The following is a 72,089-nucleotide window of genomic DNA, read 5'->3' as shown; positions in this document are numbered from 1 at the left end:
TGACTTCAATTTTGCACTTTACAATGTCACAGTTCTAAATAAAGTTAACGGCCAAGCATTATTTGCTTGCCAAAGACAATTTTCACTTGTATTTGGTGCTTAGGTGTTAATTTTGGCTTCTGCCTACAACGTTCCCAGGGGATCAGTGCTGCTTTAACATCATTATGGATCAGAATAATCAGAGCGATCAAGGCCATGCTAATGCCATTCTATCATCCTTCTTTCTATAGCACAGGCCTCTCAGATGTACCCTCTCCAGTGATTTAGTGGACATTATTCATATGCTCTTTACAATCACATCTCTTATAAATCTATCTGTGATGCATTGTGGCCCCTGTTAGCATAATGCAGTCTTGTTCTGTGTAAATTATAACCTTGACCTACCCAATCCAACCTTGAGAAATCTGTTGCATACTGATAAATATATAATTATGTTTACAAAATACTTTCAACTACTATGAGAGCTTCTGAACCTAAAATTTGGTATGGTAAACAAGTACACATAAAAACAAGATACAACTTGGAAAATCTAGGAACAAACAATTAGGCTAGGTTGAAGTTGAAAGTGTATCTCTTTTCATTGACACTCATTATAAATGTTAATAATTATGTATTATTTTTAAGCAAGAGTTCAAAATGTCCAATGTCAAAACTATGAAAAGAAAATAAATAAATAAAAATAATTATTGAATAAATAAATATTGAATAAATATTAAATGTCTCTCTCTCTCTCTCTCTCTCTCTCTCTCTCTCTCTCTCTCTCTCTCTCTCTCTATATATATATATATATATATATATATATATATATATATATATATATATTGAGTGTCCTTTAAACTTCAAACCATTGACTTAGGTATATAGGCTCTTGGCTATCTTACAGTCTTAAACTTTGATTACTTGACAGCAAGGAGAATAGTCAATGGTTTGTTTGTGGATAAATCTCGAGGTCACATTGAGAAGATCAAGGAATGCGTTTAAGATCAAGCTCTCATAGGTTCTGCTGTGTCCTTCATGCACACAGTCCCTAAACAATGCAACTCTTAGCGAGTAAATAATAATACTTAACTGAAAAAGGTCAACTTTGATAAAAAGTCTTGATATTTCATATCAGTACTCTTGAGAATTTTCACTCTAATAAATAAATCCTGGTGAAATTACCCTTTTCTTTACGTAAAGAGCAAAGTAGATCTAAAAGGCCCTGAGATTGCAGTCTTGTAGTGGTGTTTGTGTTTTGCTGTATGGGCTCTATGCACGCTGGTATTTCCGGTGAAGGTCTAAGGATGCTCGATTACTTCCGCCGTATAGAGTCCAATGGAATACCGAGAATTTATATTGAATTTTATACTGCATAGTTATACTAAAGAAACATTGGTCACAAAAACAGACAAAACAGACACCCCTCGTTGTGTTTATGCTTCTTTTTAAAATTATATTAAATAAACATAAATATACATAAAATTACAGCTAAACGTGTAAAATTTTCGTTTCAAAGACGAGAGGACAGTACATTTTGAAGACTGCCATAATCCCGTTTTCCTCCGCTTTAATCTTTCCAACCGGAAACTGACGAGCATCCTTGCGTCAAATGCGGAACTTATGCGTGCATTGCTGCTGAAAAAGCTCACATAAATCCTGAGCTTAGTGCTGTTTTAAAGAACAGCATAAATTTTTTCTTCAACTGCAGCTCTAGCATTTTTTTTTTCTTCAGGCTGCTGCAAAATTCAGATAACATCACAAAGTTCATTAACAAATTGTTAGAGTCTCATGCTGTGTTTAAACACAGTTCATCCCATTGAAATCCTATGCTGTTCTCTTACTAGAGGTTCTCTCGTAAAGTCATCTTTTCTCGAGATATTGAAGCCAAAAATGATCCTTAATTTTTCATATATTGTCAAAGCAGTGCAACAGCCAGCAGACCTACAGCAGGCTATCTTGTGTGCCCATTTGCTGCCCTGTGGCAACTGCTGCAGCCTGCCACTGATGCTCTCTACGCGTCACTGCCAGCCAGCCAGCCAGAAAGAGGGGTGGCTTAGCGTATAAAAGACGGGCTCAGGGACTGCATCACTCATTTCATTATCTTCGGCAAAGCTCTAAGCATCACTGGACTCTGAGAGAAGCCACCGCCATTGAAACCAACGATCAGCAAGCAGAGGAAAGAGCCTGAGGAAGCCGCTCGTCTAAACTGCCTTTAGCCTTGCGTGCCTGCTATGCCATCTGGCGACGAGTATATTTTTGACGCTATTGCTTTCTCTGAGTGTCCGCAGCCTTCTCGTTTGGTCTCAGCACCTCCTGCGCTCGCTGAGAGCTGCGCATGTGCTAGGCCAACGGACGAGCTACGTGCCAAACGGTGCTCCTCATAGCCCCGTAATCGTATAATCAAATCTGGTTCCCAGAGCGGATTCGGCTCTCACACACAGCCCTTTGGCCGATTCCGATGAGGAGGCACCTGCGCTCAATCTGGCATCCCCATCCAGAGCACTTGTCTCTGCACGTATAGGTAATTAACGGAGACTCATTGTCCTGCCAGAAGGAGTGATGAACGCAATTACGCAATCTAGAGCTCCCTCTACGTGACTGCTTTACATGTCTAAATGGTCGGTGTTCTCCAAATGGTGTGCTGATAGAGATCTAGATCCATGAATATGTGGGCTTCCGTGGTTGCTTGGCTTCACTGAGTCGACGCGCGGTGATCCCTATGGGATCTTTCATTGGTCCTAGAGGCCATAAAAGCTTTCCCCTTTGAACAAATAGACTCTGTGGACCTAAAGTACCTCTCACTTAAAGCCGCATTTCTGATAGCTCAGTCATCAGTTAAACACGTTTGGGATTTACTGTTAGCGTTGTGTTTAGAGTTCGGGCCAAATGACTCCAAAGTCATCCTCAATCCAAGTCGGTTATGTCCCAAAAGTGTTGGCCACTCCCTTTAGAGCACAGGCCATTTCTCTCTTGGCTTTCTCCTCAGGGCGCTGAGGGCTTACCTTACGAGCTCTGCCCATTTCAGGCATTTCATTTGGTGGGCGCACCAAGGGTCTCACTGCCTCAAAACAGCCTACCCAGATGGATAGTGGAAGCCATCGCATCTGCTTATTAGTGTAAAGGTCTGCAATGCCCTTTAGGTCTGATAGCCTGCTCTAGGTCTGTTGGCTGCTGCTCTGCGTTGACAATATATGAAAAAATTAAGAATCATTTTTGGCTTCAATATCTCAAGAAAAGATGACTTTACCCATAGTGTAAGCAACTTACACAATATTCGTTCCCTCTTCTAGAGAGAACCAGATACGTTGAGATTTTATTTGAATCATTCAGACAACTTATTCATTGAAAAGCTTCAATGCATAATGTTTATTGAGAATTAAATTTCTGTCTGTTCCACAGATAAAAAGCAGCTTTGGACTTTAACGCCTTTGTGTGTGGAGCAGACAGAAATTGAATTGTAGTAAAAATCAAGTTTTTAATGTCTGAAATTATTTTAAAATCGCGGTTTAAAATCGCTGGTGTTTCTGACGTCACAAACTACCTTGTAACCAATCACGTCAACGTGTGATCGTCAGCGAGTGGATCTCTGAGCGAGTGAGTGGAGGCAGGGCTAATTTGCATATTCATAGAAACACATACTAAATGAGGCAAGGGTTATGCTTTAAGGGTTTAAAGCATAAAATGATTGACTACAGGGCAACTTTCAAAGCACCAAAGACAACCGACACGTCTTTTACATTCAAAGGGTTAGGCCACACAAAAATGAAAACGATGTCATTAATGACTCACCCTCATGTCCGTTCATCTTCAGAACACATTTTAAGATATTTTAGATTTCGTCAGAGAATTTTCTGTCCCTCCATTGAAAATGTGTACGGTATACTGTCCTTGTCCAGAAAGGAAATATAGACATCGTCAAAGTAGTCCATGTGAAATTAGAGGGTTAGTTAGAATGTTTTGAATCATCAACAGTATATTTTGGTCCAAAAACAACAAAACACATGACTTTATTGTCCAAAATGTATTTTCAATGCTTCAAAACATTCTAAATAACCAACTGATGATGATGATGACTTTATTTCCATTGTTGGGTGAACTAACCCTTTAAGAAGCTCAGTTTCAAATTCGCTGAAAAAAATATAAATTGTAAGAGATGAGAAACAAATATGGCAAATGTTATTTTTTTTATTTTTTTTTTACATATAGTCAAGATACTTATTTACTAACACACTACATGTATTATATGCAAGTCGTCATAATTAAACTACTTTCAAAACCACTCAAATAAAATAAACAAGCAAAAAATGTTGACATGCTGGGTGGTTAGCAATAATTTTTTTTTTTTTTTTAAATATTCAATATAGGGCTCAATGGTTTGTAGCCCACTCTATTTACAAAAAGTAGTCTTCCATTAAATATAACAACAGAATAAATAACAAAGATTCACATTGGAATATGAAATGCACTGAGCATCCAGTGAGTTTTCACTTGATGCTCAGGAGAACCTAATCACACACTTACAGCACCAAGGTTACTTAGCAACCAGTGGAAAGAAACAACCCGCTGCCCATGGCATTTATACATGCCATTAATGTTGTCTTGGACATATACGTGATCTGAATATGAATACGGATGGGTCATTAACATTGCTGCCACTTCCTCGATGCTTATCAGACAAATCTATGTGTTAAGATCAAGTCTTATGTACACAAAGAATCAAAGCTCCGAGGCAACTGCCCAAAGGCACAGTACGTCTGTTGCTTCAGAAAAGAACTGAGCAGTTGGAAACCACTGTCTTGTAAACAATGTAACTACTGTCAGTCTCAACGAACATGCATCATGGATCCAGTGGCCGCAGCTGGTGGGCAGCTTTTCATCTCAATACAGCAATTGGGCTTCGTAATTTTCACCTGACACACTGTGCCAGCCACGACTGAGGATTAGAATTTTGACAAGCTTTTGACAAGCTTGTCAGATGTCAGTCTGGAGAGAGAGCTGTGACTGCAAGATTGCTTTTGCTGTTGACTTCAAAACATCTGTTTTACATCTAATATTTTATGGTCCTTTAGCAGTATAATGTCTTTGAACTAGGCTTGTCAAACGATTAAAATTTGTAATCACATTAATGACATGATATGTAGATTAATCAATCAAATGAGTTGCATGTCTTGCTATGATAATTGAAAGAATAATACATTTTTTGGCAGTCTATCACAATGTGACAACATGTAATTTAATTTGTGAAGCCGATGCTTTGTTTGAGATGGGATATAGCTTTGCCACCCCATTTATAAATCAGATAATATTTTTAAGTATATTTTGTTCATAGCCTACACAATGAAGACCAAGGAGACCCGCACCAATCTCCTCTCAAATAGAAATCGCCGATTTAGAATCCCCTCCCCCTCACAATGGTTTCACCCATTACCAGCATGGCAGCGACCCCGCAAAATTTCACCAGTCACTCGCGCCAGGAGGCACAGCGGAGTCAACTTAACACCATTGTCGCTATATTTAGCGACTTTTTAGACCCCATTAGCGACATTTTTTTTCTTCAAAAAAGCGACTAGCTACAAATCTAGCGACTTTTTTAGACAAAGCTCAGTAACCTCCAAATGCTGCCAGTACTATCCTGTGAGCGCGAGGTCTTGATTTATCCCCGCTGTCGATCTCTCTATGCATCTCCTCTGTTCATTGAATGGTTGAGAGGAGTTTCACGGACTTATCACTTATCTTCTTCTCTTTTGTTTTATATTTAAAGAATTTAGTTTGACCATTTTAATTTCCTTTTTTTTTGTGTGTGTGCTTATTACTTGTAATCACAGAGCTTTCATCCCAAACTCTCTTAGTCAATTCAGATATTTTTAATATACAAAATTGTCATCCACTATATTATAGCCAGTTGTTATGTCTGAAAAAAATTAATAAAAATAATAATAATAATAATATAGGAAATGAAAATAGCTTTATTGGACATATATACTGTATATATATATATATATATATATATATATATATATATATATATATATATATATATATTAGGCTGTATTAAATGATATGATATTAAAATACACTTTGTGTGCATGAATTTATAGATGAAACACATTTTGTTAAAAACACAAAAATTACACTACATTCCACATCTGAACACCCCCAAAGTCTTCAACCAGCGGAAATTTCCCATTGCATGGCTGACAACGCCATTGGAGTGAATGGGTGAATGTGATGCAATATGTAAAGCACTTTGGTGGCCATTGGGTGTGTAAAAGAGCTATATAAATGCAGTTCATTTTAACATTTAATGAAACTGAAATTGGTTACTGAGAACCACAACATTTTACTGGTACTGGTACGACTACTAAAATTTTGTTACCACGACAACCCAACTCCAGACCTTGTGTTTCCTCCCCACCCATTCCATTGCAAAAATGCATTCTGTGTGAATGGGTCCTAATTGTTTTAGCCTGATTTAACTCAAAAGTTTAAAATGCATGTGTACTGTCTGTCAAAGTTAAAAGTTGCTCAACTTATTATTTGTAATAATTAATCAGACTAACTTTGTACAAAATACTTTCTACACATACTCAAAAAAAAAAAAAATGATGACAGTGTGACATTATTCTGATGAAGCTGTTGTGAGTCTGTTTTGGTTAGTGTGCACTTGAATCTTTACAAAGCCTGTGATTTTGCACTCTTGCTCAGCAGAAATCTGCATTTAATGCCAAAATGTCCCAGTTATGCTATCCTTTGAAGAAATGAAAGTAGAATGTTGTATTGGAGAGCGATATCAAAAGAATTTTTTACAGACATTAAATTCTGCTGGCAAGCCTCTCAAGCAGAGCCCATTGCTCTGAAAGCACTCTATTTAGCCAAGCACTCTGCCTCTCTCTTGCTCTCTCTCCCCCTGCACATGCTGTTGAAAAATGCCATAAGTGCCTCTAATCAAATTAAGGATATTGTCATTTCTAATTACTTCAAACCATTGATTGGCTACCACAATTATAATCTCACATTAAACAGCAAATTCCTGGCCGGACATTGTTTATATAAATATTTTTTTCTTTCCATTTTAAATAAAAACAAAATCAAATGCATGTTGTTTGAATTAATTATCTGCAGTTTCAATTAGGGAATTAAATCTAAGGGAATGAAGACGATCAATATAGCATTCGTTATTTCTAATGATGGTGGAGAGGCTAACAATGACAACTTAACATGCAATGATAACCCTTGAACAGTGTTCCCTGTGTTTTTTTTTTTTGTTTTTTTTAGCAAAATGATTTCTATTAAAAACTTGCATACAAAAAAGAAAACAACAACAAACATACTGTACATGCACGTCATGCTTTCGACATTATATCTGAAAAATAATATGTTTTATTCATTTTATATTTTTATACAATAGATTAATTCTATTCTGCTTATTTTTTTTATTTTTTTTTTGGTTGTTAAAAAACATCAAGTTGTGTGATATTTTCCATGCATATATTGTCAATGAAGAATCTGTTCAATATAGAGTATGTTCAGGAAATATGTGTTAAATTGGTTTTAAAAAAAGATTTTTTTTCTGTGGTTCTGTTAACTTTCTATTCATCAAAGAATCACAGTTTCCACAAATCTGAAGGATTGTGTGACACTGAAGACTAATGAGTAAAGGCTACTGAAAATTCAGCTTTGCCATCACAGAAATATAATTACATTTTAAAACATTTTGAAAAAGAAAACAGTCATTTTAAATTGCACAAAAATTTTACAATATTACTGTTTTTACTTTATTTCCGAACCATAAGAGACTTAGCCTCTGTACAAACTATACCCATCCTAACATTTTCTGCCTGTAAGAACTGAAAGTCTCCATACTCTTCAAGAATTGTCCTTATCTGACAAATTAATCAGTGCTGCATAGTGCATATTTCCATGCTCAAGACTTCCCACAGATTCAGTTTAGTACTGAAAATTAGCAGACATGTGGATCAACTCCGGCCTCTGGGTGAAATGCTGCCTATTCATTTAGCTCTAATTTAATAGAAATCTTACTCTCAAGAAACTTCTCTCCACACATTTCTGATTCTGACTCACAGATTGTCTTGTTCTATGCGGGAGCGACAGAAATGTACACACGTCCATGCGTGCAGCTGAGAGGGAGTGTTGTCCATGAACCAGAGACTTAATGAGATCTCCGATCACCATAGTGTTGAAAAGTGCACTTAACCCCAGGACGCTCCAGAGGTGGTGTAATTAGGATAATATAAGTCACTTTGGATGAAAAAAAAAAAAACTACTTGGAAAGACATTGGTTGAGACCGGTTCATTCAAAAAATGTGTCTAACAAGTGTTTTTCTTCCCTTCACATTGACATGATTTCAACCTCCATATTCAAATATATTATAAAAAATAATTTTAATTTTAATATATATATATATATATATATATATATATATATATATATAGGGCATGGTAAACTCAAGCAATTAATGTCATTGATCATCACATACTCAAAGCCTCAGCTCGATAATGCCTTGCCTTCAAGGTGTACTTTAAATAAAAGATAAAGGGGAAAAAATTACCGGAAAATCCTGATCTTCAGATATACTGTATGAACTGGATGATGCAAACCATTAAGTTCAAGGAAAGAACATGACAGAAAAGAATACAATGCAAGCTTAAGCAATATGTAAAAATGTTAAGTTAACAATAAATAAAGGATAGGTTATGTTACGCACTGCAAATGCACCACTTTTATTGGAATTTAGTTAGTCTTCTCTTGTATCTAATTCGTCTTTTATGTAGCACTACTTTAAGGCTAGATGATAAAGTTCAGCTTATCATCACTAGCCTCATAAATTAATCAGATTTTAAATGAATACTCACACTTTGAAGCTGTTTTAATTCAAACTGGATAGCTATGCAAATGGGTAAAAGTTTTTTTTGTTCATTTATTTAATTTGTAACTAAACAGGTAGAAGAGAGTCAATGTCATCTGCTTGCAATACTTACTAATGTGCCACAGGACTTCTTGTGAAGGTTTATATTTGAATCTGTTTTGGAAGGCTAACCTTGAAAGATATACAGGGTTTTGAGCAAACAGCCCATCTGCAAAGTTAAAACCTTTTGAGTTTTCAACATAGTTAATTCCTGATGTCCGACCTTGTGCCACTATTAGGCGAGAAAACTACATTTCAGTAATGAGTAATTTGGAGGTGCAAGCAATTTCATTCTCAGCTGGACTAAGACTGGAATGCTGTGATTGTATCCAGGGTCATTATGTAGTGAATCTTAGCATACATTGTGTGAAATATTGATGTAGTTACAGGCGCTAACTGATCTGGATTCAGCACATGAAACATAAGCAACTGGTACAGACTCTTGGGCTGTGTTCGAAATCGCCCCTTAAACCCACTATTTACTCCACCAGAATAGTCCACTTGAAGGAGTGAATGAAAAGGAGTGAGTGAAATTAGACACTGCTGGAATTGCTGAGCTTTTGGATAAATTGTGCTTGGTGTTTAATAATCATTTGAAACGTAGCAAATTGTCAGCTCCAGTAGCAATGAAAAGATGTATCTTGAATTCTGTCATTGAAACAGCATGTATAACATCTTAAACGTACAGTGTGTATTTTTTTTTTGCCACCAGTGGTCGCTAATCTCTTACAATAAGAAAGGTGTATATCGATAACGCAAAGCATCAAGCGGAATTACGGATCTTGTCGTCAAGCTGATGGATCTTTTATGGATGAGTGAATACATTGATGTTTTTAACAAGACTGTTTGAAGCAGGGCGTGATTGCTAACGAGAGGCTTAACTTTATAAGTTACCAGCGTCACACGCAGCGTGAGTCCCACGGATATAAAGGAATAAGGACATTTCATTCTACACGTAAGTGCTGAATTAATACTCACGGGTCAGTTTATAAGACGAATTAAACTTGAGGAAACGCAACGCTGTTTCACTTGCTATAAAAGTTACACTCTCACACTAAAACGGCATTTAAGTGTGTTGAATGTTGTTAGTCAAGTTGTTTGTTTGCTGTATGAGACGCAGTAAGCTAGATAAACATTATCATATTAACATCGTGTATATTCATCGTGTTAAACTAAATAACATTGATTAGTGTTATTGTCACAGGCTGGCTCAGTTCTTTCTTTTTTTTTTTCCCCTCTGCCTAATTAGAGACATTAGGGCCTTACTGTGTGATGGTTTTACTGTGTGTGGAAACGTATTTGCACTTTGATTTGTAGTGGGTATTCACTGTACGTATGCATCAGAATTTGTAGTGGGTTTTGTTGTTTCTATTACTTCTGCCCTATTTGACTCTTTTTAGATATGTGTTATGTACAAACCTGGCAACCCACTTCCTGTTTTTTTACAATGCCCATATTTGGACTACTTCCTCTCCCAATAATGTGACTTAATTAGTTTATTTGGTACTCATTACTACATTGCTCCTCTCTGCCCATATTTGGACTATACTTCCTGTCACTGATTGAATAGACAAGAATTGATGATTGCCTATGCCTTGCAATTGATGATGATTTCAATTAGCAAACTAATGGCCTAACAACCACTCATGCCCTGGTTGAAGGATATAAAAGCTGGTTCTTTGGAAAAGAGAATGTAGATTTTTTGTCTGGCTGCAGTTGTGCTGCGATTGTGTCTTTGGGTGCTCTACGGCTCTGCAAAGGATGTCCAGGTTTCAAGGCCTTTCGTCGGAACGTTGATGTACTACAACTATATTCCCTCAACGCTCTCTATTGCTGCCTGAAGGGCCGTAATTCTATTTTTCTTCAACACAGTGTGAGTGCGTGCCCATTTGATACTCGTGGCTGTTGTGGTCATTGTGATTGCTTTCTTCCAGCCTCCGCTATACGCAGCTTGTGGCTCCAGAGTTTGCCGTTTTCCTGAAGATCGTGTGGCTACCCTCGAACCTCCCTCAACGCTCGCTATCACTGCCTGAAGGGCTGTAATTCTATTTTTCTTCAACACAGTGTGAGTGCGTGCCCATTTGATACTCGTGGCTGTCGTGGTCATTGTGGTTGCTTTCTTCCAGCCTCCGCTATACGCAGCTTGTGGCTCCAGAGTCTGCCGTTTTCCTGAAGATCGTGTGGCTGCCCTCGAACCTCCCTCAACGCTCGCTATCACTGCCTGAAGGGCCGTAATTATATTTTTCTTCCACACAGTGAGAGTGTGTGGCCATTTGGTACTTATGGTGTTGGTGGTCATTGTGATTGCTTTCTTCCAGCCTCCGCTATACGCAGCTTGTGGCTCCAGAGTCTGCCGTTTTCCTGAAGATCGTGTGGCTACCCTCGAACCTCCCTCAACGCTCGCTATCACTGCCTGAAGGGCCGTAATTATATTTTTCTTCCACACAGTGAGAGTGTGTGGCCATTTGGTACTTATGGTGTTGGTGGTCATTGTGGTTGCTTTCTTCTAGCCTCTGTTATACCCAGCTGGTGGTTTCAGTGTCTGGTGATCCTTGAAGATCGTGTGGGTATCCTCGGAACTCCCTCAACGCTCGCTATCGTCGCCTAAAGGGCCCCTCTGCTACACGTAGTTTGTGACGAACCCAGCACTGCTGTGAAGGCTGGCTTGCCTACATCGGAATCTTCCTGGACGCTTGCCGTTTGCTGCCTAGAGCACCGTGCCCATTTTCTGTGGGTCTGACGCTTGCTGTGACTCTTGGGACGTGTCTGCTCCACGGTTTTGAGGGAGGACAGTCGGAGCAAATTGCAGAGAAGCCACCCAACTTCGATATCTGTCAAAAAGATATCAGACTCGATTTTAGTGAACTCTTTTATTTTTTCTACGTATCAGTATTTCCCTTAATAAAGTATATTTTTTTGGTACCTGATTTTGACTGTCTGTTGGTTTCTGCGGCTGGGACCTGGTTAACTTATTATTCTATACTGGTCACTAGGTGACAGTCTTTTTTTCTGGCGTAGTCGGCAGGGTACCAGCAGCAGAAAACCACAGTCATGTCTGACCCTCCGGGTAGTGCAGCTAACCAAGGGGCAGAAGGAAATGTGGCTGGCGGGGGTAGTCAGGGAGTAGCTCAATTGTTGGTGCCATGGTTTATGGGGGGGCCATGGATACCCCGTTTTAGTGGGGAGAAGGGAAAATTTAGCTCATGGAGGTCTCAGGTAGAAGCTATGCTGAGGGCCCAAGGGTTAACTACACAACAAGGTGTGGACTTTTTGTTGGCAGCTTTAGATGGGGAGGCGAGGCGTCAGGCGCGGTTATTCAAGACAGAGGAGAAGGCTGATGCTAAGGCACTGCTGGACGCCCTGCAGAGCAAGTATGGTGATGGAGGAAGTCGAGCCCAGCGGAGGTCCAGGTTCTTCAGCTGTAGGCAAGGTCAGGATGAGGGAGTGGGATCCTTTATCTTGAAATTGCAGGAACTTTATTTCGACTGGCAAGGACGTGAACCAACCCAAGAGGAAGAGGGCGAGTACCTGTTAGATCAGTTCACCTTGAACTTAAGACCAGGCCCAATCCAGCAGGAGATTCATCGGCAAGTGCGCCGCAATCCACAGTTGACGTTTGCCGCTGTCTGCACTGAGGCTGTGGCTCTTGAGCAGGAGCAGCAACATGGAGAAGACCACACCTGGGTCAGACGGGCTGTGACACCCACCGTAGCAACCTCACCAGTTAACACCCTGCACTGTAATGCATCCGACTTAAGTCAATTGAAAAGCGAACTCCAGGCAGAATTGCGCAAAGAAGTGACAGAGCAGCTGAAGGGTTTGAGTGCCTCCATTGTTGAAGAAATCCGCAAACAAATATCACCCACCCCCCTAATGGCCAGTCAGCCCGACGTACCACCCCTAACTGTCATCCCACCCCAACTGCCCAGTGGTCCAACTGCACGATCAAGACCTCAACAGACACCACCAGGCAGGGGTTCTTTCCAGTGGGATGCCGAGGGGAGGCCCATATGCAGGGACTGTGGAGGAGTTGGGCATATCCAGAGGTATTGTCCAACTCGCCGTAGGTCGACTTCGGGTTTTTAGTGCCCCCTGCCACTGAGGGGCGCGTGGCAGGGACTGTTGCCCACTCTGCTGGAGTGACCAAGTCCCAGCTTGTAGGAGAATGTCCATATGTTGAGGTGGAGGCTAATGGAAAAATGATCTCTTGTGTCCTTGACACTGGCTCACAAGTCACTTTGGTGAGTAAAGCCTTTTTTATAAGACATTTTGGGAATATTGACATGAATTGTGCCCATGACTCTCCATGGCTAACCTTACGAGCTGTTAATGGACTGCAGATACCGTATGTTGGTTATGCAATTGTTGATTTCGCTGTTGGCGGTGTCCAGATTCCACAGAAGGGGATGGTGGTGGTTGAAGATGGGTGTATGGGAGCAGACTTCGCCATTCTAGGCATGAACGTAATTGCACACTGTTGGAGTGAATTGACCAAGGGTAAGCACCCCGGATTGACAGCTTTTAAGTCTCTTGTGTCGCCTGTAGCAGGTCATGTTTGGGAACAAGCCTTCTCCGTTTGCCAGAGGGTGATAGTTGAAGGGCCTGCCATTCCCTTTCAAGGGGTTGCTCGACTGCCTCGACAGCCACCAGTGGTTATCCCCCCTGAGTCTGAGATGGTGGTATGGGCTCAACTTCAGGAAGGAGCCCCCAAGATGGTCCTTAATGCATTAATAGAACCCCTCGAGGACCAGGATGGGGAATGGTATGTAGCGCGGTCCCTGGTGATGGTGAGTGGAGGTAAGCTGCCAATGAGGATGTGCAACCCAAATCCTTATCCAGTAGAGGTCCCACTGCGCCGCCCATTGGCTAAGGTGACACAGACTGATGAGTGTGATGTACAAACGGGACAGGAGTTAGTAGTCGAGCCTGACGACTCTGGAGCTGTGGAAGTGGCAATTCGAGCTGTGACTAACCCCTCTGAATCTTCTACTCTTACAGATCTCCATCCTTGCTTTGCCATTGAGGGAGACGGTCTAAACCCAGATCAACACCAACGCCTCCTGCAGCTCTTAAAGAAATGGATTAGCGTGTTCTCCTCGCACGATGACGACTTTGGCAGAACCAATGCAGTACAACATCAGATACCCACAGGTGATGCCCCGCCTTGTCGAGAGCGCTACCGTCCTGTCCCCCCAAGCCTGTACCCGGAACTGAGGACCCTTCTCCAGGGCATGCTGGACAGTGGGGTGGTTCGTGAAAGCTCTAGTCCATGGGCAGCCCCAGTAGTCCTGGTTAAAAAGAAGGATGGCAGTTGGAGGTTCTGTGTGGATTATCGTAAGCTGAATGCAGTCACGCACAAGGATGCTTATCCGCTACCTCGCATCGAAGAATCCCTCACCGGGCTGAAGAGGGCCCAATGGTATTCAACACTCGACCTCGCTAGTGGATACTGGCAAGTAGAGATGGACCCCCAAGACCGGCAGAAGACTGCATTCACCACCCCCATGGGCCTCTATGAATTTGACCGCATGCCTTTTGGCCTGTGTAATGCACCCGCAACCTTCCAGAGGCTCATGCAAAGGTGCTTGGGGTCCATGGTGCATGACTTTCTGTTAATTTATTTGGATGATGTGGTGGTGTTTTCCCCTGACTTTGACAGCCATCTTCACCACTTAGAACAGGTGTTTTGGAGGTTGCATGAGCATGGCCTGAAGTTGCAACCAAGGAAGTGCAAGTTGTTTCAGCAACAGGTGACTTACTTGGGCCATGTCATCAGCAACCAGGGAGTAGCCACTGACCCTCAAAAGACCGCTGTGGTGAAGGAATGGCCTGTCCCACAAACCATCAAACAGGTGCGTTCCTTTCTGGGCTTTGCGGGGTATTATAGGAGATTTATACATGGCTTTTCACAAATTGCTGCCCCTCTTCATACCTTGCTGAAAGGAACGGCCACTGTTCGACAGGGAAATACCCAGGTGAATTGGACCGAAGCTTGCCAGGAATCCTTTGACAGACTTAAGAAAGACTTGGTACGTGCCCCGGTTCTTGCATATGCGGACTTCTCTCTCCCCTTCCGGTTGTATACTGATGCCAGCCTGGAGGGCTTGGGAGCAGTATTGGCCCAAGAACAGGATGGACAAGAGAGAGTAATAGCTTTTGCCAGCCGGAGTCTGCACCTCACGGAAAGAAATGATCAAAATTACAGCTCATTTAAACTCGAACTTTTAGCTCTGAAATGGGCGATAACAGAGAAGTTCAAAGATTACCTGTGGGGGGCCACCATAGAAGTTTTTACAGACAATAGTCCGCTTGTACATCTAGCTACTGCCAACCTGGGAGCTGTGGAGCAACGTTGGGCGAACCAGCTGGCCAACTACCGGTATACCATCAAGTTTCGCCCTGGTAGAACTAACCAAAATGCTGATGCCCTTTCCAGGTTGCCAGGCGAGTGCACTGAGGCTGTTGTAAGGGTGGTGGCTGAACCAGCTGATTCGGCCCATCCTGCAGAGGACATCCTTCAGACTCCGGACCGGTGGTATAACTGTCAGTTTCAGGACCCAGGGCTGCAACTCCTGTGGGCTTGGAAAGCTGCGAACACGCTCCCACCCCCTCAGGAACGAAAAGGGGCTCCTCATCAGGTAAAGCGACTTCTGCTCGATTGGGAACGCATTGTAATTCGTGACAATTTACTGAAACGCAGATGTGCTGACCCAAGGACTGGTGAGGTATATTGGCAGGTGTTGGTCCCAGAGCAGGAAGCGCAAAAGTTATGGCAACAGTATCACGAAAGCTTGGGTCATCAAGGAGCAGAGAAGGTTTGGTCGGTTTTGAGGAGACGTTTCTTTTGGCCAAGTATGCTGAGAAGTGTGGAGACCTGGACTGCGGCCTGTCCTCGTTGCCTCCGACAGAAGCCTGGACCTGGGTTAAGAGCCCCCCTGGTGCCGATCCCTACGTCCTACCCCTTTGAGGTATTGGGAATAGACTATTTGTCATTGGGAAGACCAGGGGACCCTTTCCCCTATATATTAGTCATGACTGACCTCTTCTCCAAGTATGCCTTTGCAGTTCCAACAAAAGAGCAGTCCGCGACCACGACAGCCAAAGCCCTGTACAGTGCTGTGATTCAGGTGGTGGGGTGCCCAGAAAGAATTCTCTCTGACCGTGGGGGTGCTTTCCAGTCAGCGGTAATGGAACAACTGTGCCAGTTGTATGGATGTAAACAGTCCCGAACCACCCCTTACCACCCTCAAGGTAATGGTGTGTGTGAGAGGTTTAATCAAACCTTGCTGTCTCTCCTTAGTTCTCTTTCAGAAGCTGATCAGAACCACTGGCCACAGAGTCTCCCTGCATTGCTACAGGCTTATAATAACACCACCCATAGTTCCACTGGTATGACCCCACATTTCATCGTATTTGGCCGGCATGCGCGCCTCCCAGTGGACTGGGTCGTAACTTCATCCCCTCCCAATTTAAGATATTCCCTGTCGGATTGGGTGAAGCAACACTATAGAACTCTGACACAAGCCTACAACGTGGTAAAGGCGAATGTTCAGAGGCAACAACAGAAGGACCAGCGAAGGTACGATCGACGGGCCAAGGTGGACTCACTTCTGCCAGGGGAACGTGTCCTCCCAAGGAATTTTCGCAGACGTGCAAAGGGCAAGCTGGCACCGCGTTGGGGCCCGGATGTCTGGGTGGTGGTAGCCCGACCTCGAGCGGATCGACCCGTTTATGTAATCTGTCCAGAAGGCCATGAAGGCCCCACTAAGACCATCCACCGCAATAATCTGCGCTGTTGCCCAGTGAACATATCCAGAGAGGATCCTTTGGAAGGGGAACCATCTATAAGCCAACCACAGCCCATGTCCTGGTATCCGGTCATAGCCGCTCCACTCGTCCATCAGCACCAGCTAACTGGTCATACCTCCACCACCACTTCAGTCGTACCGAACCCAGAGGGAGGTCTGTTGTCTGCAGCTAGTGGAGTAGACCCAACGACACAGACCCCAAGCCCGTCAACCGAAGAGCCGACGGGCGAACTGGAACACCGAGCACCGCCTGAAACCGTGTCCTGTCTGCCAAGCCTCCCTATGATGAGTCCAACGGGTGGGGCAGTAAGGCGGTCACAAAGATCCACCCGGGGGCAGCCCCCAACCAGGTACAGGAACATATAGATAGTGGTCGGGACGACCAATAGAAAAGTGGGGGGGAAATGTCACAGGCTGGCTCAGTTCTTTCTTTTTTTTTTTCCCCTCTGCCTAATTAGAGACATTAGGGCCTTACTGTGTGATGGTTTTACTGTGTGTGGAAACGTATTTGCACTTTGATTTGTAGTGGGTATTCACTGTACGTATGCATCAGAATTTGTAGTGGGTTTTGTTGTTTCTATTACTTCTGCCCTATTTGACTCTTTTTAGATATGTGTTATGTACAAACCTGGCAACCCACTTCCTGTTTTTTTACAATGCCCATATTTGGACTACTTCCTCTCCCAATAATGTGACTTAATTAGTTTATTTGGTACTCATTACTACATTGCTCCTCTCTGCCCATATTTGGACTATACTTCCTGTCACTGATTGAATAGACAAGAATTGATGATTGCCTATGCCTTGCAATTGATGATGATTTCAATTAGCAAACTAATGGCCTAACAACCACTCATGCCCTGGTTGAAGGATATAAAAGCTGGTTCTTTGGAAAAGAGAATGTAGATTTTTTGTCTGGCTGCAGTTGTGCTGCGATTGTGTCTTTGGGTGCTCTACGGCTCTGCAAAGGATGTCCAGGTTTCAAGGCCTTTCGTCGGAACGTTGATGTACTACAACTATATTCCCTCAACGCTCTCTATTGCTGCCTGAAGGGCCGTAATTCTATTTTTCTTCAACACAGTGTGAGTGCGTGCCCATTTGATACTCGTGGCTGTTGTGGTCATTGTGATTGCTTTCTTCCAGCCTCCGCTATACGCAGCTTGTGGCTCCAGAGTTTGCCGTTTTCCTGAAGATCGTGTGGCTACCCTCGAACCTCCCTCAACGCTCGCTATCACTGCCTGAAGGGCTGTAATTCTATTTTTCTTCAACACAGTGTGAGTGCGTGCCCATTTGATACTCGTGGCTGTCGTGGTCATTGTGGTTGCTTTCTTCCAGCCTCCGCTATACGCAGCTTGTGGCTCCAGAGTCTGCCGTTTTCCTGAAGATCGTGTGGCTGCCCTCGAACCTCCCTCAACGCTCGCTATCACTGCCTGAAGGGCCGTAATTATATTTTTCTTCCACACAGTGAGAGTGTGTGGCCATTTGGTACTTATGGTGTTGGTGGTCATTGTGATTGCTTTCTTCCAGCCTCCGCTATACGCAGCTTGTGGCTCCAGAGTCTGCCGTTTTCCTGAAGATCGTGTGGCTACCCTCGAACCTCCCTCAACGCTCGCTATCACTGCCTGAAGGGCCGTAATTATATTTTTCTTCCACACAGTGAGAGTGTGTGGCCATTTGGTACTTATGGTGTTGGTGGTCATTGTGGTTGCTTTCTTCTAGCCTCTGTTATACCCAGCTGGTGGTTTCAGTGTCTGGTGATCCTTGAAGATCGTGTGGGTATCCTCGGAACTCCCTCAACGCTCGCTATCGTCGCCTAAAGGGCCCCTCTGCTACACGTAGTTTGTGACGAACCCAGCACTGCTGTGAAGGCTGGCTTGCCTACATCGGAATCTTCCTGGACGCTTGCCGTTTGCTGCCTAGAGCACCGTGCCCATTTTCTGTGGGTCTGACGCTTGCTGTGACTCTTGGGACGTGTCTGCTCCACGGTTTTGAGGGAGGACAGTCGGAGCAAATTGCAGAGAAGCCACCCAACTTCGATATCTGTCAAAAAGATATCAGACTCGATTTTAGTGAACTCTTTTATTTTTTCTACGTATCAGTATTTCCCTTAATAAAGTATATTTTTTTGGTACCTGATTTTGACTGTCTGTTGGTTTCTGCGGCTGGGACCTGGTTAACTTATTATTCTATACTGGTCACTAGGTGACATTATGTTCATTTGCTCACCTGTAAAGTACTAATAAAGTAACAAGCAACACTCGTGTCTCTGTCAAGTTGAAGTTAGTCGCGGACGTGGAGCTCTCGGCATCTCGAAAGATGTTGATCTTCGTTCTAGTCCTCTTTTTGTCTCAAAGTCTGCTTGCCATGGTCAATAATGTTTGAACAAAACAACAACAATGTGATCATCCTGCTAGGTATAACGGGCATAACCCAGTTGTCCACGTCTGTCGCCATGGTTACTATGGCAGTGCAAGGTCAAACCTGGCAGAAACCGAGGGTAACGTGGATATGACATCATTGACTGGCGACTCCTCACCCATGCTGACATGTCCCGTTTCCTTGGTTAAATTTGCAACTTTCTCACGATTTACAAATAGTTGGAAACATTGGGGATATTGCAAGTTAACTAACCAAAATATACAACATTGGCCTAGTGGTTTTTGGATATTTTACAGCAAAAATCCTACATATTGTCCCTTTAATGAAACATTTTAATAATCAAGTAAAAAGGAATTTATACCTGTATGATATTATGTTGCAGCCACATTGGACCAGCGGTTTGTAAAATGGATGATTCAGATGGGGGGAATTCATTCGGCATGACTCTCACAGTGCATAATGGGTATTCTCCGGCCGTTGAGAGTACATCAGTTATACAATTGTTATCGCTTTGCATTGTGGGATTGAATGAGTGCACTCGATAAAGTCCACAATGGTTTCGGACACCATTCGGACATTAATATGGCACTCATTCTTTTGTCGTATGTATAAATTTAATTAAAAAAGGTCTACATTAAATTTAATTCCTACCTATCTTGACAAATACATCACTTCTATAAGCATAACATTTTACATTTACAAATTAAAACTTTAGTTTAATATTTATTTATTTATTTTGAGAGTAAAACACAATTGCTCTAAAAAAAAAACATGATGAAAGGGTTTGTCATATAAAAAAAGATCTTTTGAATGTCTGAACGTTCATGAAATCCATTTCAGTCTGACTGCTCTGTCATTTGTTTTAAATTTTCTTTACATATTATACCCTATATGCTTTTGACAGTGTATCAATTTGAACAGAAATTATGATAACAAGCACAATAAATAAGTAGACATTATATCTATGTTCAAACTCCCTTCACAAAAAACTCTTCGTAAATTAAGTTTATATATTGCTATGGACAAAGACATAAATTACAGCCTTGGATACCATAAAGTAGCTTTCCATTCTGACCCCTAACACCTCAGCTTAGCCAGAGAGCATCTGAAGAAAGAAACTCTTCAAGAAAGCATCACAACACAGCGCAACATCATCGAACATTCAGAGACTGAAAAGGTCAATAACGAAAGAGTTCATTCTATCTCTGAGGAATCTCTCATAATAATGGGGGCAAGCATTGCCGGCAGAGCCAGTGGTTCGCTTTAAGTGAGGACAAGCTTTTTATCATCCTACGCAATGACTGTCAAAATAACCTTGTCTAAAAGCCTGAGTCTGCTGAGGAACAGATGACTGCAGAACTCTCTACGAAGCCATCGGTTTATGCATTTGGATGACCCCCGCGACCCATGAAGATGGGTCTGACCTTGCCATAATCGCACTAGAGTAGGTACCTCCACCTCTTCAAAACTGAAAGTTGCATCTTCCACACCGGACAACCCCCACATTTTACATGAGCCACCATCAGAGCATGCAGTGAAGGACGCTTAGGGCAAGGGCAAGCTATGCTGAACAGCAGATGTGCACAAAATCCCCTAGAGCTCCTGGTGTGAGTGGTCTATGTTGTGATTTCCAGGCTTCACCACCCTGCCTCCATCTGGGAGAACATGGAAATTCCCAATGAATCCCTGAAAGATTGAAAGATTTTTCAAGGTTCTGAGAACCAGCGGAGAAACCACTGAGGGATTACCTGCCTTAGTGCCCTTGAAGTTCTCACAAATTCGCACATGCGGCCTTTTCTTCACCCCCATGTGCGGCCCACCTTAACCTTAAGCTGTACACATACTTTAATCCCTGACCGTGTGACTATGACCAGAATTCTCTGAGCTCTCACATCAGAGGTATAGCATCTGATGGGATTTCATTCTGGATTCAAAACAAAGGCATGTGAGATACCACGGAGAATCTTTGTTGACATAATTCCAACTCCACACAAACAGGTGAACCAATTGAAATGATTACATCATTCGTCGGCTGTGTTCTTCAGTGAAGACATGACGTAGTATTGCACAAGCACAAAAAAGTCTTTATTAATTGATAATCTGCCTGTAAATGATCATAATTTGAGTGAATGGGAATAAAAGTTGTTGCTGTTTAACTGCCATGAGTGCCTGGAAATTGCAGTGAATTGAAGTTAGAGGCACATTTTTCTAATAAGACTACATTATTTTCTCCATAAAAATCCATTAGACCATTTTAATATACTGTACTCATACTGCTTTTTTCCTGCCATGAAGTATCTGTATCTGCGAAAAGAGTGCAAAGTTTGAGTGCATCAATAGATGGAACAAACCATCAGCCCTGAACTATAAAGAAACAGCAGTAGACCCTACAGTATCTGACAAAAAGAGCTGTTAGCATCAGATTCAAAGCTGGGCAAACGAGAGAGGATTGATCGACCACTAAGATGCTTGATTTAATCACTACATTACACATGGCTCACATTACCCTACAACACAAGGGCAGAGATTATAGGTTTACTACAACTTTAAACATTATTTTTTATGGCACCCTAGGCAGAACACAGTAGAGCCAGATTGTCTACACTTTTGGTAAATGTCACGCAAATGACGCAACATTTCTATTAATACATTTTAAAATGTAATTTATTCATGTGATGGCAAAGCTGAATTTTCAGGAACTATTACTTCACTCTTCAGTGTCACACAAACTTTTGAATGGTACATAAGAATTAAAATTGTATACAAATATACCTTCAATTGTATATGAATATTAATATGAAAGTACATTTTTTCATTTTTCATCATAGATTTCTTTCGGTTTCTGGGTTGGGTGTATACGCTTCCAAATCTAACTTTATATTGCCTTAATCACTGTCTTGTTGGCTCAAATAGCACCGTTTTGAAACATGTCAGCAATAGCGACTGTTAGCTAGGTTTAAAATATGTAATACACAGCGGGGTTAGTTGTAACACAGTGTTACAACAAAGCCGCCAAGTGTACAATGATAATCAAATGAAAACGGAGCCACACAACTTTTCAGGTTTGATTATACATTTAACTTTGTTGGACTTTCAGAAACAATGTTGTAATTTAAAATGTTTAAAATTTAGTGTATTATGAATGAAAACTTGTTCATTTATTAAAAATATGGCCTGTTTTAATGCAATAAACCCTTTAATTTTTTTTTTTTATTTTAAGCTCATTTGTATTATTATTACTGTTATAATTGGTTACACTTTATTTTGATAGTCACTTTAGACTACTAATTGTAAGCAACTTTTCAACTACATGTCAAGTAACTCTCATTAGAGTATTAGTATATTATCATGGATTGTCAGTAGACTGTTAGGTTATGGTTAGGTGTTAGGCTTTGGGTTTGGAGAATAAGTTTACTTGTAGTCGCCAAGTCGCCATTACTTATAGTCAGTAGAATGTCTGTTGGGGGACCAACAAAATAAAGTGTTAGCAGATATTAAGCTGACAGTCAACTAATACTATAATGACAGTTAGTTGACATGTAGTTGAAAAGTTACTTATAGTTAGTAGAATGTCTAAAGTGGACTATCGAAATAAAGTGTTACCTTATTATTATTAATTATAATAATTGTACATGCAGCTGCCACACACAAATCTAATTTAATTGCAATTACAATATTTATAATTTGATTTATTATTATTTATTGCAAAAGTGTGCAGCCCTTTTCTACGTCTCTATCCATGATATTGATCCATCACAAAAGGATGATTGGATGAGGAATGGATGTATGGATATCTGTCTATACAGATGCACAAACAATATCAAACTATACAAGTAAAATAGTATTGGATTATGTGTGTTACAAACAAGTGTTACAACTAACCCCTCTGTCTGTTACAATTAACCCCGCATATGGGGTAAGTTGTAACATTTGCACTTCTGTCACTTTCAGTCCAACTGTACGCAAATGGTAGGTCCTAGAAAAAAAATGTTGATAACGCTTCTTTTTACAGTCCAGTTACCCATGTAAATACCATGTACATATTTTAGTAACTACAATTACTGGTTCTTTTGTAGCAGAGATGTGTATGTTGCTTGTGTAAAAAAAATTATTAATCTAACCTAATTCCTTTTTAATTAATTGATACAAAACCAAAATGCGCTCTCCCCTAAATTGTTTAACAAAATATCTACAGGCCTTTCCCTAAACAGTCTTTCTCCACTTAATCAAAATGTCTACGTTTCCTCCTTTCTGATTCACCAAATTAAAAGTCCCCAGCACCACACTCACTGCTGTGTACATACTGGAAATCAACATGAAACTGACCCTATTTATTCTCTTAATACACTTTCCAGGTCTTATTGTGCATAATTCATCAGTGTATGTTATTTTAGAGAAAAAAAAAATGCCTGTCTTTGTAGTCTTTCTTAAAAATGTACTTCTGAATGCGGATCCTATTTTAGGTGACATTACCTATCCTTTTCAAGCCATCCGCTCCAGCCACCTGGCTCCTTTCTCCAAGTAAGCCCACTTTTCATGATTCAATCAATTACAGCCAGTTCCACTCTATATTTTTTTCTTGAGTATCCTGTGCCACTCAGAAATATATCAGATTACAAGAGTAAAATGAGTCTGCCAGGCCCTTTCATCTCCTCCAAACATTTTCCAGCAGTTTCAGACATACAATTGAGGAGCAACAGTCTATATCTTAGTATATTACTAATGTGGGTTACTGTAAGTGTTGTGATGTTCCATCATATTTTTTTTTTCAACAATATCAAATAGATTTATTAAATTACTGTACCCCTCACAGATGAAACTGTAACCACAATCTGTATTAGAAAGCCAGCGCTGGCGGCATAGAGATAATTCCTCCAAAACCCTCCCAAATGGAGCATCCATGATGGCCACTCAGACTGTGTGGAGGCCAAAGCCATCTGTTGCTCAAGTTTTAGCAATTTCCTCACAGGCCTGTCAGCTGGAGCACTGCCTTGATTGGGCAATTCTGATGCTCACGATAAACCAGCAAAATGTCACTGCACCTGGGCTCTTTCTGCAAACAGACAATTATCATTTCAATCAATGGAGTATTGGGATCTTAGTGGGGTTCCTCTGTGGTGAAAGGATTGCTTCAGATTCTAATTAAGCCCTGCCATGAAATGTCAAATTTAAGCGTCAAACATAATGTAGCCAATGCTCATCAGCTTGATTTATGAATTTACGTCTGTAATTGTTTGTTCACACCAAATATTAAAATACTTTACAGACGGCAAAAATTGCGGCATGAATATAAGAATCGAGCAGAAGTAATCTGGCTGTAACATTCAGTCAGTCTGTTCGGAACAGCCTCACGTGAAGCCCTGCAGGAGGGAGAGACAGTGTGAGTCAGATCCACCGCTAATGTTGTGTTTCTGGAGAGGAAGAGGTCCTGTCAGCAGGATGCTATAGCAGTGCTGATAAATCGTGCTGCGTGACTGAAATTCACTAATAATAACAATCAGTCAAAATCTTCGACAGCTATTGCCAGGCGCCAAACACGCCTTTGTCTGTGCACACATAACCGAACGCCTCTTAATTTGCTAATCAATTGGCCATGTCTGCTAAGCCTTGCAATTTATTATGCAAAGCCGCCACAACCTGTTGATGAGAAAAGCTCAGTGTCACATGAGAGCACTCATTTCCATTCTGGCTCAATTTTAAACTGATAAATCGAGACTATTGATTTTTAGAAAGATAATCTTCGACAGTAAGAATGATAGATGCAGGGTTCAAAACGGCATCATAAGGGGAATTCAAAGAGAATGAACTGTGCTGATGGCAGCGCTGTTTATTTGCACGTATGATCTCTGTGCCTTTTAAAAAGCCCAATCTCATGAAAGTTCGTATCTATGGCACGAATGTCATTTCTCGTGGCATTTATACGCCAAAAACAGTTTTTGCGTGTATTTGGCACGCGATTTTCGCGTACATATGATACGCACTTTTTTTGCGTATAATACGCACAAACTCCCCACCCCTCTCCCCCCTAAACCTAACCCAGGGTTTTTTAGTGCGTACCATGTACACGAAAAAAACACTTTTGGCGTATAAATGCCACGAGAAATGACACTCGTGGTATAGATACGCATCTTCATGAGACTGTGTTGCTTTTAAATGTCCAATTCAATAAAGGTTAATCTGGTAATGGCACAAACTGTGGCTCTTTGCATACTGTACTGCAATTTGCATACTGTAAATCCTGATCTTGTACTGTGTACACAGGGTGACCAGATGTCACATTTTTCCTGGGACAGTCCCGCATTTCAACTCTATTTAGTGTCCTGACTTATCATATGAAAATCAACGAGGATCTTCAAAAATAGCTTATCAAGTTATTATGCACAATAAATTTTGAAAAAGAACTCGATGACACACAACCGAAGCACTCACACAGATATCGTGCAATCCCACATTCAGTTCTCTTTGCGCCTGAATGGCCAAATACAGACACAGTGGTCAAAATGGCCATCATGTGGACTATCTCACATGTGGACTATCTCACGTACAGTCGGTTTTGGTGAACGTAAACAGCTTGGTGAAAACCAGATGTGTGTCAGTATATTAGATTCATTCACTTAAAGTGACAGCAGCCTAAAATAACTGTCTGAATCATTAAAGTTATTCAAATAACGAAATGTATAATGTTGAATAAGGTAAACAAAGATTATTTTATTAATATCTTGGATATGGATGATGACATACATTATTTTATATTCAGTGTTTTAAAAGTATTCTTTTCAGATATAATTTTCATTGTTTTTCTATTTTTTTTTATACTCAAATCTGATTGATTGGAAGGTTGTTCCAGGATCAAAAAGTGTTGATCCAGGAACATGTATTTGGTGAAACACTTCTGTTTCATGTCAATATAATAGACAAAATATGTATTTCATTTTATGAGTCATATTAAGTATTTTGTAATTTAATATTATCTACGAAGTACATTCACCCGTAGGCTATGTGCATGAAATGAGAAGAAATTCATGAAAAAAAAAAACACTTTTAGCTTTAGAGTTGTCTGCACAAATCAAAGTGCTGACTTCTCATATTCGCTGACAAAACTCAACTCCCTTCTGTCTTAATGTGTTTGCATTAAAGTGCATTGATTAATTCAGTTCACAAAAAAACTTGGCAACCCATAATTTAGTGCATTCGTCACAAAGTGTGCAAATATGTATTGGCCAGCACTCATATGCGGGAACAGTTTGAGGCCGTGTAAGTGAAGCTGTTCATGAGTTTGCTTATAATATTGATGTGGTTAGAATGACATTGAAAAACACTGTGAAAGGTGCAAGAAACATGAGAGAATGCCAATATCATGAAAGTACTGTATATTTATGCATTGGCTAGAAATGTTAACAGGTCCATGAGAGTGAAAAACCTGCCCATGTGCAATCATTAGTCTTGGCAGAAGAACTGGCTAAGAGTAATGTAAGGAAAGGCACACAGGGAGAAAGACAAGGAGGTGGAGGCGTGGTACTGTCAGGAGGAAAAGGAGGAGGCGTTGTATGAAATAACACACATTGCAATTTGCCAAGAAAATAAGGAGGGATATAGTTATTATTTTGCTTTTGTTTTCTCTACACATGTTGTCTTTCCTTTGACTTTTAACTGTGACATTCAATCATTTTAGCAGCTGATCCTTTCGCTTTGCTATCTCTGTAATGGTGCCCAGACATGGGGTAAAGAGTTTGAATCCATTAACATTTCATTCACCATCCATCTGTCATCAATTCTTGGTAGCATGTTTCTACGTTTACATCACTTTCCAAGAGAAAATGAAATAGTTCAAACCAGAGTTTGTAGCCTATAACAAAAACTAAAATAAATTGTCCAGTAACATTACAGCGGTTTTCTGATGTAGTATGAAAAATGATGTAGCATTACTAGTAACAAGCTTTTCCAACAGGATTTTTTGTTTATGTGCAGACCCAATTCCACAGTCTGACTCAATCGCATCAATTCACCTAGATGGTTCATTAAACTATGAATGAACCAATACACAGATTTAAGTTCCTGTGTGCCATTTACAGACTTTCTAAATTTAAATAATTATCTATTTATATATGAAGAGTTCAGATGCAAAAGCCTCTAAATGCCATTTGAAATTTTCTTCTAGAATGATCATTTTTATCAAGCTTGTATATTTAAGTTCAGTAATTTCACTTAAATGGCTATGATAATTACCTATTAATTGTTATTTAAGTGAAATTACTGAACTTAAATATACAAGTTTGATAAAAATCATCATTAAAGAAGAAAATTTCAAATGGCATTTAGAGGCTTTTGCATCTGAACTCTTCATATATAAAAGTATATTTAAAAAAGTAGATTATTTTCCACTAAACTTCCTTAAAAAGTGCTTAAAACTAATTATTGATTATTGATATATTTTGTTGAATCTTGTAGTTGCCATGCATCACCATACGGACTGTGTAGTTGTCCTCACAGCTTCACTAAAAAAAAATATACAAAGTAGTTTCTGCAAGAGAAGATGACTATACACTAGTGGCTTTGAGCTGATGTAAACAGGCAAGGCTTCCTGCAAACATAGGTAAATAATAAAAAATATACTGAACTATATATATATATATATATATATATATATATATATATATTACACATACACTCACCTAAAGGATTATTAGGAACACCATACTAATACTGTGTTTGACCCCCTTTCGCCTTCAGAAATGCCTTAATTCTACGTGTCATTGATTCAACATGGCAGCTGAAAGCATTCTTTAGAAATGTTGGCCCATATTGATAAGATAGCATCTTGCAGTTGATGGAGATTTGTGGGGTGCACATACAGGGGACGAAGCTCCCGTTCCACCACATCCCAAAGATGCTCTATTGGGTTGAGATCTGGTGACTATAAGGGTGATTTTAGTATGGCACTAAGGGGCCTAAAGTGTGCCAAGAAAACATCCCCCACACCATTACACCACCACCACCAGCCTGCACAGTAGTAACAAGGCATGATGGATCCATGTTCTCATTTTGACATCAAATGCTGACTCATCTGAATGAAACAGAAATCAAGAAAAAAAATTTTTCCTGTCTTCAACTGTCCAATTTTGGTGAGCTCTTGCAAATTGTAGCCTCTTTTACCTATTTGTAGTGGAGATGAGTGGTACCCAGTGGGGTCTTCTGCTGTTGTAGCCCTTCCACCTCAAGGTTGTGAGTGTTGTGGCTTCACAAATGCTTTGCTGCATACCTCGGTTGTAACAAGTGGTTATTTCAGTCAAAGTTGCTCTTCTATCAGCTTGAATCAGTCGACCCATTCTCCTCTGACCTCTAGCATCAACAAGGCATTTTCACCCACAGGACTGATTCATACTGGATGTTTTTCCCTTTTCACGCCATTCTTTGTAAACCCTAGACATGGTTGTGCGTGAAAATCCCAGTAACTGAGCAGATGTGAAATACTCAGACCGGCCCGTCTAGCACCAGCAACCATGCCACGCTCAAAATTGCTTAAATCACTTTTCTTTCCCATTCTGACATTCAGTTTGGAGTTGAGGAGATTTTCTTGACTAGGACCACACCCCTAAATGCTTTAAAGCAACCGCCATTTGATTGGTTGATTTTGGTTGGATAATTGCTTTAATGAGAAATTGAACAAGTGTTCCTAATAATCCTTTAGGGTGAGTGTATACTAAAAAACGTGTTTCAACGATATGTATTTGAAAGTTTGCATCACTAGGAAAGCACATTTTAATGACATTTGCCTACAAATATCTGTACATTTTAATTTTTTTTTTTTCTTTCTCCACAATACAAGTTTATCATTTCGTTTTGCACAATACTCTACCCTCCCTGTAACCTTTAGAATTAAAAGGGCCCGTTTATGCTGAAGTAATTTATGCATAAATCGAATGCATCAACCTCTTCATATTTGAAATGAATAACAACACTTACTCACGGGTTGCAGGTTTGCCGTTGGGACCACTAAACAGTAGCTGGCACTGAACCATCCTTTAGTACATTAAGGCAGGTCCAGAATGCAATCGATGTGATGCTCAAATATACTGGGTTGACTAAAATGATCTGGGATATTATAAAACATAAGCTGTATACACTACTACCAAGAAAAAATACAAGAATGCATAAAAATGATCAAAAGTGACAGTTAAGACTTACATATATATATATATATATATATATATATATATATATATATTATCAAAGAGTTCTGAAAATAATGTATTGTGGTTTCCACAAAAAATATTACTCAGCTGTTTTCCACATTAATTATAAGAACTATTTCTTATAATTGTACTGTTTCCCAATATAGTATTTAATAATGTTTATGAAGGATTGTGACAACCTTGAGACTAACTGTGCATTGATATAATAAGAAAACCATTGAATTGATACACTTCTTGGATACAGTTAAATCGATGTACAAAAGAAAAGCAATAAAAATAGAGCAAGGTTTCAATTGAATCATTTTATCAGATCAGTTACATTATCATCCTTGAATAACCTGGATTGTGGCATTTATATTTTATCTGTGCTCAAGTGCATACAATGATCCTTGCTGTTGCAAACTGCGCATAGAGTGAAATAGAAACATACATTGTATTGTAAAAACCTTGAGATCAAATTAAACTGATTGCTCATCTTCACCCTTTTAGGTTATATAATACATATTCTGGTACTTGCAAGGTCTGTTCAACTGAAATACGCATCATTTGAACTGATGCGACTGTTTAAAAAGTCAAAACAAATGTTAATCTTGGCTCACGTGGCACATTACAAACTTATTTGTTTATTATTTTGCAATACACCGACTGTAATTTCTCCTAGTATCTGTGCCGTAGGACAGACACATCAGTGTGGTCTTTGATCCATCTCATATAGCACATCAAAGCATGACTCAAATGAAAAGCTTTATTTGCCATCCTCACCTTGGCTCTTTCTAGCTCAGAGACAGTCAGAGTGTATTCAATGCTCTCATCTCCGCCACTTATCCATAGTGACACTTATCCTGAAACTATACATGCTATACATACAATAGAGGACTTGTATGTGAAATTTAAGCAATTTTGTACAAAGAAATTGAAAAGTGGATATGTGTGAATTATACTTTTTGTAGTTGGAGAAAATATAGATACAGTAGACGCAAGGTTTGATGCAACATTCTTTCGAATTTACATTGGTTTCTTTTTTCATATCACCACAGTATTAGATATTATCCGCATAGTTTAAACATTAAGCTCAGGTTGAATTCTAAATTATATAATTGCGCACATATTCTATGTAGTTGACATTTTACAATTGTGCATGTGGCAGATGCTTTTATTCAAAGCCGCTTACATTGCATTCAGGGTATACATTTTTATCATTCCCTGGGAAAGTCATCTGTTTTATATTTTAATATATTGTATTTATTTAGTCCTGTGCTGATAAAACAGAATTTTGAGCATCCTTACTCCAGTCTTCAGTGTCATGATCTTTCAGAAATCTTTCCAATATGCTGATTTGGTTATCAAGAAAAAAAAAAATATCATCATCATCAATGTTGACAACACACACACACACACACATACAATATATATATATATATATATATATATATATATATATATATATATTAGAGAGAGAGAGAGAGAGAGAGAGATGTATTGTGCATTTTTGCATTCATCTGAGTAATCTGATTTATGTATTCAGCAGAAAAATCTGACAGTTATGAGTAAAAATCCAAATTAGTAAAAATCCAAATTAGTAAAAATCCAAAACGTTCTTATAGGCTGCTTTTTGTCACGTACTGTATATGCTCCGGGTTCCTGCCCTTCATCCAATGTTTTCTAGTCAAAGATTTAATTCTTGAAAGTCATCATGCCTGCTGTGTTAAACCCACTGTCCTCATTTCAATGCCCTGGTCTGTAGCCAACACTGGTCTCCCACCCAAGCCCCCCCCCCCCCCCACCCCCCAATCACAATCTTATGAATGGCAGCCAATCAGAGCCTGTTCCCCTCTGCAAACTGCATCCTTGTCCAGCAGAGCAAGAAAGAAACGATAGACCTAGAGAGAGTGAGTGAGAGAGGGGGCTTTATGTGTAAGTGAGGGAGAGAGAGAGACAGGAGAGAGAGAAAGAGAGACAGAGAGAGAGAGAGAGAGGCAGCTGGAGTCTCACACACAACTGTAGTCAGTCTTGGAATCTGAGCGCTGCCAAGAGGCGAGCATAGAAGCCAGCGTCGTTCTTCCATGAGGATGACATGCTCTCAGAAGAGCACAGGAGGCTGTTTTGTTAAGGTAAGAGCCTTATGCTTTTTACTCTTCAGTTAATGCCAGCTAATCTGAATAGCATGGGAAAAGCATTGCAATTGTATTACCAGTTCCAAAATGTTGCCGTGGAACTGACAACATTCGAAACTCAAATCTAAACCACAATACTTTGGAATGCTTTTTAATGATTTAAAAAGTCACATTATTGGAATTGATTTTTAATGTAATAGATTTGAATGGCTTTTGCCCTCTGTCCTTATGCCACAGATTTGCAATATAATCTTACATGTCATATAATCTAACATGAAATGCCAATCATCTGCCCCTTTGATTTGTGCTCTGTCTATCCATCCATCAATCCATCCATTGTGTTTTCTAACTGATTTCATTTGTCTTTGTAGTTAATTGCGTTGTATATTCAAGTATTGAAAATGGCGTTTATACTTGTGTGTATATATGTGCTAACAAAGCATGGCATTCTTTAAACCAAAGCACATATAGTTTAACTTTACCACCCACAGGAGTCATCATTGCAGCTAAAGTTTCTAAAAAATCCTCTTCTATCCCTGCGTTTAATCGCCCCGTCGCTTTTTACAAGGTGTGCGCACGTGTTTAGAGGTCTGTGTGCGTGTTTGATCCTTGACATAAAATATCACTGCCAGCGCAGGGAAATTGCTTTCATGCACCACTGTCTCCGTTTGTGATCCTTAACCCAGAGTTTAGCTATATAGCGGTGCAGATTCTCGAGTATGTTGGCAAAGCTAGAACACTAAATCTGCATAAGCAGCACCCTGTGTTTAAAGTGTTCATTGCAGCTTTCATTTCAATTGTGTGTACCACTTGTGACTGTGGAAGTCAAATGTAAAACTGTCGACAAATCTGAATACAGTATCGCCCATAAGGATTGTTTCTTGTCTGTGTATGCATGTTATTACCTAAAAACGACCTTGCACATTGACCATGTAAACCACTCGTGTTAGACTTTAGTTTAGATCAGATTGTTCAGGTTTTGGTGCTTCTGAACTCAAGCCAATATGCAAACTTTGATTTATACATCTAACATGAACACATAATGGCATGACTGTTTCACACAAATTAAAGCGCACACTTCCTCTGAGCCAGCGTCACATGTATAATTGCCTTTCAACACAGAGATAAATCATGAGATAAAGCCCCACATGCTTCCACTCAGGGAATCTCTCTCTCCCTCTGCTTCTGTCTCCTGATATCATCTCCCTCTATTTCTTTCTGCCTCGAAATGTGAGGCAATTTGCCTCATAATGAGGTGAAAGATCCAAACAATGTATTTCTGTTCAGGGAGGTACTGTGATATTATTTACACCCTGACCTGAGGAAATGACCTATAAAAAGGCATTTTAGGAGGTCAAGGACTGTTCTTCTAGTCTGAATACATCTGAATTGTAGTGGGAATGTCATAGCAGTTAAACCTCTAGCACTGTTAGTGAGCATTTCTAGTATCCGCAACTGTGTATTGAGCAGCCCTCCCTTCCTTTTTGCCCTTCTCTGACAACACACATCATTTTTTTAATCAGACAGGACCTCCGTCAGCTCCTGCTTTTGAATTCATTACATTCTCAGAGCCACACAAAATCAGAGAAAGTGTTCTGTCTAATAACTCAGGGTATAAATTATTGCCTTGAGTCTGTGAACCTGGCAGAATCAAAGCAGGTCCTCCAGGCAGGCAATCAACATGGTGCATATCTGATCTGTACCAAAGTTTCAAAACAAAGAAGACAGGGCATTAATATTGCAAGGGAGAGGCCAGCTGTGAGAGCCATCCAGGATGAGGTATGGAGTGATGGGGAGATTCATACAGGGAGGAGAGGAGAGAAAAAGGTCTTGGGCTCCCCCAAGTGGAAACTGTTGCATCTGTGGCTTGTTGTTTGTGTCAAATGTTAAAATACTGGATATGGGTGCCTTCAGTCCCTGTAAATGTAAATATTTCTTGCTAAAGCCTAAATATGTGTAGTTATATAGGTGATTTAGGCTGCTGTACATAGTATGGCAAGGACAGTAATGGACATGCAATGGATTTGCATATGAAATTGTATAACACCAGAATTCAGGCAAAATGAAAAAAAAAAATAAATAAAAAAAAGGGGGGTATTATGTGATTAGAGAGCCTAGATTCAGTTTCACGATAGCTTACAAGGACTAAATGTACTTGACTCTGAGCTGCGGGCATTAATGCTAATTAATAGGTGATATATGACACGGCCCGTGAGTGTATCTAATGGCCATCTTTCTCTTTCCCTGGCCAATTCACTGACCACGTATACCTTAAAATTCATGAGATGTCAAAGGCTGATTATTATGCGGTGCACATCTAGGATTAATATTCTAATAAGGTTCGTGGAAAGAGTTGAAATTATAACTGCAGCATTTAATCATAATAATTATCAAAGTGGATTACATGTTACAAAATAGAAATGTTTTATGCCAGCCGGGGGCAAAACTAACAAGAAAATACACAGCACTTTATTGAACAAAATTAACCAGTAAAAAAATACATTTACACATATACCATAGCCTGTCATACTGCATGATGAGCATAACATGTTGTTTTATGCACTCTGCAAAAATGTTAAACTGGAAGCTATTATATTGAAATTTCCTTTCATATTTGCAAAAAATTGTTTGATCTGAATTTACAGTGCACAAAGACAAAGGAAGTTGGAATGTGATAAAAGTGTAAATACAATGGTAGAGATCAGAAATGAACCTACCTGAAAACCTATGTGCAAGTCAAGTGTACCAAAAACAACACAGGGTGGTCGCTAGTGATGTTCAATTCTTGAATGAATCGTTCTTTTGAGCCAGTTTACAGGAAGAAACCTACTGTGCCGGTTCATTAGTCGAACTGAATCAAGCTTTACTTTTGGGTTGATGACATAAGATGCACAAGTCAAAGTTGAATCCAACTCAAAGAGACCCGAATGAGCCGGTTCATCCACTTGTCGAAGTTTGCAGCCCATTCTCACCCCCAAGGCGTCACCTAACTGACGCCTTGGGAAGCATTTTGACCATGCTTCAATATCTGACGCTTTAGGCGCCCTTTAGCGTCAGTTAGATGACGCCCTAGGATCGTGTGTAACCCTACCCCCACCCCAGACCTAAACCTAACCGCGTCCTCTAACTGACGCTCTAATTTAGAAATGGTTCCTATTTCTGCGACGTCGCGGCTGACAGAATGAAGATATTACACCAGTTATGAGTTCACATTTATTTTTAGTTAAAAATAGGTCACTGTGCCACAAGCGATAACGGATAATTAACCTCAGATTTTGAAAGCATGTAATATAGCGTTCAAAATGAATTCTATGCAAACATACAACTGTACTTCATAACAAAATTAGTCAAAGAGTATATTTTGTTAATGTTTAGATTTTTAATAATGTTATTTCTTGATTTGATTATGTCCTTGGTCCTTACCCATTTCCAATGCAAGTGCGGGCCAACAGTGCGCTTTCACGGAGAGATTCACACGCTGTTCTGAATGTGTGGCTCACAGTCGCGTCGCGTCTAGTGTGGACAGACACACTTGCTGTCGCTGGAATTCTATCGCGTCGCGTGTAGTTAGGACACGGTGTTACCGAGGAGTCTGATGAGCGAGTTGGCATTACTATGCCTGTGGTACGTATGTTATTAAACACAATTTTATTCAAACCTGCAAAAAACTTTCTGATGAGAGATGCAAATATATGTTGTTCATTCAGATTATATTTTAAGTTAAGTAAAATCAAGGAGTTTAAAAGACTTATTAAAAGGTTAAAAGGTTTATTCTTTATATATACTTTAGACATGTACTGTAGATCATGTCTGGGTTTCTGCATGTCTGTAATATGTGCTGTTGGTGTGACACTTTTAAGAATCTTATACAAGATGTAGGCTACTCAGTGTTGGTCAGTTATATCAGACATAAAGAATCTGCAAAATAAACTGACCACAAACATCAACTTAAGTGAATAATGGGCAATAATCTGCAATTTCTGTCAGGACCACTATCATCAAATAAGATTGGATTGGCGGTATGCTTTTGTTCTGGGCAAGAACTCCCTGCGCATCAAATGCAACCTACAGTAGTATGGATAATACCAGGGAGAGCAGCAAATAACCTCCCTTAGGGTAAAAAATCGAAGCGAGCTGAACCGTGCCGCACCGAGCCAAACCGTACTGAACCGTACCAGCAGTGGAAAAGCGCCACAAGTAGGCATTGCACTTATACTCCAGACAACAGTGTTGTAGTCGAGACCACCTCACTCGAGTCCGAGTCGAGACCGAGACCAGAGAGAGTCGAGTCCGAGTCAAGACCGAGTCCATAGAGAGTCGAGTCCGAGTCGAGACCGAGACCAGTGAGTGTTGATTACCTAATTTACTTTTATTTACTTAGAGAAATCCTTTTTTTTTTTTTTTACTGAATTTACTTAGAGTTTAAAAAATATTATCAGTTTAGGGTAAAAAGGCCACATAGTAGGTGGTGTTAAAAGTAATTTTATTACAATTTGTCATGCGCAGTTGCACACTAGAAAATCACCAATCACTGGGCGTGTCAATCAATTTAAAGAAATATTTTATTAACATACATTAATAATCATGAAAAATATTTTGAATTGAACTCGAGTGGATTCGGGAATAAGTCCGAGTCCTAAAAAAAAAATGTTCGAGTACAAATGCACACGAGTCCATGACAAGACCAAGACCATTAAAATATGGTCTCGAGTCCGAGACGAGTCCGAGTCTCGAGTACTACAACACTGCCAGACAACACTATGTTAATAAGCCGCTGAAAGGGGGCCGGAGCGTTACGCATGCCGAAATCTATTACTGAGTACTGAAGGAAACTATCAGGGGTAACAAATGCAGAAATGTTAGAAGAACTTGCCAGAGGAATTTGCCAGTAGGACTTTAGCAAGTCTAACTTGCTGACATACATGGCAGAACCGAGGTTGTCGACGCAATCTTCCATGCGCAGTAAAGGGAAACAGTCGGGACCGTATTTATTTTTTGGTAATCAGTACAAAATCGCACTGTCCCATCACTCTTCGGCACTAAGGCATGGAGAACTTCAGGGACTACCAACCCGGTCTCATCCCAAGACGTCATATAACTGACGTTTTGGGACGTCTTTTGACCATACGTCAATATTCGCCTTTTTAGGGCCCCCATAAACGTCGGTAGATGAGGTTATGGGATCCTAACTCTACCCCTAAACCTAACCCTAAACCTAACCCGTCACCTAACTGACGTTAAAGGTAAAGCGTCAGTTGTATGACGGCCCGGGATCGCCATCTACCGACGTTTAAGGGGGCCCTAAAAAGGCGGATATTGACGTATGGTCAAAATACGTCCCAAAACGTCAGTTATATGACTTTTTGGGATGAGACTGTGTTAGGACTACAGCTGAACCGAGCAAGTCCATGCTCTACTAGATACTAAACCTCCTTTCGCATCACATCTCTTTTCGCTGCATTTACGCAGTGCCATGCTGTTTAATCGGGGGAAGCATCACATCAGCACCACATTAATGTCGGGCTCCAAAACTGTAGTGTGAGAAGGTATACCGTTAAACAAAGCAGGAAAATCATCAAACAACTGCATAATATCACATCCCTGTTGTTCAGATAAATGAGATACATGAGATGTAAGGTTAGATAATACCTCAGAAATCTTAAGTCGAGCACATTGTTGATGAGTGTGACGAAGAACGACTCCATCGTCCTCCGGATCCGGAATCTCAACAGCAGCACAAGTGAACACACGAGATGACATAGGAGCAATGATTTCTTCTGCAAGTGACACATTCTGGACAGCTTCCCTATTGTAAAAAGTCTTTAACATATTCACGTGACACACCCGGGTCTTCGTTTTCCTACCTGGAGTTCCGATTACATAATCTGTAGTACTAAGTTTTCGTACCGCCTCTTATGGTCCAGAAAACTGGCCTGATAAAGAGGACCAACACTTGATCACCCCTATTAAATTTACAATCATATAGACCCTTCTTCTTACACTGAGCTACTTCAAGTGACTCTCTTGCCACGGTACAAGCTTGATGCAAGCGCTCACGGAACTTACTCACGTAATCCAGCATGTTCATTTTCGGGCTAAACTCAACAGACAACAGATTCTCATTGAGCATTTTCAAAGGTCCTCTGGCTGTGTGTCCGAATACTAGTTCAGCAGGACTGAATGGTACACCCTCATCCCACTCTTCCCCTGTTGTCATACAGTACTTTCTGAGCATTGACTTTAACGTTTGATGGAAACGTTTGAGTGCCTCCTGGCTTTCAGCATGATAGGCACTTGCGACGCTATGGGAAATATTTAAACTGGACAACACAGAAAATTGATGCCTTGATCTGTCTGCACAATTTTTTGGTAAACAAAATGTAGAAAAAAAAAATAACAAGTGCTCTAGTTAACGACAGTTGCTCTAGTTATCTCAATGGGTCAATAAAAACTGATTACCGGTCTTAGACTTAGGCAAAGGGTCGACACAGTCAATGATAACATGCTCAAAGAGTTCTCCAATCACTGGAATAGGAACAAGTGGAGCACATGGAATGAATTCTGTTTGCCAGTGATCTGACAGACACAAATGTCTCAAAATTCGGTGATAAGTTTTCTTCATTTCTAGATATCCCAACAGGTCGTGATCATGAGCTAAAGATGGAATATGCTGTCAGTAACATGAGGGAATCATCTCCATTCAGCATCATCTGCAATCTCCGAGCACCATTTACGCATCAACAAATCGTCCTCAACGAAATATGCAGCTTGTCTCTCTTGAGCTTTCTATGGAGTTTTACAGTAGTAGTATCTGGAACATGCACATTTTTAACAGTTTTCCATATGCATTTGACAAACAATCACATTTCATTTAATAAAATGTATTACCTGAATGAAATGAACTTGAATCTATCGTCCTGTGGAATCATTCATTCACAGACAGCATACGAAGATGTTCAACTAGATCTACATCGCTGGCAAAAATATGATGCATTTGCAGATTTGCTTTCAGTAGACTAAACTGTAGGTCCACGGCCACTTCATTCAACACTCTCGATATTCTTAAATCTTCCTCTTACGACTGAGTCGAGTGTGAATTAAAGCGCTTCAGATTCAGTGCTTGCAGGAAACTGAACAGATCATTCAAACTGATTCGTGAACTGATTTGAACAGATCTGTACAACTTGTTTGATGAAGTCTTTGAACAGAACCGACTCAAAAGAGTGATTAATTTGTAAATTGACCATCGCTCGTGCCCATAAAAAGATACAGTGCTCTTGGAATAAACTACGCATTTAACAACATATTCCATTAAAATAAAGTAATCAGAGGAGCGTCGCTCAGCGTGACAAAGTAAATGTAGCCTACTTTGTAACTACCATAGACAGTAAAGGTTACTTATCCACCTCTGTTAATGGTCACGACAATGATCTTCTTCTGTTGTTTGTCTTAGATCGCGCAGTTGGAGGTTTCATTCAGAGAAACCTTTGTCGCCGACAAGGAAGTACACTGCTGCGAGATCTGTGACATTAAGCGTGTCAATTATGCCACATTGGTATTGCGTAAAAATATAACGATATTCGAAAAGCAATTTTATGATCGAATTTCGAACGTGAATATCGAATATTCGAATATCGCGACTCATTCCTATTAGGGAGACTAAGAAAACATGCAGTGTTGGGTGTTTACATGGCCGTGTGTGACCAGGTTATATATTCCGGATTTGAATAGGTTATTGGCTGCTTGTAAACCTAGTCAATACAAAAAACTGACTTGCTCTCTCGTCATCTTGCCTAAATAATTGATCGCAGGATTTTAGATTTAATGTTACTGTAATATTTTGTTTGTGTTGCTGCTATGCTGATAAACTCAAATCAATATTTACTGTAGGCCTATACATATGTATTTATTTCGGTGTGTAGCTGTGTAACTTGACAGCTAAACTAACTGAAGCCTGCTGGACATGTTGAACACTGATGCGTATGCTTACAGTGGTTCAGAAAAGTAATAGCGGCGTTAAATATCTCTCGGGACAGACATTCAAACATTTAAGGACATTAAAACTCTGTTTGCTGCATTTAAGGAGATGCTAGAGAAAAAGGCTCTCTAAAAGGTGAATAGGAGGTGAGTAATGTTTCACTTAACCCCAGTTAATTAAATGTATCTCACATCGGCTGTCATGCTTAAACACTCGGCTAGAAAGCTCAGGAATAAACATGGCAGGCCACTCTGCCAGCAGCAATCACTATTTGAGGCAGCGAGCAAGAGCTTTTAGCTCGTGTGACCAGCATTTGAATCCAACCCTAGTCATTCTGTGACATATAATCAAGATCTGCTATTGATCCTACGTACGTTGATTTCTTTTGGCTCTGATGTTGTTATAACACCCGTACTATAGTACTCACTCTGGAAATCGATTTGGATGTGGAACATATTAAGAGGACAAGGGAATTACCATTACCATTGGAATAAGAATCAATTTGTGAATAAGGGTTGTTACCTCATTCACTTGCACTTTGTTTAATCATTGTTTGTGACTGCAAAAAAAAAAAAAAAAAAACATGAGATGCGAACATTATCTCGATCAATAATGATGCTGAGGGTCTCGACCGAATAACAAAATAATTGGTCACTCTTACTGTGAAAAATTGGGTGGTAAAATTTCCATTATGGTATTTCTTTTAACAACTTTGTCCTGTTGCTCAGACTGTTGAGTGTTGGTGCTTGCAACACTAAGGTCATGGGTTTGAATCCCAGGGAAAGCAAGAATGAGTAAAAATGTGTACCTTGAAATGCAATGTAAGTTGCTTTGGATAAAAGCCTCTGCTAAATGCATAATTTATACATAATAATTTGCTAAATGCAAATTATTATTTGTTTTTCCCATTATTTTTATGTCCCCAATAACCTAATAGTTATGTTGGCATCTTTATTAACTCAACTTTTGATTTCATCATTTAATATTATACGCACAGTCTAATCATCTATATACAATCACGACCTGACCGAGCAAGACGGGATATTATTTACATTTAAATTCAGCATGTACCGACAGTTGTGATAGTCTTTTCTTCCCTATTGTGCCATATTTAAGTGAAATAGCTTCTCGAAAAAAAATAAATAAATAAAAAAATAGTAGAGCGGGACTTGATTTTCTTCAATGGAAGTTTATTGGATTGTTGTGAGACACATGAATTTAATGATGACAGTGATGATATTAATAAAATACCATGTGCATAAATAAAGCATAATAAGTACTGCAATCTTCCATAAAAATAAATACTGTCATCTTTGATTTCATGGCGACAACACAAGTTATGTCACAAAACTTTGTTCAGTAAAATTTTACTATGAAAATGCTTCTAATGTAGAAAAAACACGACAATATATTTTATTTTAATCCGTCAAAATTACAGACAGCATTTTTGATTACTGAGAATGCACTAGTTAAGGTTACAGTGAGCCTTTGAATTGCAAAATGATTACGTTTCAAAGCACTCTAAGCTTCGCACACTTAAAGGTGATATATGTATTTTTAGTAGCCTCTATCGGTGATGTTTCAGATTGCAACCAATTTTTACAAGAGCGCTCGTGCAGTTTGCGCGTACTCAAACACAGGAGCAAGCACTCATGGTACACGGCTACACTGAGACTTGCACTGAGAAAGCATCACACAGCATGCTAGAAACTCATGCAAACTCCCACTGCAACGTTACAATAATAGGCTACTTATCAGCTTGACATGTTATTGTAAATGTTACTTACAGCATCCAAAATAAATGCAAACATGTTTTTTTTTCATGATCTACTCAAAACCCCAATAGCCTATATGCTGTTACAATAAGAAACTCTTTACATTAAGGTAGTAGCCTAGTGAGAACAGGTTGTTGGGAAATCACTTTTTCATCAAACAGCAGTTTTTGCAAGTTCCCGCAATTTAATTGCATAAAATTGCATAAATATGCCACATATTCCATCGCATTAAAGAAATTGTGCCGCGTAATCAAGGATTTTTGATCCTTGGCGTGCCGTACCGTACCATGCAGTGGAAAAGCGCCATTATATGAATGCAACGAAAGCATGTGAAATCACATGTTCTGCAAAACCAATTCTAAATCTTCTGAGCAACTCTGATTCAATCCGACATCAAACATTTAGATATCAAACATTTATTCAATACAAGTCAGATGTAAAATACCACTGCATAGTTTTATTTTTATAAATAAAATATAGATTAATCTTTATTAGTTACAAAAGTAATTCAGTCAAGATCAGTGAGTGTTTTTCTTTTTCTCTTTCATGTCTTGTTGCGCTTGAATGGTTTAAACCCATTAAAATGTGTGCACAGGAATCGATAGGTGGAGTCAAAATTGTAATTTCATAACACGTATCTGATTCCATATTGGGAATCAAGTTTCAATTCTCAACCCATGTATTCTTTCATTTATTTTTTTTCATCCATTTTTGATAACAGTCTGATGACATGATGACAGTCTGTCCAGTCCTTAACCCAGACCTGGTGAAGAATGCCATTTTAGCCATGTTTACCAATGCAAGCATTTCTGTTAATTGCACAGGCATGTTATATGCAAAGTTTTGTGTGAAAGGCTACGTGTTTGATCTTTTGTGAATAGAATATTGCAGGCCCTGTGGGATACACTCCTCAAACAACAAAAGGATTACAGTAGAAGAAACTGGTGTTGCATCTTGACAAGGGCCGCAGTGACCTCCAACATGCTGTATGTAACTTATTTGCTTTGATTATTTTTTTTATAGGGAATCAAAGGAGGATCAAAGGCGATTCTACAATGTCAGGGTTGCTGATGTTGCCATTTACATCGCTTTCAATTCAGCACTGCTCATCCTGCTTAGCTTATTCATAAGGAGTCGCTGTCATCGTGACGATCGATTGGCTGCAATGATAATGAATCACTTCTTTTGGCTGCTTCCACTGGTCTTTCCGCACCTGAGCTCTCCAGTCATATTGCTAGAGAGGAATGATGGGAATCTCTTTCACAACTGGAACCATCTGATGGAAGGAGATAAAATGGTGCTGCACAGATCCAAAAGAGACTGGATGTGGAGGCAGTTCTTCCTGTCGGAGGAATACACAGGAAGTAACTATCAGTATGTCGGCAAGGTGAGAGTCCATGATAACACGAGCTCGGAACGACTAGCAAAACAGGGCCTGGAGGAGATGCAAATGCCTGATTTTTGCATTCCTCTTTCGTTTTCCTGATCTTAATATGGTTTGACAGTGGATTTGAACACGTTGCTGTGTGGCAGGCACTTCGCAAAACTTGATGCCATCATCAAAGAACATAAAATAGCGCAAATATGAATTACACACTCACTGAGGCATGAATATTCACATGATCACATCCCAGAGAGACAGAAAGCGAATAAGAGTGGGAGAGAGTAGTTTCAAGACAGAATACTTTGTACCAGGGTTTAGTTTTTTACCGCTCTCATTTCCAGGACAAAGTGGCTCCGCTGAGACCTGACAGGAATCAACAATTATGGGCCATTTCACTCACTCTTTTTCATTCCCCCCATTGACTTCCAACCCATCTGCAGTGGCTGTGTGAAGGAAGGGACTGCAATTCATCAAGTCGCAGTTCAGAGGCATGCTATATTTATGCCACATTAAACATGAAAGAGGAGTCCATACTGACATTCAGCCGCACAGCCTCTGTTATTAAAACACTGACTGTGTTGTATACGAACAAACTTTGGAGGACATGTATAGAATACGGCAAATAGGTTTAAACCGTACGATTTTTATTTAAATCTTTATTGTTTAGCACTGCTAATAATGCCACCATAAAATAGTAGCCTTCTTTTGCATCACTTAGTCCAAAGGCTAGCTGTGCACATGTACACAACTGGAATGTGTCTACTAAACTTTGGGCACGTTCACTTGGATTAAGTGGACTTGATAGGGTAATTACTATATTTGGCTAGTGCAAGGAGACAAGTGAGATGTGAATCAGAGGGAGTAAACTGCAGTGCAAAGAGAACAAGTGTGCATCGACATATCTTGCCCGTCAGTCATTGTGAATAGGAGTCAAGAGTGCATTGTTTTTATTCAGTTTGCCCACATCAGATGCATGTACAGTAGTAGCCTATAATAATGAATTTAGGTTACGATTTGATCAGATAAAGGGAGTTTTTGTTTCATATTGAGTAATTTGCCGATACAATTTGCAACACGCAAAATGTCACTTACCTGTGCACTAATACTGCGACTTCGGATTCCGTTGTAATGTAACGTTATGGTTATGCATCACAGATCATTGACACCCATTTGTTTGTTTTTTTTTTCTGTAGAGATGGTATTGCGGTGCGGTCTCACTGAAATCGAATCAATTGGACCATTTGCATTGCAAAATTATTCACTCTTTTGAAACGTTCTAAGCTCCTTCTACTGTTTTTTTGTTGTTGTTGTTGTTTTTTTAATGGAGGTTGGCAAAAAAAATTTTAATATGCATTACTGCCACCTTCTGAAATGAGAAGGGTATTAGACAGTAATAGACAGCAAAATAAGCCCCCTCTATGGGGTTCTCCCTTGACCAAGGGTGTAATCCATCAGCTGGAAGTTGAAGCCTCACGGGAGCCGCCATTGTGACAGAACCTGCTGTTAGCATTCCATTGACTCCCATTCATTTTGGCATCACTTTGACAGCGAACAACTTTACATCTGAGGTGTCCATAGACTCCATTTGTCAGGTATTTACTTCTAAAGAAACATGACAATGTATAAAAGGCTTCATAACCTTGTATCTTACGTTATGACCCCATAGAAGCAGTTTTTGTATAAATAGGCTAACGATTGCATCATAATGACAGGAGGAGAAGCTTGCGGGCAATCGGGGGGACGTGGAGGCATAAAGTTGAGGGAGAAGCCCATAGAGAGTCATAAAGTTGATCCTGCTGCTAGCTTATGGACAGCTAATACTCACTCACTCTATCTCTGTGAGATCCAGAAGTTAATTATTCATATTTCCCTCAGCACAGCTAGAAGACATACAGTCTGCTCACGTGACACCTGGTGATCAGCTTTTAATGTGCTTCAATTTTCTCTGTTGAAATCAATGGGGTCGCTGTGTCCTCTTCTTTTACTGTCTAAGGTAGGAACACACTACTGTCCGAAATGGAGTGTGGATAAAAATTCCTAGACGGTTCAATCGCATGCTGATGACATCTGGTGGTAAATGCAACAAAAACATAAAACGTAATATAAAATATGTAGTCTTTTAATAATTTTGGTAGCGTAATACCAAAGTCCTTTTAGGATATATAAATTGTCTCTGGTACCAATGGAAAAAAAAAAAAAAAAAAAAACAAAAAAACAACTATGGTGTAGGTTAGGCTAACAAAATTTAATAATCCTCGTTTACTCAAATCGCATGACTTGGCCAGTTTGTATGAAACAGAAACAAAATTAATCATATATATAAATATATATATATATATATATATATATATATATATATATATGTGGAAGTAATATGAACAAATTACATTGTTTAAGTGCACTGTAACATTTCTAAATTTATGCAGTCAACACTGTTTAGGGACCTTGAGGATCAGCTTTTATGTTAAGGCTAAAAAAAAAGCTGCTTTTGTAACATTTTGCTTCGTGGTGATTTCCTATGTAATATCAGTTAGTGCTGATTATATAAAGTGTTTGTTATGAGATCCTGCTGACACACTGAGTGTGTTTGAGGGGTCAGGAGGTGGAATCAGACCACTGGCTCTTTCTAAAAACAGACTTCAGAGCCCAGGATAAATGCATTAAATGGCCATGACTCTGGCCAGATGCTGGACTGAACTCATAAACGCATGAAACAATTGCTTATTCGATTTTTTTTATTTTTTTATTATTCACTGAAGCCTGTTGGAACCCATAGTCTCATCCCACAGGTTAAAATTTAATTAAGCATCAGGCGGTGACAGTTGAACAGCTTTAGGGTAAATCAACCCATTTAAGGGAAACTAAATGACCCAACCAGTGGGATGTATCAGGGTTATTTTTTCAATTAGGGGATCTTGTCTGTCCCCTTCTGACTTTAAAGAAAAAAACAAATAATATTCAATAAAGTCAGTGACTTTTAACTAAAAGCCTATTTGAGAGTATTGACATTACAATGTTCTATTTTAGACTTGTTCTTATACCAAGACTTTTAAACTTTCCTTCATAAATAAATAAATAAGATATAGAGTTATTGATTTTGTTTTATAGCAAGTTACCAACAACCATTAATTTGAATGTTTTGCTAAATAGAGGACAGACATGAGAATGGTAGGATGACAGTGTGGGCAAAGATAAAGGCCTAACATTTCATATTTTTATAAATGCAAATGGAAATGCAATAAAAACGCAGTGGTAAAATCGGACTAAAAGCTTCATTAGTATTTAATGGAATATGTTCTGAAGACTGGTACTTTTAAGACTCTTTCTTTAAGACTCTGTCTGTGGCTTTTATGAGTTTCTATTTCCCCTAGAGAGCTTTTCCTTCAAAAGATTCCACTTCTAAGCTGTTAACCATGATCGAAAACAAGACAAGCTGAAGTTCACTGGTTAATAAAACATGGCAGCATATCATATTAACATTTTACTGAAGGAAGAACTTCATGCGTGTTTGATTTAAAAAACAAAATCCACAAATGATGTGGCAAATTTCACATCTGTGCATTGCGACATGGTTAAGTCACTGTCTTCTTTCTGTCCATGCAGCTTCGCTCAGACAAAGACATAGGGGACGGAACTGCCAGATATGTTCTCTCCGGAGAAGGAGCAGGCACAGTATTTCGTATCGATGAGAAGTCTGGGGATTTACATGCTACACAGAGACTGGACAGAGAGGAAAAGGCCTCTTACACACTGCAGGCCCAGGCTTTCAACAAGATCACGGGCCTCCCCCTGGAGCCTGCCACTGAATTCATTGTCAAGATACATGACATCAATGACAATGAGCCCAAATTCACCAGGGCTGTCTATTCTGCCAGTGTACCCGAAATGTCAGATGTCGGTGAGTGAATGAAAATTACTTTTTCTCCTGTTGTTGTTATTTGAAGTGCATTTACTGTCATGCTGGAATACTGTGTGTGATATTCCTGTCACTGCAGTGTTTTTAAGGTCAAGAATGGCTCACTGCTATTGGTTTTTAGAGGCTTTAAGAGTTTTTGAAGCATGTATTGTTATGGAGTATGACATTTAAACAAGTGCGCTGAACTTTCAAAACGTTTTGTTTGGCTTAGATTTAAGTCTTTATCATATTACAGTAACTTACAGTTACTCAACATTTTGTTTATGAATTATTTTATATTTTGTTTTACGAAAATTGTGTGTGCCCCTGAATTTAAAAATGAAAAGACATAAATAATGGTATATATAGTCCCACATGAGTTATTAAAAACTACATAACCCACGCCAGGCTTATGTACTGACATTTTCTATTTAATACTTGGTGTTCGTTGCACATAAGTCAATAAAAATATGTATTGCAAATTAAACTAGTGCCATGGTTCTGTCAATCATCAGAAATTACCATATTACCTAAAAGTAGCAGTTTTCTAGGAATGTACAGTTAATAATATGTACTGCAGGTAGTCAAATGCAAATTGTAATCACTAAAAGCAGAGCCAGAAAGGATCTGCCTCTCCTGAGTCCTGATGTAGTGTCTAATGGAAGAGATTCTATTTGCTCATCTTATCACATTTTCTATTTACATCTAATTCCCATTTGCACATCATCTATAACCACTGTCTCACACAATCAGTGGCTCTGTGCTAGCAGTGACACTGCACCATACATATTCACAGCGCATGAATATTCAGGAGATTCACGCTGTTTCTCAGTAATATCATAATAACCTCTGGTTATCCCGTTTCCAATCAAGTCAGTCCTCAAGCAGTGAAGCAGTCTGTTTGGTATCATCTCCCCAAAGAAAATCTAATGGTGTTCTTCCTTCTCTCATATTCAGCTGGAATCCAATATAAGGGACTGTACATCGTATTTATGAAATTGTTGCCCTCAATCAAATTGAAAGTGTCATCATATTATGAAGCACTCATTACCCTCTGACACACAACCTTAGGACAAAACCAATTCCATCTGGATTTTCTAATAAAAGGAATGGTGGTAAATCTAGAGGCACGCCTTTGAACCATGATGAATGCTAATAATTCAGTTCTGAAAACAAAACAATGACCCAACTATTGACTTTTTTGAGTACCCCCTTTTTGAGAGCTTGGTTCTTCACCTTTGAGAAATTTAATTTAATGTAAATATATTACCAAACACATACTAAGTTGACTGCATCTACTTCACTGCTACCCAAAGGAATATTGCATTGGTCTTTCATAGTTCTACAGACCCAGTTATGTTCTCAATTATGCTTGATTGAAATATGAACCTCTCAGATGCTTATGAATTCCTTAATTTAAATAAATATTAGCATGCAGTGTGGTGATACAAAATATTAGAGTTCATAGTGAATTTATTTATTTCCGATTGCAGATTTTGGCAAAAAAAAAAAAAAAGAAAAAAAAAAAAGATTTTGGCAGATTTTTTTTTTTTTTTTTTTTTTTGGGGGGGGGGGGGGGGTGGGCTGTGTTGGCATAAAAGAGAAGCAGGACACTTATTTGAACATCTCCATACCTCCATTATCAAAACTCATTGAGGTTTTTACTTATTTCTAGGTACTTTTGTAATAGAAGTCAATGCCACTGATGCAGATGATGCCACATACGGGAACAGTGCTAAACTCGTGTACAGCATCCTACAAGGGCAGCCCTACTTCTCTGTGGATCCGGAGACAGGTGAGTCCTCAAAACATCTTGTTGAAAAGATATTCTCTGCCGACAAACTACCATGATGTATGCCTGAGGCCATTTGACAAGGAAAGGCAAAGCTGTTACTTTTTATGTGGAAATTCTGAAGCATGAAGATCACACACTGCTTTGCCTGGTTAACAGATCCAGCTAGAATATTTGCTTTGCAAAAAAATGGAATAAATCTTTTTTTGAAATGGAACAAATTACTCTGCTAGGCTTGGATTATTGCTTTTACTGAGAAGAATACAAGTTAAGCTTGATAAATGTAGCAATAAAGGTTACGGATGCAAAATATTAAGATTAAGGCATAATCGCACGCCCAAGCAGGGACAGAAAATGCTGGCCCTTTTAAAAAAGGTATAGCGCTATAAATCAAATAAATTAAAAAAATATAAATTATAATATAAAATGAAAAACAGATGTATAAAATTATGTTTTATATTCAATAAGTTCCCTGGGACTGAAAAAATAGCCTTCCTGTATTAAACTGTGAAAAATGTGTAGAGAAATTAATAAATGCACATGTTCTTAGAACGAAAAGGCAGAATCAGAAAATAAGCATAAATTTAAAAGTGTGTGTGTGTGTGTGTAGCTACTCAAGTCTTCTGATTTGGTGCTCTAGAATTTTTTTTTTAAACCGTAATGCATATTTTTTTTCAGGATTTTTTGATGAATAGAAAGTTTTATACATATGCAAATGGTTAATGGTAATTAGTAAATAAATGATTAATAGATGGTTAATCAGTGTTTTTTTTTTTTTTTTTTTTTTTTTTTTTTTTCGTGCAGGAATTGTCAGAATAGCCCTTTCCAGTATGGACCGGGAAGTGCGGAAGGAGTATCAGGTTGTTATTCAGGCCAAAGACATGGCAGGACAGATGGGGGGTCTGTCTGGAACCACCATGGTCAACGTTACCCTTACAGATGTTAATGACAGCCCGCCACGTTTTGCTTACAGTATGTCACTAATTCATAAGTGCTTTTAAAGTCAAAGTGAATTGCAACCCATCTACTGTTTGAATTGATTTTCTGGCATATTCTTCTTTATCTGTGAATTGTATTTCTGACTTATTTCCAAGAAAGATGGCATATTTAACAAGAAAAAGTGCAGTGTGGTACTGATTGTGAAAATTGTACATTAAACAACATAAAGGAATGTGAGTTTACTGAAATAATATATATTGCATAAGTTTATTAAAATATAATGAACTTTTTGTTTGTCTTAAGATTACCATGAACCAAATGCTTTAAGTAATTAAATAGGCTCAATGTTGACTTTAAAAGCCATACAAGCATTAGATGGGTAAAGAAATACTGCATAAATAAATGTAACCTTTTCTTTTTAAGGTTCTTACCACCTAAGCACTTATGAGTCGGCAGAAATCGGATCAACTGTGGGCAGAATAAAAGCCAATGATGGTGATGAGGGAGAAAATGCTGAAATGAAATACAGAATTGTAGAAGGAGACGGCAAAGAATATCTAGATATAATTACAGATGAGATATCCCAAGAGGGTGTTATCGTTGTCAAAAAGGTAAAAACTTGTATCAATATTTATGAATAGGTAATGATGTATAACAATGTGCAAATATGTACAACCACGCTTTTTGATCTTCACCAGAAACTGGACTATGAAAGCAAGCGCGTGTACACTGTAAAAGTGGAGGTGACTAACACACACCAGGACCCCAACTTCTTTCATCTGGGCCCATTCTCTGACACAGCTATCATCAAGGTCACAGCCAAAGATGTCGATGAGCCTCCTATCTTCAGCAGGCCTCAGTATGTCTTTGAGGTCAATGAGGACACACCAAAAGGAACAGCGATCGGAACTATTACAGCTTGGGACCCCGATGCCATAAATTTCCCAATTCAGTGAGCACTTGAAATATTTAATAATTCAATACTAACTGCAGGGAATTCACCAAAGTGGTTTGCACCTGCTGGCAGTTTATTTACGCACACTGTCTGCACAGCACCTGAATCATTAAATAAATTATGCAAATCAGATAACGGCACAAACACGCCCCAAAACAATCCGTTGAATGCAATTTGCATGCAGCAATTCTCAGTTTTGCATCTTGATTCTGCTTGTAGAAGGTACAGCAGATTACAGGGATCTGACATACTTTACTGGGGTTACATTGCTCCAGCGCCTGAATCAAGTCTTTAAAATAACAAAAAGGCACTTGACTGTAAAATTGCAAACACACACACACACATATATATATATATATATATATATATATATATATATATATAAATGGGCATATGCCAAATTTACGTTTTTTTTTTCTTCTTCATTTGATTATCATTTGATGAATAATTGCTGCCATGATGTCTAGAAAATGTACACAAACCATTAGTGCCATTAGAAACCATTAGTAACTTGATTTAAAGGGACAATGTGTAGGAATTTCTCCAATCAAGCGGTGAAAATGTATTTTGCTTTCAAACGAATTGTGCACTCCAGCGCTTTTTCAAATGCGCGTTGCATCTAAGGTAGCCTTTGTGTACCAAAAAGCTATGAAAGGATGTCTTCTAATAGCACTTTGTCAAGTGTTCCTTCGGGTGAACAGGTTTGTTATTTCAAACAAACTGTAACTTGACACAATGAACATACGAATGTTACAGTATGAATTACTAACTGTGAAAAACATTAACTATTGTAATAAGTAGTTATGCCTTCTTTATTAATTATCTTTTCTAAAGAACGCGTGTGCATTGTTAGATATCATCATCAACTTTTACATGTTCATCTATCTATAAAATAAAGTACACAACCAAACAATTAAAAAAAAAAAAGGGTTGTAATCAAGACTGTAATGTTGACTTACCTGTAGAGAAGAAAGCAGGACTTGAAATCTTTCTCCCGCATTAGCTCTATCCATTCGGAAAAAAAATGATATTAACTCGTGTTTTTTTGTAATCTCACGTTTCCTTTACCGATCTATTTTCGACATTTCTGGTGACAAGCGCCTCTCACTGCTCTGCTCCTCCATTACTTCTGCTTTCAGTTACGTCATGCTAACGTGTTTTGGAAACGCGTTGGCTTACTACTTTTTGTCCCTCTGCTATTATAGTTTTTCAAGATGGCGGAACTACATGGAAGATAATATAAAAGACATATAAAGAATATATATACATATAAAGATAATCAATTCTTCATTTACGAGGACAAGTCAGATAATTGGCAGAGGTATTTGTACACCATTGAAGATATATTTATGAATAACAATATTGATTTTAAATAATAAAATAGATAAAAAGTATACATTGTCCCTTTAAGTCTAATTTACATAGAAAGATTTGTGCACAGTGAAACAAATGACAATTTAAAAAAACACATGCCACAGTACTATATATGCAAATAGCACATAGTGAAACTGGATTGTGGGTGGCTAGAAAATGAGATGCAGGTTTTTGCACTGAAATATAATAGAAAAATGGGGTGCAAACTGTGTGGTGAATTTGCTCCAGTGAGTTTAATTTAGTTTACAGTACAGTATATAGTGTTGGAGCTGGTTCCAAAAATGTAAAAATACTTTAAAAAGGTTGCATCGTGAGATGCAAATTTTACTATTTATTAAACCTGCCCATAGATATGCCGTAGATCACCACACAGACCCAGAGAGACTCTACCACATCGACCCCAAGAATGGATCCATCACAATTCTTAAGTCTCTTGACAGGGAAGTGTCAAAGTGGCACAACATCTCAGTCCTGGCTAGTGAGATGAGTAAGTAAATGCATGCATGAAGAAATAGCATTGCCTGGTGACGCATCACATATACTGTATATATGATGTGTCACCAGGCTATTTATTTAAACCAAAATATGTATGAGAATGAAAATATCTTTCCTGGCTATTTTACACTCTGTTGCTCTCGTCAGATAACCCTCATCAAAGAAGCCGTGTTCCTGTTTTAATAAAAGTTTTGGATGTGAATGACAATGCCCCAGAATTTGCCATGATTTATGAGACATTTGTGTGTGAAAAAGTCAAAGCTGGGCAGGTATGTACAATCTCTGTATGCTTTTGACTGTGTGACCATGAAATGGAATTGTTGAATTATTAAAATGGTTGTAAACAGAACACATTATTCTACATATTCAAAAATGTCTTCCATTTCAGCTCATACAGACTATCAGTGCCATCGACACAGACGAACCTCTTGTGGGTCACAAATTTGTATTCAGCTTGAGTTCGATGAATCCAAACTTCACCATATTTGATAATGAAGGTGAATAAATCTTTCCTTTGATGGATAAATCTTGAAGCTTATGGAAAACGCATGTTTAATCTTTTTTTTTCTTCTGTTTTGGCACTTACAAAAACAGCTTTATTTTTCCTGTTGTTTGACTCAGCATGTGATAATATCTCCAGCTCTGACTGTTTGAATGTTCTCTTAACCCCCACCTCTCCTAAAGATAACACAGCCAGAATCCTGACCAGAAGAAGTGGATTTAACAGGCGTGAAATGAGTGTCTACTATCTGCCAGTAGTTATCTCCGACAGCGACTACCCCATCCAGAGCAGCACCAGCACTTTGACCATTCGTGTGTGCAGCTGTGACGCCACCGGCAACATTCGTTCCTGCAGTGTTGATGCGTTGCTGCTCTCTGCTGGCCTCAGCACTGGGGCGCTAGTGGCGATACTTCTCTGCATCCTCATCCTTCTTAGTGAGTTTTCACCCACTGACCGTACTGTATACTTCTTAGCAAAGTACCAGGTTTTTTATTATTATTATTCACATCGCAACCCATGGCAACCTTATTGTAGTTTAGATGTCATTTCAGTTTATTTGGTTTATTTTTCAATATTTTTATTATTTTGGTTTTCGTATTTTAGGACTTCCAAAGATAATGTGCTAACTGGTATAGTTTTAGAAAAATGGTGACTTTCCCTGCTCCCCCTAGCGTTCCCAGGCAGAAAACCGTACTTGCAATCATGCTTACAACATGGGGACTAACGTCCCGGGTGTTGTGCCAAATTTCGACCCCCGCCAAATTATTACCCCCCCCTCCTAGTTGTGGGGTGGGGGAGGGGGGAGAATTAGGATCAGGGTTGGGATTAAGCAATCAGGTACTGACTTCAACGAAGGGTTAATAATTTAGCATGGGGTCGAAATTAGGCACAACACCTGTTAATTGGAAATAGGAAGTCTCGAGAGAAGCGAGAACGAGCGAGAAACACGAATTGCTTTATGACATTTGAACATAATTCTATGATACTGTGTATGATGTATTACCCACCTCGGTAGACATAGCTCACACGATTCAGTTGGCTGGCTCCGATAATACCAAAAGCACATGAGCAGCGGTAGAAACCAAGATAGCAAACTGAGATTGAATCAACGTGGAAATATGACATCGAAACAACGTTGATCTGACATTGTTTTGCTCATCGAATTAACGTTGAACCAACGTCAGACGCGTCATTCTTTCAAAACTAATGGAAAATCAACTTGAAATCAACATGTTGTTTCAACGTTATGAAAGCAAACCAATTTTCGATTTTCATTTAGCTTTGAAGAATGACGTTGGTTCAACGTTAATTCGATGAGCAAAATCAACATTGTTTCAATGTCATGAGAGACGTCGTTTCCACGTTGATTCAATGTCAGTTTGCTATCTGGGAAGGGGGAGGAAGGTGCCGCAAGTTTTTTTTTTTTTTTTTTTTTTTTATGACAGTCAGTGTTGTGAAATATACACCGCACAACTGTTGGGGGAGCTCGATGAGAAAACATGGACAGCAAAAAGTGAAAATCAGCGAAGAAATAACAGTTTCCAAGTTCCCCTTTCAACATATTTAATGATTGCCGGTTTGCATATTTCACTGTTTAATTCATTTTGAGAAATACTGAATCTGTTTTTGTGCAAGTGCAAATGGATGTTCAAATTAAGTCAAGAAAAGGGGTGTACCTGTTCCTGGAAGGTCACTAACCCTAATTTAAATACCTGATCAAGGCCTTCAGGATTACCAGAAACATCCAGGTCAGTGTGAATCTGCTGGATGTTGGCACACCAGGTGCAGGTTTGGATACCCCTGGTATAGAACTAAAATCATGTTCACACAGAGCATTCAACACCTCTGCACTTTACTCACGATTTATATCAACTAGGGAACAGGAGAGCTGTCAGTCAATAAATGGGAAACCAAAGTAACTTGCATTACTTATTTGAAAAAGTCACTCCGATATTTGGTTATAAATGTAAAAGTAATGGATTACTTCACTCGTTATTGAAAAAGTAATCTGATTATTAAAAGTCACATTACATGTCACATTTACCCCAAGACTGTTAACCGAAGTAGTGACAGATCTTTTCTCTGAGTGTTGATGGATAAAGGCAGATTGAGCTTGCAAGTTTTAAACGTAGCTACTACATGATTGGTAAAGTCCTGCATGTGTCATCAGAGGAAAGTCTGTAATTTCTCTAGACAATCCAGTTATGACTAAAAATTTTGAATTAAAAAAAGATGAAGAAAATAATATGCATGAATAAATCGTTCACAACTTGATAACATGCATTTAGAAAAAAAAAGATGTTAATTTCATGCCAGCTTTAACAATGATTATACTGACCCGAGGCATATCTGTTCAATCTTTTCCCAGTGATTGTGGTGCTGTTCTCAGCTTTAAAGAAGCAGAGGAGGAAGGAACCGCTGATCATCTCCAAAGAGGACGTCAGGGATAACGTAGTCAGCTACAACGACGAGGGGGGCGGCGAGGAGGACACGCAAGCCTTTGACATCGGCACACTGCGCCACCCGGAGGTTATGGAAAGCAACAAGCTGCGGCGCGACATCATCCCTGAGATGCTGTTTCCCTATCACAGACCTTCACCCATGAAGGAGTGTGCGGATGTTAGAGACTTCATTATTAGCAGACTGCAGGACAACGACACAGACCCTTTCGCACCTCCATATGACTCTCTCGCCACTTATGCTTATGAGGGCAATGGATCAATCGCTGAGTCATTGAGCTCTCTGGAGTCCTCTGTGACTGAGGGAGACCATGAATATGATTACCTCTCTAACTGGGGGCCGCAGTTTAAAAAACTTGCTGACATGTACATTGGAAAGGATACGACAGTTGCCAATTAGCCTAGGCTACCATTCAATGACTTTCATATTCTCTGTATGTACGCTCGGATTGCACTCTGGGCTGTGAGGCATAACTTGAAAGAAGAACTTGAATAACAAAAAAGAATTCTTCACACATGAAATATTTTTTTTCTTTTTTTTTTTACCAACACAAGCGGAATTTCACTTTTATGATGGATTTTTTTTTTTTTTTTTTTTTTTTTTTTTTTTGTGGACAGTGTTGTGGTAAGGTGATTTTGTGTTTAAAAGAGAAGTGATGGTGATTTTGTTTTTCATTCACTGTTGCAGAAAAAAAAAAAAAAAAAACTTGACAGAGGAGCAAAATGAATTAATGACTTTGTGACTTTAAAAACATGGACAGTGACAAGACTGCCTTCGTCTTATGACAGATTGTAAAGGACCCTTCCCTGTTCCTCTACGGCCCTGCCCCAAATGGAATCACACGTTTATGACGTAATGCCTCTTTGACTCCTTGACTGTTGAGTAGACGTCTGCTGTGGAGCTTGCTTTAGTTTAGTGAGGCTTCCGCAAAAGTTTGCATCATGAGCACATATCAGCCGCAAAGGGGAACCTTCTGAAACCTAAAATGACAAATGGGACACCCTACCGCCTTTTGGACTTAACAGACGTGTTTGCGGCAGCCGTTGTGTCCACGAGACCGCAAATGCACATGAAGTGTGCCATTTGGGACGGGGCAATCCTTTGACGATGCTGGCGTAACTAGGAATTCAGCATCACAAATCACGCTGTGCTACAATGGCATTTTTCATGGTTCCATGACATCATGTGAAAATTAAGTGGGTGTATTTAAGTTCTATAAAGTCAGTCTTCAGAATTTATGTCTGCCATACATGTTTTTAACAACCTAAGGGTGAGTAAATGATGACAGAATGTTAATTTTTGGGTGAACTGTTTTTTTTTTTTTTACAGGATTTTACATAGAGGGATTTCAGTTATATTGGCTACAATTGAATGTGAGTGGAGAAATGTTTCTTCACAGATTTGGCCTCTCTACACATCTTGTGAAGTGCTCCCTTGTTGAAACATAATTGCAGCATTATCATTACAGCACTGAAAGCTTACCGAGGAACGTGGGACTATTTCTACATATCTTTGAAACGTTGTTCAATTCAACTACATTTGTTTGTGTGAAGTTTGCTTAATTTGCAAAACTGCAGATTACACTAAAATCAAATAGAATTGTGTCACAAAGAATGCTGCAGCACTCTGAGCTTGTGTGAATGAAAATTGTCAAAGTGTTTTATATCCACATTTTTTAAGTATATATTTTAATAAAAAATATGAATGCACTTCTGGTCGCCTAAGTCGCCTGGTCTCTATCTCTCACAAAAGCCAAGAACTGAAGGTTTACAGATAATAGAGGATTGCTGGGAAATAGAAAACCAGTCACATTTTGAGCTTATTTGTTCATGTTTAGAGTTTCTTTTTTATTACCTCTTTTTCTGTTTCGTTCATGTGTTTCGTGGTTAATCTATCTGGTTTAGTCTTCCTCCATCCCCTGCCTGTTTGTCTATACTTGGTTATACAGATTTGAGTCCTTAGTTCAGGTGTCTAGTTATGTAGTTTCTTCCTTTGTTTTCAGAGTATTTAAGCCCTGTGTTTAGTCCTGTCTAGTTGTCTGTCATCGGCGCTGTTTACCGGTTGTTCTGTCCTTGTTTTTTGGTATTTCTGAGAAGCCTTAGTATTTCTGTTAGTTTGATTTTGTTTTCAATAAAGACTGCTACACTAAGATCCAGTTTCACCCTTCCTTGCTACCGGGAGTGACACAACCAGGGCTGACTTTTGGAGACCTTCTGAAAAATTGTTTCCATTTTGGACTGCCAAAGACTGCAATTCTGTCTTAAACTGGATCTTAGTTGTGAGAATTAATTTTAATTTCCCCAGTGGAAATTTTCCGCATTGTCCAGAGCAATTACTGTATGCATTGTTCGATGCAGAATTTTTGCAAATGTTTAATGCCAGATGCTGCTGTTGTATATTAATTCCTTTGTGTTGTCAACTATGGTTTCACAAAGGCTTTTGTTCTGTCTACAGCCAACTTGGAACACAGTAAGATCTCTCTTTAGAAAATATTATTTTTATATTATTTGTGATGGTTTATCATAGAAAGTAACGGCATGCACAGTGTCGTTCTGTTTCAATAATAAGACTTTGTTTTGAGGTAGAATTATGCATACTTTAAATAATTAAATTGCTGCAAGGAGTTAGATTTACTTTCTGGGATATCCAGAAATAAGGTGTGCAAAAATAATACAAAGAACTTTGCACATCTACCGTTACCGTTTTTTTAAATATTTTTTTTAAAAGCCGGTTGCACATCAGAAGAGAAGAGCCACAACATTCTGCGGCTAATTAAAAGTCTCTCAAATACTGTACACAGAAACTAGCTTAATTTTTGTGATAAAAATAAGGTCTATCTTACAGAGAAAACTGAATTTAAAACCAGAATATAGGCTACTATATTGAAACAATAAAGTAAGAAAAAAAAAAAAAAAAAACTTTTTTCGTGGGTTGTCAACACTTATGTTTTTGGTTATTGGACAATATATACATTAAATTTAAATGATTCAAACTTTAAATAATTAAAAAAAAATAATAATAATCATACAGAATTGTATAAGTGCTATAAAATTTGATAAGTCCTTGAGTCCTAGAAATGCCGTCCTGAAATTGCAGTCTCCGGTTTGCTTGATCAAGCTTTTTTTCTTTCTTATAGTCTCTAGTCAAAAATACACAAGAGGTCATGGTGATGGAACACCACAGAAATCAGTCCAAGCCACTTATCAAGGATTTGAACCTATTGCCTAAGGTTACCATGTCTATGGTACCATAAAGGAGTCTGAAGCAGTGTTCACATTGACATCAATCTGCAGTGACAAAGCGACCAGACATTATTAACTTTCAATGAGTCCTGATGGTTTCTAGCAGCATAAGCATCAGAGACAGGATGGTGCCGTGTCCAACAATATAACAAAGGAGATATAAGATTAACTTTATTCAAATAAGCTTTTACTCAATGCAGCGAAAACCAACAGGAATGAAGACAGCATAGCATTCCAGTGATCCATCTTTTGTGAGACATCATATAGTGTCAGCAAGATGAAGATAATGTTACAGTGAGTGATTTCACTGTTCTATATGATTTGTTTCTACCCGCATACAGAATATAATAACACCATGGAAAACAGAGTCAGAAATTGTTGTCATTCCATGATGGAGTTTGATTCGTGAAATCGTGTTCATTATATGACGTATTATGCATCACTGCAATTTTTGTGCAGTTGTTCTGCAAATGCTTTTTTCTGAATAATGTCCATTTTAAGCAGAAAAAAAAGCTGATTCACTGTCAAAATCAGTGCTGGGGGCATTGCATTACGAGTAATGTGACTCCTTTTTTAAATAAGTAGCCCAAGTTACTTTGTATTCCCATATATATCTCTCCTGTCCCCATGCTGAGAAATCGGAAGTAAGGTGCAGAGGTGTTGTGTGCACATGAGGTGAGGTGTCTCACATTATGCAAACCTGCAATAATTAACCTAACATTATAATGTTTTTGCTGCTGATGCTCAATGATACAATTCAATGATCCTAATAAGCAAAAATAACTTTAGATGAACATCACATTTGTTTTTAATTTTATTTGTTTATATTGCTCAAGAAACAAGATACTCGCATTCTATGATTCAATCTGTAAATTTGGCCGATCTTATGAACCAATCCCAATATGATTATGACACATGATGACATCAAAACTTTAGTGCCACAGTCATTTGTCATGTTCTAAAGAAATATCACATGGAGGAATATTAGCTAAATGATTTAAGAGGAGTAAACTTTAAAATTAAAATTATACCCATAATGTGTTCACCCTCAAGGTATCCTAGGTCTATATGACTTTCTTCTTTCAGACAAATACAACCAGAGTTATATTAATAAACAACCTGATGCTTCTGAGCCTTAAAGGGTTAGTTCACCAAAAAAATGAAAATGATGTCATTAATGACTCACCCTCATGTCGTTCCAAACCCATAAGACCTCAGTTAATCTTCGAAACACCGTTTAAGAAATTTTAGTTTTAGTCTGAGAGTTTTCTGTCCCTCCATTGAAAATATATACACGGTCCTTGTCCAGAAAGGTTAGACAAACATCATCAAAGTCGTACATGTGACATCACTGGGTTAGTTAGAATGTTTTGAAGCATTGAAAATACTTTTACATGGTACAAAAATAACAAAAATTGCAACTTTCAGCATTGTATTCTCTTCCGGTTCTGTTGTCGAACTGTGTGATGCTGATGACGTAAGACGCTACTGACGTGTATCTGGTGTGTAATTTCCTTTCTGGGATGTGCTTTCCTTTCTCCAGCTGAGCTTTGGGAGTGGCCTGTCAGACTCCACACTGAAAGTGTACATGGTTGCAAAAGCGTCTAACCATGACATGGTGGGTGGCAGGTCCTTGAAGAAGCACTACCTGATCATTAGGTTCCTGAGAGGCGGAATCCTCCAGGACCTCACCTCATACCCTCTTAGGATCTTTATTTTAGACTTACAGGCCTTACAGAAAGATCCATTTGATCCTTAACAATTAGGCCCCGTCCACACTACTGCGTTTTCGTTTAAAAACGGAGAATTAAAACGAATACGATCTCCGTCCACACCAGCGTTTTATCTGCGTATTAGAAACGATCTCCGTCCACATTAAAACGACTGAAAACGCGGATCACGTGACCATTCACCAACACTGGGCATGCGCGCGCCAGTGTAAACAGTGAATGCCGAATCAGGGAAGGATACGTCATGACGGATAACACCCAATCACAGAGTCAAGCGTCAGCCTCTGCGTCAGCGTTTCTGAAGTTCTCCGTTTTGTCTCGTCCACACTAAAATGCCCTCCGGATATTCAAAACGCAAAATGCAGCTGCAGCGTTTCTAAACTTCTCCGTTTTAGGTCTTCGTTTTTCCCATTTTAGTGTGGACGGAAGGTGCAAACGTAGCAAAAGGTCTCCGTTTTTAAACGAAAACGCAGTAGTGTGGACAGGGCCTTAGTTAAGCTTAGTGCCCTCTCTATGAAGACAGCCCTCCTAATTGCGCTCACCTCCATCAAGAGGGTGGGGGACTTAGGGTAGGGGGGAATTAGGGCCGACAGACTCTCACATTGTCCTGAGACTCCAGCCTGAATATGTGCCGGAAGTTCCCACTTACTCCCTTCAGGGACCAAGCATACACAGAGCTTCAGGTGATTTGGAGGTCAGCAGAAGGGAAGGCTTTCTCCAAACAAATAATGGCTAACCGGATTGTGGATGCCATTCTTATCAAGCACAAGGTGTACCGTGCCCATTGGGAGTGAGCGCTCACTCCACTAGGGGTATCGCAGCCAAATCGGCTCTGGCGAACTTCATTAGCAGACATATAAAGCTACGGGTTGGGCTACACCCAACACTTTTGCAAGATTGTTTAATCTCTACATAATAACAGGTAAATCTTAGGCAATCTGGTTGTGTGTAGTGCTTGCATTGGTGCCTTTCTGTCACAGTGTCTGGTTGTGTTTCTCTGGGTTGTCACTAGAGGTCCTCGTTCTCGCGGTGTCTTTCACATTTGACTTCATTTCCCAGCATTCTGTTTTTCACTCATCAGTTCATTGTACTCAGCTGTTTCCCATCACATTTTTAGATCTGTGTGTATATATTCCCTGTCTGTGTCAGTATTTGTTACAGGGTTGTCTTCAGGGTCTGTTTTCAAGCTTGTTTGTGGTTTTGTTTTGGGTATTGATATGATATGATATGATATGATATGATATGATATGATGTGATATGATATGATGTGATAGCATAGCTGTATTTGCTTGAAACAGCCTGGCATACAAATTTCACACACCAATTCCATTGGCCTATTCTATTTTGGCTCCCAAGTGCAAGCTCAGTAGTCTGTCTCATTCTACACAACATCTCGTTCCTTCCATCAGGGAACGAAGCAGCAACGTTTAAGGCTCTTTAATAAGCCAAAGTATCCTAATATTGATAGTGTTTTGTGTAAGCTCTGTTTTTAAAGGCCTATCAAAATGTTCACTGTAAAATGGATGCCGGTATTTGTTGTGCTTGTTTATTCGTAATTAAAACAACGATTACAACATTACTGTAAATAATATAACCAGGAACAATCTGTGGTATTACTTAATCTGGAAAAAAGTTAACAGTGACAGTCAAAAGAGAGCTTGCACATCACTTATATAAAGCTTGAATGATCGGTAACAGCTGATAATCATGACTAGAAATTAGTAGTTGGTTTAGTAGTAATCATCAGCTACAAAAATCCTGATGGGAGCATCCCTAACCTTCAGCAATTAAATCACTGTCTGTGTGAACGATGCATCATGTATAAATTATATAAAATAGACGCTTGATTCACTGAACTGAACTTACAAGCAATACCGCTTTGTTTTGTATGGTCTGTACAGTACAAAAGGTGGATCAGCCTACATTATTGGTCAGCTAAACTGATCAACAGGCCCACACAATCTGCTCCCACATAACTCAACAGAAAGCAGAGCAGATTTCTGAAAAATACCTGACACAAAGTTATACATATCCACCATGTGCATATCCATCCCACATCCCAAACAATCGCATATGCCTTTGGAAACTCTATAACATAACTGAATTATCTACCTATACATCTGCTAAAGTTGAGTAGCAAATATGCCCAAGTCTAAATAGCTCTCACAAAAGCTATAGAAAGCACATTTTTAATTACATTAGAAAGTCTATGGCTACAATATTATTTCCAAAACACTAAAAGTTGAAAGAGACGCAGCTGGCAGCCTTATTCATAAGATTAAATTTTGTATACCAGAAAAGCTTTGAGAACACAATATAATAAAGGGAATACACTGTTCAATCAGAGAAACTGAGAACATTTTCCACAATTTACCACCAAATACTTGCACGGTGACCTGATTAAAGGAGGGAAAAAAACAACAACATTTCAATGCAGAGTATAAGAAGAACACTAGATGGCCTTCATGCTGGGCCATTTTGTTGAATGCCACTCTTGACCAAGAAGAACTTGAATAAGCTAAACATCCTGTGGATAGATCTGTGGAGTTCTGGAATAATGTTTTATGGAGGGACTTGACCAAACTGGAACATTTTGGACCCATTGATAAAATACTGGTACAGTACCGCTGGTACAGTTGTCTGGTGCAATAAGGCAAAGCTAGAAGAACACCATCTCCATGGTCAAACATGGAGGTGGTCCAGTCTTATAGGAGTGCTTTCCTGTTGCAGAAAGTGGGAATCTTGAAGGACAACATTAAATCTTTAAAGTATGAAGCCATTTTGGCAAAGCGAGTAATGCCTTCACTGATGATCAGTGGACTTCCCTACAGGACAGCCATCCCAAAGAATACTTTCATCTACTTAAGCTTGGTTCAGTGATCAATCATAGAATGTTCTTGAGTGGCCTGTCCAGTCCTCAGATTTAAATCTCATTAATATATTTGGTGGAATTTGAAGAAAGTATGTAATGTAGATGTAAGATGTAATGGGGAAACCAAAGATTATTAATGATCCAGAAGCTTTTTCAAGTGAGGAATGGGCCAAGATAGCAGTAGAGAGCAGACAGAAGCTTCTAAGAACTTACAGGCAGCATTTGAAATTTATAAGGCATACAAGATGCTGCACAAAATTGTAACTTTAAAGGTTAAATAATTTTGAATATAAATGTAGAGAGAACCAATTCGATTTTCTTTTCCATTTTCATCAACTTTACGTTCTCAGAATTACTCAAATGTGTATTAATAAACATTACATAATGCTTTACTGATGCCTTTGTTGAATGGTTTTCATAAAATTTTGCTCTTGGCAGCAAAATTTCTTGCTGGTTGAATAACACACACACACACACACACACACACATTGTATATACACTCACCTAAGGATTAATTTCTCATTAAAGCAAATTATCAAATCAACGTTGCTTCAGTGCATTTGGGTTTGGTCCTGGTCAAGACAATCTCCTGAACTCCAAACCGAATGTCAGAATGGGAAAGAAAGGTGATTTAAGCAATTTTGAGCATGGCATGGTTGTTGGTGCCAGACGGGCCGGTATTTCTGAGTATTTCAAAATCTGCTCAGTTGCTGGGGTTTCCATGCACAACCATTTCTAGGGTTTACAAAGATTTACAAAGACAAAAAAAAAAAAAAAAAAGTCAGTCCTGTGGGCGAAAATGCCTGGTTAATGCTAGAGGTTAAAGGAGAATGTGCCGACTGATTTAAGCTGATAGAAGAGCAACTTTGACTGAAACAACCACTTGTTACAACCGAGGTGCAGCAAAACGTTTATGAAGCCACAACACGCACAACCTTGCGGAAGGGCTACAACAGCAGAAGACCCCATCAGGTACCACTCATCTCCAAATAGAAAAAAGAGGCTATAATTTGCAAGAGCTCACCAAAATTGGACAGTTGAAGACTAGAAAAATGTTGCCTGGTCTGATGAGTCTCGATTTCGGTTGAGACATTCAGATGGTAGAGTCAACATTTGACGTAAACAGAATGAGAACATGGATCCATTATGCCTTGTTACCACTGTGCAGGCTGGTGGTGGTGTAATGGTGTGGGGGATGTTTTCTTGGCACACTTTAGGCCCCTTAGTGCCAATTGGGCATCGTTTAAATGCCACGGCCTACCTGAGCATTATTTCTGACCATGTCCATCCCTTTATGGCCACCATGTACCCATCCTCTGATGGCAACTTCCAGCAGGATAATGCACCATGTCACAAAGCTCGAACTATTCACTGTACTAAAATGGCCCCAAGAGTCACCAGATCTCAACCCAAAAGAGCATCTTTGGGATGTGGTGGAACGGGAGTGTCGTGCCCTGGATGTGCATCCCACAAATCCCCATCAACTGCAAGATGCTATCCTTTCAATATGGGCCAACATTTCTGAAGAATGCTTTCAACACCTTGTTGAATCAACGCCACGTAGAATTAAGGCAGAAAGGGGGTCAAACACAGTATTAGTATAGTGTTCCTAATAATCCTTTAGGTGAGTGTTTATATATATATATATATATATATATGTGTGTGTGTGTGTGTGTGTGTGTGTATATATATATATATAGAGAGAGAGAGAGAGAGAGAGAGAGAGAGAGAGAGAGAGAGAGAGAGAGAGAGAGAGAGAGAGAGAGAGAGAGAGAGAGAGAAAGAGAGAGAGAGAGCATTCAAGTGGTTGTTTTGATGGATATATTTTATCTCTTTAATGAATTATAGATTATAATGTGTGCGATATATCATTACATGGGTTGCAGATTTTTTTCTTACAGAATGAAGCTAGAAGTAAACTGTACAAAGACACAGAACATGTTGTGTAATCTCCATTAATGGATTACACAAACATACTGTACCTCTATGTCTGATTAAATGGAGTACAGTATTGTGTGTTGCTCTTGAAATCCAAATGACCACTTCAAAGCAATGCAACATTTCGCGAAACCTTTTAGAGGAGGATCATTTCTATTACCTGTGGATGACAGTTATGCTGTACAGCATGTAAGGCATTACAGAAAAATACAGTATTTGAGATATAGGTGGGATGGACTTCACTGTCTTTCAAACGATGCTCCATAAATAAAACACTTCAGCTTGCTGTATGAAGTGTGCTTCACAAACTTTCAATACAAGCAGCCGCTCCCAGCACAATGCTATAATCATAGCCTACTGTGAATTACAGTATTAATTTGGAAAATGCTGAAGTTTAAATAATTTTTAAAATGAGTGGGAAAAGACAATAAATATTATTTTCCTGCTACTTTATATAAATATATTTAGTTGATTGAATAAATAATATACCATAACAGATATACCATATCAGATTTTGACATCTGCTTCAACTCTCCTTGCTGTCCAGCCATTTGGGGTGTAACAGGTCCATATGTATTTGTCCCGAACAATGAGGGTAAGGACATCATGTTTTGGTGCATGCAGTCAGATGACGAATACAGTCAATCAAAGGCGATCCACTGTGTCCAATCCAGAAGAGGGCGCGTGCGGCAATGCAACGCTGTTTATTAACATTACAAGTGCGAGGCTAGAACGACGTGAGGCCGGTGGCGTTATTACCGATGAGCGACACCTGTCAGATACCGGTCTAGCATCTCTCACGGAGGATTAGCATTTAGCATTCATGTAAACACTACATTCAGTTAGATTGAAACAAAAGGCATGCATGTAAACAATGAATGGCGACTGCAGCAAGCAAAAGCTGAATCTTGGACATTGACCGTTGGACATGTCCGGGAAAAGAGGATGGTAACCCCTACTACTCAGTTTTCTCCACAGAACAAGAGCCTTCTAGCTTATTTTCTAAGAAAAAAAAAAAAAAAAAAAAGATGGCTGACACTATGTGTACATTCTCTGAGTGAGATCCCACCCTCTTTTGGCAGGTTAAAAACATGCGGGTCAGCCCCTACTACTGGCTGTATTCTTTAGCCTCTGGCCAAAAAATCTTCTGATTTTTGATATTTCAGGACCATGTGATATTTCAGTATAAATAACATAACAAAATGTAAATAATGTAAATAACATGACAAAAAAAAAATACTGGTTTCATTTAAAGTACACAACCTTTTAAATGACAAAGTATATCAGGCAACATAAGCAAAGATGAACTCTGGGTGGCAGTATTACCTCACAAGTATAATGTGATTTTTGAGAACATTCCAAATCTGTGTTGAATAACATCATTTTTCCAGTTGAGCGTCACACTCTAATAGCCTAGAGTAATTAAAATTAAGAGATACTTAAAGAAATAAATGTATAAGTGCTCTCACCCTCCATCAAGGTCCAGTTCTGACAGGAACACTGTCCTTCAGATGAGATGTTAAACTATGGTCCTACCTGTGCCAATTAAAATACCAGCAAGCGAGTACCTTCATACAAATTACCCCCATTAGTTTCAATTCATCACAGCTTCCCTTGCTGTAAAACACTTTGATTGGAAGTATCAAAGTCTTATACATGCAAGTAATTATAATGTGCACGTTGTTTACGCCACAGTGACAGTTATGTTTTGAGGGGGTGTTAGGGGTGGACCATCATGCTTACTTAAATAAATAAATTAAAAAAAAAAAAAAAAAAAAAAACATGCTGCTGCCCATCATTGCTCCTGTCAGTATTGAGAATAGAACCCACAACCTTCAAGTTAGCAGTCTGACTCTCTACCATTAGGCCATGACCTAAAGGCAAACTCATTAGCTTGTAAAATAGTTTTATCACCACCTTTTTTTCCCCTTGAGATTAGGTTGGAGTGGCAGACAATAAAGCGCGATATTTGAATTTAAAATTAAAACATCCCCCAAATTGATGCATCAATGTTTTTTTTTTTTTTTTTTTTTTTTTTTTTTATAGGATTTTTTTTTCTTTTCTTTTCTTCCATGAATAAACTACTCACTATGCATTGATTTATAGTGGAAGACTATGGCATAAGTGTCAAGATGAAGACTAGACATTACTGTGAGGCTTGCACTTAAGACAGGATCAACAGCCTGGCTAAAGCTTTACTGCTAATTAGAGCTGGCTTCAGCCTCATGGCGATGACACTGATGGACATGGATGGGAATCTCTCGAATAAAAGTATGCTGTGCAAAATGTGTTTCCTGAAGTGAGAACATTGAATGATTCAGGTTATGCACCAATGAAGCAAGCCTGCAGGATATAAACACTATAGCTTAATTGCAAACAAGCTGTATTTTAGAAAGTCGAGTTATTGGCAGATGATCTACTGCACTGACAAGATCAAGATCAGTGAAGTTTGTGGTAGATATTTAAGGAAACCTCTCTTTTCCAGTGACGAGTCCCTAAGAAATAATAAAAAGATGCTGATAGTCCATGTGACTAGTCTATGTGACATCAGTGGGTTAGTTAGAATGTTTTGAAGCATCGAATACATTTTGGTCCAAAGATAACAAAAAACTATGACTTTATTAAACATTGTACTGTCTTCTGGTTCTGTCTGCAGTGACGCTGCTGACGTAAGACGCTGCTGACGTGTTCTCCGGTAACCAGTAACCAAAAAAAAAAAAAAAAACGTCAGCAGCGTCTTACTCCACCAGTGTCACTGAAAAAAAAAACACACAAAAAAAAAAAAAAAACACAACGCATACAGTATAAAGTGGGAAAGAGCTTTGCGATTGACTATACAACTAGATTTCACAAAAAAATCGGAGGTATATTTTTACAGACTGCTATAGAGAGAGGAGCAAATGGATCGCTGAAAAAATTCACAGAAACACATGTATTCCAGTCAACGAAAGGTGGATTTGTAGTTATTATTGTGTGTCAATACATTACAACCGAATGTCGGTGTAAAAAAATACCCATATTTTGTATTGTTATATATATATATATATATATATATATATATATATATATATATATTAACAACTCATCAATTAAATATTTATCATTGCATATTCTGCATTATTGGATGTTTTTTTAATAAACACTGACCAAAAAAACAACAACAACAAAAAAAAAACTATAAAGTTTTAGGGCTGGACGAAATGATGAAATATATATATAACACTGATATAAGAGATCACCTGGATTTAGACCTATATTGTATTTTTATAAAGCGTTCACAGCCAAATTTGCTTTATGTTTAGGTCTATATTGGTTTTATTTCCCCGGTGTCAAAATCAGGCAAACATAAATGTCAGTCAAAACGATTGCTGGCTGCATGTCAATATCCATGGATCACTGGATCTTTAGTGTGTTGTAAGGAACACTATTTTGAGTCCAACATTTAGTTTCAATTCATAAAATTATTCGTTTTAGTCACATTTTCACAGTTTCCTCTATTAAATCCAGTCACACAGTCGATCTTTTGCCACTCAGTCAGGCTGAGGGTTGTTCCGGCGGGAAAGTGACATCAATGCATTCCCCATAGAATGCTGCTCTGTAAGGGAATTCTTCATTTAGCTAGACAGGAGTGAGACACTCTTACTGTCCACTGCAGTATTCTGAAGGACTGTGACTTTAATGTTATTCTTTTGCCAAGATATACTAGCCCTTCATTTTATGTCTCTATTTATTCAGTGTCTAGACACCAACACCTTTACCTAGAAGAACCAATTGCTTTATTTTTCTTTGCTCTATAAATAGTGTGGTATCCATATCATATTCTCACAAGCAATTGTTGTCAGTCAAATAATAATAGTATTTATTAACTTTTGTTTAACCATAGGAAATATTCTGTCTTTAAAGGTGCACTCAATTTTTGCTAATTAAAAATACCCCTAAAGAAATGGTTAATCATATTGAGAAAAAAATAATTAAAATGATGTAGAGTGACATGATTTAAGAGCATGTGTGCAATCCACAGTGCAAACAGAATGACATGCCCTAATGCGCAGTTCCTACAGAGCTATAGGACAAAAGCAACTATGACACACACACAAATGCCTCTGTGTCTGTAAAAGATGTAGCTTGAGGCTGTCCGGTAACGCTGCAATGCAGTAGTCAGCTGCGTATATCAGCATGAACCACCAAGAACATGCACAAATGAGTTGGGAATAATTCTAAAACTATCCATTGTATAGTTGTAAAACAAACAAAAAGTAGCAGCTTCTCTGGTGTGAAACTTCATGCAGTGTATCTAGGCATTTAAAAAGTCTAAAACCACAGTGAAGAAGAGCACGCACAACATAAACAAGCTTACCCTAATGAAAATGTTACCTATATGAACACTGTATACTGCACTAGATGACTGAAAATATTCTCTCAGGCTCACTTACTGTAATAGTGTATCACATGAACCATTGCACACTATTATGAATACCCCACAAGTCACAACTTTCATAAAATCAGAGTCCTGACCTGTTAGTGGGAGTAATGAAATGAGCACACTGTCATGCAGTATTTGCACAAACCGTTCAATCGAGTCTGTGCAATTACCAAATATATCTAAAAAATGACAACTGAACCTGCAGAGAATTGTATGACAAGTGAACTTAAAATTGCCTAATTTGTTCTGCTTCAGCAGATTTTCTCTCTCTCACACACACACTGCATTTCTGAAAGAATTTTCTGTCATGCTACATATTTATGAATCAACATTTCATTCTTTGCCAGAGAGGGGTGTTTCTATTTTTATTTTTATTTTTTCAATTTTTTTCCACTCCAATAATTGTGTTATGATCATTGCTGGTGTTGTTTTCATAAAGACAACTATGCATAACCCTTAAAATATTGTGTGGCACCTCAAAACAACTTCTTGAATGGACATAAAAAAAAGACATTTCTGCATTTACCCATCATTTTGTTCCAAACATGTACGACTTTCTTCTTCTTCTTTTCTTTTTTTTTTTTTTTTTTTTTATGCATATAACAAATGTGTTTGGGCTCCAGTGCATTTTGCAAGATGTAAACAACACTGGTCCAGAAGCACTTCCTGTTTCAGTTTTTTAACACTACATAAAAGCTAGGATAAAATACAACTAACAGAATATGTAAAACTGAATCAAAAAGTCAAACAAAAATCTTTAAGATATTTTCTTTACATGTGAAATAAAGTAAACAGTTACAAACTGAAACAGGAAGTGTTTCTGGACCAGTGTTGTTTACATCTTGCAAATGCTAACTAAAAGTGACTCTGCAACTACGCCAACTAACTCTCATTAATTTGCAACTACAAAACTAACTCTCAGAGTATTAGTAGACTGTTAGGGTTTGTAGAATAAGCTGACAGTTGCAAGAAATCCCTTAAACCGCTTTACTTCAATGAGTGACAATTGAATGCAGTCAAGTACAAAAAAAAAAGTAATATGAAGATATAATACAGTAACTATACAAGATTCTTTTCATTTTTTTAAATGTTTTTGTTCTTGTGCAGCATCACATACCAAATAATAGTTTTCAGCACCGATGATGCTGTAGTAATGCAGAATGCATTATCCAATATTATTAATTAAAGAATTGAGAAAAATTGATAAAATGACAAAATGACAAATATTCAGCTGTTCAGTCAATCTTAACCCCTTAACTGTCACCCCCCCTTTTTGAGAATGGGGGTTAAATGCTCTATTCACACTTAAATGGTTGTAATTTAAGAATGCCTTGGAATATATACCCAAGTTTGGTCTTGTTTTAAAGAAAACACTCAGCAGATTATTGCTGAAGTGAAAACACTTCAAAAAATGAAAGTATGAAAAAGTTATGGAAGTTTTAATTCACAGTAAATCAAATATACTGTATTATTTATTTTTTATTTTATATAAAATATATATTTTGCAAAATATTTTTACTCTAAAATTACTATAAAATCAAAGCCATAAATCTAACCAAGTTATGTTCCAAATTTGAAGTTGATATCACAAAAATTGAAGTTCCCATGAGATTTTGTTTAGGCGTAGTACCAAAAATAGCCACCGGGTGCCATTGAATTCCATTGAATTTAGTTGTGTACATTCTGCCTTAACAAATTAATAAATTTCTGTCCAAATATCAATTTTGTCACAAAATTTGGAACCTTGAGACTCAGACCTTTCTGACCATATGTGTTTTGTCAAGATTAGAAAAGGTTTTGATCATAAATTATGAAATATAAGGATGCCCAAAAGGGGAGGAGCCTCATAAAATAAGTACCGTTTCTATGGTAACGCAACGTTCAATTATAAAATGGTTTTCACAGGATGAATTCTGAGTTTATAAGCTTTCAAATGATACCTAATTTATGATAACTACTAAAATATGTGATATAATAAAAAAGGCGATAAAAAATATTATTATATTTTAGAGGATAATATATACATATATATTATCATTTTTAGAGGATAATGTTATACTATACTTTTTATTTTTTATTGAAAAATACTAGATTATATGTTTTATTATGAACTTTTAGCATAAAAACAGAAGTTTCAATGATTAAAAGTGGGTGCATCAACTTTTTGTGACAAAGGTCAGACCTCCTGTTATGATGCAGATTTTTTTAGGTGCACTCTTGTCATAAATTCATTAATTACTCTTCCTACATAATTTTTAACACAAAACAGGGGTCAAATATTTAATTAGAAGTCTTAGACCTTTCCAAAAATATATAATTTGTCATAATTAGATTAGGATTTAATAGAAATATAGTGAAGTAAAGTTAGGGGTTAAATATCAACTTCCATGAGGCAGCTCGCTCCATTTAAAATGAATCCGCTTTCAATAGGCTGTCTTCACCTCATGTAAGTCTACATGGTTTTAAACTTTTTTTTTTTTTTTTTAATGAGGAAATAATTACAGAGTGCACCTTTAATAAGTGAGGAATAGAATGAAGATAAAAACATCAAGCTGAGTGTTTGCGGATGAATTATTGATGATTTAGAAAATGGTTCTTTAGGCCTCTAATTTCATTCTTAAACAAGTGTACTTAACTTAATTTAGGCTATTAAAAGTATTTAAAAGACAGACTCCCCCAGAAGTCCTTACGATTCCCGGTTTGTAACTTGGTAAAACTAACATCATACTTTAGTTTAAACAAAAAAAAATTCTCTTACTGTTTTTTGTTTTTCTTTTAAAATCTTTTCTATTTTATTCTCCCTAGCTATTCAGTTTCAGTCTCATATGATATGTAAGTGAGAACACTCACTCAACTTTAATAATGCTGGAGGTGCATCACTCAGCCTGTCTTTGTGAATAATACTTGTGTCATTGATAATACTAAAGGTTATTGC

The 72,089-nt window shown here is 38.6% G+C and overlaps 1 protein-coding gene across 1 annotated transcript; it reads left to right on the top strand.

The window, feature by feature from the left end:
- Positions 1–31,217: 31,217 nt before the first annotated feature.
- Positions 31,218–56,656, top strand: cdh10a (cadherin 10, type 2a (T2-cadherin)). Its single transcript, XM_039677914.2, has 12 exons — positions 31,218–31,397; positions 42,177–42,540; positions 46,141–46,435; positions 48,108–48,227; positions 49,029–49,196; positions 49,587–49,774; positions 49,862–50,115; positions 51,843–51,979; positions 52,135–52,256; positions 52,376–52,484; positions 52,672–52,923; positions 54,858–56,656. The coding sequence occupies exons 2-12, from the start codon at positions 42,319–42,321 to the stop codon at positions 55,346–55,348; spliced, it is 2,358 nt and encodes a 785-aa protein (XP_039533848.2). The 5' UTR covers positions 31,218–31,397; positions 42,177–42,318; the 3' UTR covers positions 55,349–56,656.
- The last annotated feature ends 15,433 nt before the right edge of the window (positions 56,657–72,089 follow it).

The sequence above is a fragment of the Pimephales promelas genome, chromosome 5 (genome assembly GCF_988280905.1).
Source record: "Pimephales promelas chromosome 5, fPimPro1.hap1.1, whole genome shotgun sequence".
Classification (NCBI taxonomy): Eukaryota; Metazoa; Chordata; class Actinopteri; order Cypriniformes; family Leuciscidae; genus Pimephales; species Pimephales promelas.
The sequence above is the reverse complement of the archived record's forward strand: the minus strand, read 5'-3'. Positions and strand labels throughout refer to the sequence as shown.

What these genes read in the sequence shown, in the direction of transcription:
- cdh10a (XM_039677914.2), top strand. Translation starts at nt 42,319, where the DNA reads ATGATAATGAATCACTTCTTTTGGCTGCTTCCACTGGTCTTTCCGCAC. An exon ending in CCCGCCACGTTTTGCTTACA is followed by an intron (nt 49,197 to 49,586) that starts GTATGTCACTAA and finishes TTTCTTTTTAAG; the next exon opens with GTTCTTACCACCTAAGCACT. An exon ending in GCCATAAATTTCCCAATTCA is followed by an intron (nt 50,116 to 51,842) that starts GTGAGCACTTGA and finishes ACCTGCCCATAG; the next exon opens with ATATGCCGTAGATCACCACA.